This window comes from Rhinichthys klamathensis, unplaced genomic scaffold (genome assembly GCF_029890125.1).
Source record: "Rhinichthys klamathensis goyatoka isolate OS25496 unplaced genomic scaffold, OSU_Roscu_1.1 h1tg000476l_1, whole genome shotgun sequence".
NCBI lineage: Eukaryota > Metazoa > Chordata > Actinopteri > Cypriniformes > Leuciscidae > Rhinichthys > Rhinichthys klamathensis.
The window spans coordinates 1,170,275-1,242,363 of record NW_026606964.1 but is presented as its reverse complement, the minus strand read 5'-3'; the positions used below and the strand labels follow the sequence as shown (position 1 = coordinate 1,242,363).

General features: G+C 41.5%; 5 protein-coding genes across 5 annotated transcripts in view; 1 reads left to right on the top strand and 4 right to left on the bottom strand.

The window, feature by feature from the left end:
• The window catches only part of LOC130072104 (coagulation factor XIII A chain-like), an 11,868-nt gene extending 7,669 nt beyond the window's left edge, over positions 1-4,199 (bottom strand). Inside the window, exons 1-3 of the mRNA XM_056237049.1 lie at positions 4,054-4,199; positions 2,526-2,711; positions 53-304 (exon numbers count right to left, since the gene is read on the bottom strand). Of these exons, the coding sequence (XP_056093024.1) occupies positions 53-304; positions 2,526-2,711; positions 4,054-4,177 (562 nt within the window). The 5' untranslated portion in view covers positions 4,178-4,199. The remainder of the gene's footprint in view (positions 1-52; positions 305-2,525; positions 2,712-4,053) is intronic.
• A 3,399-nt stretch (positions 4,200-7,598) lies between these two features.
• Positions 7,599-10,587, bottom strand: LOC130072103 (spidroin-1-like; the record flags this gene model as incomplete). The annotated part of the gene is made up of 2 exons (XM_056237048.1): positions 9,073-10,587; positions 7,599-7,640 (listed from the first exon to the last, which is right to left on the bottom strand). Coding segments are annotated over exons 1-2 (1,557 nt in total), but the record flags the coding sequence as incomplete, so codon positions are not given.
• Positions 10,588-20,697: 10,110 nt separating this feature from the next.
• On the bottom strand, positions 20,698-41,312 carry LOC130072102 (coagulation factor XIII A chain-like). The gene is made up of 14 exons (XM_056237047.1): positions 40,419-41,312; positions 38,349-38,571; positions 37,929-38,180; positions 37,111-37,229; positions 34,537-34,644; positions 34,249-34,426; positions 31,776-31,914; positions 31,473-31,576; positions 31,304-31,392; positions 29,720-29,873; positions 24,630-24,908; positions 24,357-24,517; positions 21,166-21,302; positions 20,698-20,858 (listed from the first exon to the last, which is right to left on the bottom strand). The coding sequence occupies exons 1-14, from the start codon at positions 41,310-41,312 to the stop codon at positions 20,711-20,713; spliced, it is 2,985 nt and encodes a 994-aa protein (XP_056093022.1). The 3' UTR covers positions 20,698-20,710.
• A 1,721-nt stretch (positions 41,313-43,033) lies between these two features.
• Positions 43,034-51,310, top strand: LOC130072101 (lymphocyte antigen 86-like). Its single transcript, XM_056237046.1, has 5 exons — positions 43,034-43,293; positions 50,683-50,769; positions 50,853-50,981; positions 51,078-51,130; positions 51,221-51,310. Exons 1-5 carry the CDS (start codon positions 43,149-43,151, stop codon positions 51,308-51,310), a joined length of 504 nt encoding a protein of 167 aa, XP_056093021.1. The 5' UTR covers positions 43,034-43,148.
• A 16,755-nt stretch (positions 51,311-68,065) lies between these two features.
• Positions 68,066-72,089, bottom strand: part of LOC130072100 (coagulation factor XIII A chain-like) — a 10,510-nt gene continuing 6,486 nt past the window's right edge. Inside the window, exons 10-11 of the mRNA XM_056237044.1 lie at positions 69,367-69,520; positions 68,066-68,367 (exon numbers count right to left, since the gene is read on the bottom strand). Of these exons, the coding sequence (XP_056093019.1) occupies positions 68,066-68,367; positions 69,367-69,520 (456 nt within the window). The remainder of the gene's footprint in view (positions 68,368-69,366; positions 69,521-72,089) is intronic.

Below are 72,089 nucleotides of genomic sequence, written 5' to 3'. Positions count from 1 at the left end.
AACTTTGTTGCCATCTAAATCAGAGCGCAGCAAGTGTTGTACTTGTACTCACCAGGGTCCCAAGGATTGAACAGCACATAGACATCGGTGTCACTGTTCCTCTCAGTGCGCTGTTTTCCAAAATCACTCACAACTACAACAAAGGTTTGGAACCGGCCAACGATGCAGCTGGCGTCTGGTGTTACGCCCACGGTCACATAATTCCCTCGTATGTCCACCACACGACTCTTCCAGCGCCCGTCAAGTTTCTCTTTACCGATGGACAAAACGATGTAGGTGCCCTTGTTTTCATCAGGTGTGCTGCCTGTGAGGACAGATACATTCTATATTAAAGAGAAGCTGTTATGCATTTTCATCTTTCTTTAGTGTGTCATGCTGTTTGAGGATGAAAAAGCTCTGCAAAGTCACAAAAGTCCATCCATCGGGAGTTATTCCAGCCCGTTCTCATCCTTTAGCGTCATACATGTGACGCTTTGTACATTTCGTTGAAATCTTACGCACATGGCATCCTTTAGCATCAATATGAGACGCAGAACCCAAGGCGTCATAACCGTACCCTACCCCAGACCTAAACCTACCCATAACAGTGCGTGTTATATTGACGCTAAAGGATGCCATGTGCGTAAGATTTCGACGAAATGTACAAAGCGTCACCTATATGACGCCAAAGGGTAAGAATGCGTTGGTTATTCTCTATATCAGTGTCACTGTTTCTGAACTCCCTGAAACCCCTCCATTGTAGTCTTGAGTTTCTTCTGGGAACGAACACGTCACAAATATTCCTCATTTAAATAATTCATACTCAGAATAAAGGGGCGGGGCCTGTTGAGTTAGTTAGAAGTGTGTTAAACTGGCGGTTATGGTAAAGAGCGGGACATTTCCCAAACACACTCAAAGCGCTCGACCAATCACAACACACTGATCCAGACGACCAATCAGAGCACAGTGTGCTTTTCAGAAGGAGGGGCTTCATAGAGACAGGAACTAAACAGAGCGTTACTGACAGACTGGGAAGAGAGGAGCCGCAACAATGGAGAATATGGGGAAAAAATAATGTTTTCTAAACATTCAAGCATGGAAACCTGTTCTAGTAGAGTCCACAAACAAAATCAAGACTTTGTAATATGACTTCTTCAACCGCCAAAAATGACAATTCTGTCATCATTTATATGACCTTTTTTTCTTATGTGGAGCAAAAAGGGCTCATACTATAAAACTACACTGTTTTTGCTCATACTATAAAAGTCAGTAGGGTCCAAAACAACACTGGATCCTACTGACTTTGATTGTATGAAAAAAAAGGGGGAAAAAACCTATGTTTGGCCAGGCGGAGTTAAAATCTGGCTTGAAAAAAACAAACAAAAAAACAAACAATGGTGCTCTCAGGATCGCCTCCAGTAACAAGGACTCAAATCTCACGAGGACGTCTTCCCACAGGACAGCAACTGAACCGGCAATTATTAACGCAACGCTGACATTGAGACTGCATTAAATGGTGCGGCGACAGCCAAGGGAGCATCGCTTCGATCATTCAGCTCGACTTAACTGCAGCATGGCACTGCGCTCTGGTTGATGTACGTGTGCAAGTCTCTAATGAAGACAGGCAGATGTTTTCTCAGGTATCATTGTTTGTCTGAGAGTTACGTCCAGTCCATTAATGGCTCTGTCCTCTGTAAGATCATGTTCCTCTCAAGCATTAAAAATATTAATATCAATTCCATATCAGTATGTCTAGGCTATTTGAGCCCGTTCTCATCCCAAGCCGTAATATACTGACTCTTTTGCCAAAGCGTCTATATCCAACCCTTTAGCGTCATATGAGACGCAGATATATGGCGCCTCCTAGTGGTCTAACCCTAACACTACCCCAGACCTAAACCTACCCAAAACCCGAAGCGTGTTATATTGACGCTAAAGGGTGCCATGTGCGTTGGATATAGACGCTTTGGCAAAAGAGTCAATATATTACGCTTTGGGATGAGAATGCGTTGGGCTATTTCTGTTTGACAATTTCTAGCCAAGTCATTCAGGCCAATCCATTTCTTGTTGTCATTATTTCCCTCCTCCTCTGCTGTGTGGGCACCTCCATTGCTTTTGTCAGGTTCAATATTAAGTAGACACAATATGGGTCACCACACTCTCTTTTCTTAAAGGGATAGTCCACTCTAAAATGAAAATTGTCATCATTGATTGACTGAGCCTTAGTGTAGTTCAAAACCTGTATGACCTTCTTTTGTGGAACTTTCTCAAATTTTTTTTTTTTTGTCAATGCAAAGGTCAATGGTCACCAAAATTCAATTGGTTACCAACATTCTTCAAAATATCTCAAAGTCATACAGATTTGGATCGACGTGTGTTTTGGGTGAACTATCCCTTATAGAGGCACAGCGGCTCTCTGCTGTCCTTTTATCCTAGTATTACAGTGGAGAAAAGAACATTTTTCCGTAAGAAGCACATTGTACAAATTCATGCGAAATAGTTTTCTCATGAGGGTTGGAAATGATATGGTTTAAAGATTTGCTCACCAATCAGGAACTCCATCTGCACATTGTCCCACTGGTTATTGAAGGGCTGGTCAAACCTGATGGTGATGAGGAATTCTTGATTCCTGCGCACAATGAGGTTGGTGTTCTTGTATTTGCTGGTGTTGTGGGCTCTCTTGTTCTCTGCTACACGCATATCAACATCCAATACTGAGAGAGCGTGTGTTGCTGCAAAAAAGGCAAAAGAAGAAAAAAAATGTACACGATCTTTTGAATACCAACATTATTAACAGCAGCTTTGAACAGAATCTGAACTAATAGTTTCAGAAAAGAAAATCGATGTGAAATGGTGTGATAATTAAAGGCATCCTTTCTCTAATCTTATTGGTTACTGACAATAGATGAGCATTTACCCAGCTAACAAAAATATGTTCTAAGAACATTTGGCTAACGTTATGAAAACTTTATTAGTGAATGTTTAGTTTATTAAATGTTTTCAAAATGTTCTTGGTTATGCACATGTTAAGGAAACATTCCATTTTATCATTCTGCAAACAACGTTACTTTTTAATGTTCTCTGAACATTCCGAAACAAACATTTAAATAAGTTGAAAAAATGCTGGGTTGTTTCAACCCAAATTTGGGTCAAATATGGACAAACCCAAATGTTGGGTTAAAAATGTAATTAAAACATTTACAGTTGAAAGTGAAAGTTGAAGTTGGGTTAAAATTTTAAATTACATTTTGAACCCAACATCTGGGTTTGTCCATATTTGACCCAAATTTGGGTTAAAACAACCGAGCGTCGTTTAGAGTGTAGTACTTTACAATAAGGTTCATTAGTTAACATTAGTTAATGTATTAACTAACATGAACTAACCATGAGCAATGCATTTGTTATTTGTTAATCTTTGCTAACGTTAGTTAATAAAAATACAGCTGTTCATTGTTTGTTCATGTTATTTCACAGTGCATTAACTAATATTAACAAGTTTTTAATAAAGTATTGGTAAATGTTGAAATTAACATGAACAAAGATTAATAACTGCTGTATAAGTGCAGTTCATTATTAGTTGATGCTAACTAATGTAGTTAACTAATGTTTACTAATAAACCTTATTGTAAAGTGTTACCAATAAGTTAGACTAACATCTTACTGATTTAAAAAAAAAAAAAAATCCATGAACGAACTATAAATAATGTTTTTGTGTTAAAGTTTTGACAACATTATTAAAGACCAGATAACTTTGAACGGATGTTCTGTTAATGATACTGGAAGAACATATGTTCATAACTTTGAGAAAACCTTGTCGGATTAGCCAAGTTTCTGAGAATGCTCCTTGTTAGCTGGGCACAGTTGTTATCTGCCTCTGACAGTTTGTGTAAAGACATGAGCAAAGATAACAGAGCGATATTGTCCTCTTAGCTGGGCTCAACATTTTAAGAGTGTGTGGTGATTTAAGGAAAAAGTACACCTTGACCCGTAAATGTGTTGGCATCTGAACGCTTGAATCACATAGCAAAAATCTCAATGGAATGTGAATGAATAAGAATACAAATAGGACTTTACTGGGTGCTCTTGGCGTCACAAGCTTGGTGTCAAACGCTTCGAACTTCGGTGGTTTATACTCATCAGAGTTTGACTTGGCAAAGTGAACACGGCCCCTTCTAGAGGACCCAATGACCTTATGCATGATGGACACAAGATGTCTTGATGTTTGCCTGGAGGACAGATCATGTTAATGTTAGATTTTAAAATACAGAGAATTTTGAAGTATACACATATTTTGTGTGTCATCTGTGATTAGATACAGAGGAAAGGACAGATAGTAGGTGTGTGTTTATGCGTCTACTGTACATGTGTGTTGAATGATCAAGACTTTATCTATTTCTTTCTGTCTTTTCCCCTGTGGGAAGATACTGATGCAATATGGTGTTAGACTATTTTAGGAAAAGCAAACTCTCAGGGAAACTGTGAGAATCATAAAGCACTGATGAAATATCATTCTCAACTCAGCAATGTGGTAGCAGCAGCAAGGGCTGTCATACTCATCACAACATCTCTCTAAAACTCAAAAGTTGGAGGTCGGTACGATTTTTTCACATTTGAAAGCTTTTGAAAGCTCACCAGTGTGGCATTTATTAGATCCAAAATACAGTAAAAATTGTAGCATTGTGAAATATTATTGCAAATTAAAATAACTTTTTTCTATAAATAGTAAAATGTAATTTATTCCTGTGATAAAAGCTGAATTTTCAGCATCGTTACTCCAGTCTTCAGTGTCACATGATCCTTCAGAAATCAAGAAACATATCTGATTATTATCAATGTTGAAACCATTGCTGCTTCCTTTTTTTTCAGGATACTTTGATAAATAGAAAGTTGAAAATGGCACCAGTTTGCTTTTGAAACACTGTGAGTTACGTAATCAGCTTACTTTTTTCATAAGTAATGCATAACTTTAAAAATGACAACAAAACATAAATGTTTCAAATAAATAATGCAAGTAACTTTATTTTCCCTGTCCCTGTGTTGAGATAAACTGTAAGTGCAGAGGCGTTGTGTCATTTACTCTTTTCACTTGCACACAAAACAGATTCAGTATCCCTCAAAATTAATGAAAACAGTGATATGATAAGTTTTTGTGCAAACCTGCAATAGTTAAATATGTTAAATTACACAACTACTTTATGTATTTAATCTCACTTTATTAACCAATGTCCTTGTGGTTGACCTTTGATAATATAATTCAACCATACTCATAAGCAAAATTGACATCACATTTGTGTTTAATTGTCTGAAGTCTGATTCTTCTGCGATCCAGAATGGCAGAACAGCCGAAAGGTTTGTTTGAGCTGCGCTCTTTACTGTATAAGCGGGAATTGCATTTCCTTTATTCATTTCACTTTTGGTGAGAAAGGGCCTTTAAATCAGCCAAATTAGATCTTTTGCTTTTTTAAGATCTATTTTTCTTTTCTTGAAAACAAAAAAGTGATACATTACTTTCCATTAAAGGTTTCTAAGTAACACAATTATTTACTTCTTTTTTTTTTAGGGAGTAATGCAATATTTTAATGGATTACTTTTAAAAATAACATTCCCCAGCACTGGTAACATTTTTTGCTTAATAGCAATTACTTTTGTTCAAGTCTCAAATCCCAAGTTATGTGTATCTAAAGTGGGAACAATGAGGGAAAAAAGTCTACACAAGCTCAATAACTGAAATAAATCACCAATGAGTTGGATGAACATTACAAAGTGTCCATTTTAATATGCATATGTGCTACATAAAACCCTGATACGATAACACTGAATAGATGCAAACCAAGATTCCCAGCAGAAATCTGGAAACAACAACTAAACATTTCTTTGTAACAGAATTTATACAATGAAATGTTTAGATCAGAATGCTTATTTCAAATGTGCACATTTGAATTTGGTAATGCCAGAGAAATATGCAGAAATTAAGGAGTTCAAAACTTAAGAAAAGTTTTTTCCTGAAAGCTGGAGTCATTAAAAGCGTTGAACTCACGGTGTGTGTAGAAGAGTAGATGTTCTGCTGAGGTGAGGAGGCTCCAGGCTGATGTGCTCATGAAGAGCTTCATGCTGATTAATAAAGGCTCAGGACTTCCTCTTCCACTGGAGAAAAACACATCCATGGAACCAGAGCGTCCGAAGTTAAGATGATCCCAAGATCAGGTCAGTCCGACATACAACTCTGTGACCTTGCTTCTGATTCTTGATGACAGCAGCATATTCCAGACTGTCAATAACATGTAGATGACAAACATTCAGACAATTAAAGTGCTCAAAATAAAATAGTTTTACCAATAAAGCATAGTAGTAATCACTGAAAATATTATGATACTAATTTAAAGATTTATGAACCATAACGGTTATTCATTCTTTTTGTTAAAGAAGAACATATTTCTATTTTATATGTAAAAATAATACAATAATCAATGGTCAATTCATCAAATTTAATCAAATTTGACTGGTTAAGGTATTATGCTATGTCCAATTGTCCCTTATTTTATAAGGTTTACCTTTGAGGCCTGAAACTAAAATAAATAAGTAGCACTAACTAACACGAACTAACAATGAGAAATATGTTTTTACTGCATTTATTAACCTTAATGTTAGTTAGTGTGCATGCAATTTCACAGTGCATTAAATAATGTTAACAGATACTACCTTAGATCTTGAACATGTTAATGCTAATGTTGAGATAAACATTTAGAATAATACATAATACTTTACAATAAGGTTAATTAGTTAACATTCGTTAACTGCCTTAGTTAAAATAAACTAATAATGAACTGCACTTCTACAGCATTTATTAATCTTAGTTAATATTAATTTCAACATTTACTAATACATTATTCAAATCAAAGGTTGTATATGTTAACATTAGTTAATGTAATGTAAACTAACAGGAACAAAGATTAATAAATACTGTAAAAAATGTATTGCTCATTGTAAGTTCATGTTAACTAATGAATATTGTAAAGTGTTACCATAAAGTATTGTTAAAGTGTAGAAGCATTGCTCATTGTTAGTTCGTGTTAAATAATGTAGTTAACTAACGTTAACAAATTGTTAAAGTGTTACCAAATCAAACAAAACAAACATCATAAACTTCCAAAATACCATTAACTCCTATAATTCTTATGTTTAACTTTTAACTTTATTGTCCCCAGGGGGAAATTCTTTTCCACAGCACTGCACTTGTTGAACACACACAACATAACCAATATAATACAAAAAGACATAATACAGAAAGAAAAAAAAACAGTTAAATAACACTGATGGCTGAGGGAATCAGGCTTCTTCTAAGCGAGCGCTCCTGCACCTCAGAGCTCCTGTGCCCCCTGTTCCCCTGTTCCCCTGTTCCCCTGTTCCCCTGTGCCCCTGTTCCCCTGTTCCCCTGTGCCCCTGTTCCCCTGTGCCCCTGTTCCCCTGTTCCCCTGTGCCCCTGTTCCCCTGTTCCCCTGTTCCCCTGTGCCCCTGTTCCCCTGTTCCCCTGTGCCCCTGTTCCCCTGTTCCCCTGTGCCCCTGTTCCCCTGTTCCCCTGTGCCCCTGTTCCCCTGTTCCCCTGTTCCCCTGTGCCCCTGTTCCCCTGTTCCCCTGTGCCCCTGTTCCCCTGTTCCCCTGTTCCCCTGTGCCCCTGTTCCCCTGTGCCCCTGTTCCCCTGTTCCCCTGTGCCCCTGTTCCCCTGTGCCCCTGTTCCCCTGTGCCCCTGTGCCCCTGTTCCCCTGTTCCCCTGTTCCCCTGTTCCCCTGTGCCCCTGTTCCCCTGTTCCCCTGTGCCCCTGTGCCCCTGTTCCCCTGTTCCCCTGTTCCCCTGTGCCCCTGTTCCCCTGTGCCCCTGTTCCCCTGTGCCCCTGTGCCCTTGTTCCCCTGTGCCCCTGTTCCCCTGTTCCCCTGTGCCCCTGTTCCCCTGTGCCCCTGTTCCCCTGTTCCCCTGTTCCCCTGTGCCCCTGTTCCCCTGTTCCCCTGTTCCCCTGTGCCCCTGTGCCCCTGTTCCCCTGTTCCCCTGTGCCCCTGTTCCCCTGTGCCCCTGTTCCCCTGTGCCCCTGTGCCCCTGTTCCCCTGTGCCCCTGTTCCCCTGTTCCCCTGTGCCCCTGTTCCCCTGTGCCCCTGTTCCCCTGTTCCCCTGTGCCCCTGTTCCCCTGTTCCCCTGTTCCCCTGTGCCCCTGTTCCCCTGTTCCCCTGTGCCCCTGTTCCCCTGTTCCCCTGTTCCCCTGTGCCCCTGTTCCCCTGTGCCCCTGTTCCCCTGTTCCCCTGTGCCCCTGTTCCCCTGTGCCCCTGTTCCCCTGTGCCCCTGTGCCCCTGTTCCCCTGTTCCCCTGTTCCCCTGTTCCCCTGTGCCCCTGTTCCCCTGTTCCCCTGTGCCCCTGTGCCCCTGTTCCCCTGTTCCCCTGTTCCCCTGTGCCCCTGTTCCCCTGTGCCCCTGTTCCCCTGTGCCCCTGTGCCCCTGTTCCCCTGTGCCCCTGTTCCCCTGTTCCCCTGTGCCCCTGTTCCCCTGTGCCCCTGTTCCCCTGTTCCCCTGTTCCCCTGTGCCCCTGTTCCCCTGTTCCCCTGTTCCCCTGTGCCCCTGTTCCCCTGTGCCCCTGTTCCCCTGTGCCCCTGTGCCCCTGTTCCCCTGTGCCCCTGTTCCCCTGTTCCCCTGTGCCCCTGTTCCCCTGTTCCCCTGTTCCCCTGTGCCCCTGTTCCCCTGTTCCCCTGTTCCCCTGTGCCCCTGTTCCCCTGTTCCCCTGTGCCCCTGTTCCCCTGTGCCCCTGTGCCCCTGTTCCCCTGTGCCCCTGTTCCCCTGTTCCCCTGTGCCCCTGTTCCCCTGTGCCCCTGTGCCCCTGTTCCCCTGTTCCCCTGTGCCCCTGTGCCCCTGTTCCCCTGTGCCCCTGTTCCCCTGTGCCCCTGTGCCCCTGTTCCCCTGTGCCCCTGTTCCCCTGTTCCCCTGTGCCCCTGTTCCCCTGTTCCCCTGTTCCCCTGTGCCCCTGTTCCCCTGTGCCCCTGTTCCCCTGTTCCCCTGTGCCCCGTTCCCCCGTGCCCCTGTGCCCCCGTTCCCCTGTGCCCCCGTTCCCCTGTGCCCCCGTTCCCCCGTGCCCCCCTTCCCCCGTGCCCCTGTGCCCCCGTTCCCCCGTGCCCCTGTGCCCCCGTTCCCCCGTGCCCCTGTGCCCCCGTTCCCCTGTGCCCCTGTGCCCCTGTTCCCCCGTTCCCCCGTGCCCCAGTGCCCCTGTGCCCCCGTTCCCCTGTGCCCCTGTGCCCCTGTTCCCCCGTTCCCCCGTGCCCCAGTGCCCCAGTGCCCCCGTTCCCCTGTGCCCCCGTTCCCCTGTGCCCCCGTTCCCCTGTGCCCCCGTGCCCCTGTGCCCCCGGTCCCCCGTGCCACTGTGCCCCCGTTCCCCTGTGCCCCTGTGCCCCTGTTCCCCTGTGCCCCTGTGCCCCTGTGCCCCCGTTCCCCTGTGCCCCCGCTGCCCTGTGCCCCCGTTCCCCCGTGCCCCTGTTCCGCTGTGCCCCTGTGCCCCGTTCCCCTGTGCCCCTGTGCCCCTGTTCCCCCGTGCCCCAGTGCCCCCGTTCCCCTGTTCCCCCGTTCCCCTGTGCCCCCGTTCCCCTGTGCCCCCGTTCCCCTGTTCCCTCGTTCCCCTGTTCCCCCGTGCCCCAGTGCCCCCGTTCCCCCGTTCCCCCATTCCCCCATGCCCCCGTTCCCCTGTTCCCCCGTTCCCCCGTGCCCCCGTTCCCCCGTTCCCCTGTTCCCCCGTGCCCCTGTTCCCCCGTTCCCCTGTTCCCCCGTGCCCCTGTTCCCCCGTGCCCCCGTTCCCCCGTTCCCCTGTGCCCCCGTTCCCCTGTGCCCCCGTTCCCCTGTTCCCCCGTTCCCCCGTTCCCCTGTTCCCCCGTGCCCCAGTGCCCCCGTGCCCCCGTGCCCCCGTTCCCCTGTTCCCCTGTGCCCCTGTTCCCCCGTTCCCCCGTTCCCCCGTGCCCCCGTTCCCCCGTTCCCCTGTTCCCCCATGCCCCCGTTCCCCTGTTCCCCCCGTTCCCCTGTTCCCCCGTGCCCCCGTTCCCCCGTTCCCCCGTTCCCCCATGCCCCCGTTCCCCTGTTCCCCCGTTCCCCTGTTCCCCCGTGCCCCAGTGCCCCCGTTCCCCTGTGCCCCCGTTCCCCTGTTCCCCTGTTCCCCCGTTCCCCTGTTCCCCTGTTCCCCCATGCCCCCGTTCCCCTGTTCCCCCGTTCCCCTGTTCCCCCGTTCCCCCGTTCCCCTGTTCCCCCGTTCCCCCGTTCCCCCGTTCCCCTGTGCCCCCGTTCCCCCGTTCCCCCGTGCCCCCGTTCCCCTGTGCCCCCGTTCCCCCGTGCCCCCGTTCCCCTGTGCCCCTGTGCCCCCGTTCCCCTGTGCCCCCGTGCCCCCGTTCCCCTGTGCCCCTGTTCCCCTGTTCCCCTGTTCCCCTGTGCCCCCGTTCCCCGTTCCCCTGTGCCCCCGTTCCCCTGTGCCCCCGTTCCCCTGTTCCCCTGTGCCCCTGTTCCCCTGTTCCCCTGTTCCCCCGTTCCCCTGTGCCCCTGTGCCCCCGTTCCCCGTTCCCCGTTCCCCTGTGCCCCTGTGCCCCCGTGCCCCCATTCCCCTGTGCCCCTGTGCCCCCGTGCCCCCGTTCCCCCGTGCCCCCGTTCCCCCGTTCCCCGTTCCCCGTTCCCCTGTTCCCCCGTTCCCCCGTGCCTAAAAACCACTAAAAACAACACAAAAACGAAACATATCAATGTTTATATCACTTATGTATGTATTAATCTATCTACATCAAATGGTCAGAAAGCAATCAAATATTTTAAAAACATGACAGAGGCCTAAACCATGATAAGAGAATTAAACAATTTGGTTACAAAATTAAAAAGAAAATGACTCAGTTATGTCATAACTGGTCAATAGCAGTCATGTATATATTAAACCTGCAAATAAAAAAGTAAGAACAGAAAAACACAACATTTGAGAGAAGTTCTGTCGAACATCTAAAACATTCTGAAGCCTTTAAAATGGATTATCATGTAAACCGCTGACATCAAAGTAGTTTTCAGAGGTCAGTGTGTGTGTGATACTGTTCTTATAAAAGTATTAAAATTATAACTCATTATTACAACCTAATTGCATAAAAAAATATCTTGTCCTGTTGGATATCGGAAAGTGTCTCTGAGGGCATGTCAAAAAAGCATTGTTTGAAAAAACAGGGAAATGAAACTTGTGACATGATCTGAGATGTTTGACCCGAATGAGAAGTTAAGATGCCTTGTTCCATGTTTTTGATTTTAGTTTAAAAAAAAATCTGGTTCCAAAGAAACCTAAAGACACATTTGTTGGAAATAACATTGCTCAAAGGCCTGCGTCACGAAACAGGTTTACAGAATTAAAGGAAATCAACGTAAAGAACAGTAAATAAAGTTTTACTTAAAAAAAAAAAAATCCAAATTATTATACAGAAATCATATGCATGTGTGTAAATTTGGTTAGTCCGGTCGAGATACAACTTGATTAAAACACTTCCACCAAATCAACATTTTCACCAAAGATGGACCATTAACCCTTCTCATCATCCCACTGCTCGAGTCACATTGAACATTTTAATAAAATAAAAATAAAGATTTTCTAAGAATGTATGCATAGCGAACTGCATATTTTGAACACCTTTATTGCTGCAATAAATGTAGAAGCAAAAGTAGGAGCTGCAGTAAGTTAGGTCTGTGTATCCCCAGTTACAACACCCTAAAGTTATGGAAAACATTAGTGAAAATACAATAATTACTATGTGTTTTCTTAATTTTGGATTGTGTTGCAAGCTGTGCTCTTTAATATTTGCACATTATATTCATTGTGCCTGAATGCATGTCCAAATTTATTCATAATTTATGTGTAGGATCCAGCTACTTGTTTTTAAAATTACCAGAATGTACCATTTTTCACATTTTAGCATAATAGTGAAGTCATCAAAACTATGAATCAACACAAATGGAAGAACAGGAATGTTAAATCACAAATATATTTGTTGTCCTTAAAAATGCGGAAAAAAAATATATGAGGAAAAAATGTTTCAATTATGACATAAAAAGTCATACTTATGACATAATGCATTCATGAATTTTTATCTTTTACTTCTTGCCTACAGTATATGGTTCCAGAGCATGTCGTATTTTACCAATTCACAATTACTGTACATCTCATTATTATTAAATTTTATGACTTTTAATGTCTTAATTATGACTTATTTTGTCATTTCATAATTTGTCATATTTTGCAGGCCTTTAAAAAAAGCTAAAAAGTTAAAAGCTAAAAACTCTGCAGATACCCTGAGTGAGAGAGCAAGCTGGATAGTACTAGTGGCTGAAACAGAACAATGCATCAGTAGTTGCAGTAAAAAAGATGAACCCCACAAGAGGACGCACGTAGATCAGATTTTCGTAGATGTGGGGATAAACGCTCGGCAATGAAATACCCGACCAGTGTCTCTGAAAATGTCGCTAAATGCAAGGGTAGAATATGAGGGTCGATCATCTCGACACGTCATTATGGCAAGTATTCATACTTATTTTGGCACTTACACCTGTTTGGCTTAATCACGGAGACGAGCACGTTACTGACAGGCTCAAAAACAGGGAAAAAATCAGGCGGAGTTTAGAACGCGCGAACGTCCTGCTCATACATGTTGGACTTACCCCTCTTTAATATTTGATATTTTGTGCTATAACAACTAAATTAGCAAATGTTTCAATTTGATTGGATGCCACATCATCCAATATTTATATCTAAATATGTTACAGTTTAAAAGTAAATCCACATTGTTGTCAAGGGGGGCATCTTCCTCAACAACAGTGCGATCCAACATACTGTACTTCTATGCCTCGTGTCGCCGCCACGTTTTCATTATTTGACTAACATTCAGGTAAGGTTCTCTCAAAGTTATGAACAAACTTTCTTCCAGTAACGTTAATGGAACGTTTGTTCAATGTTATCTGGTCTTTAACCCTCTACTGCACACATTTTGATGGCACATGATAAAAATTATACCACATAATTCTTGGCTCATTTGGGAACATTTATTGATTTATTGATAATTCCCCCTCCCGAGATTTTTTTTTCAAAAATGTCAAGAAATCATTAAGTAAAAAGGGAAAAACACTTGAAACACATTGATATATTTGATTTGATACAGACATAGGTGTGTATCATGTAGTGTGTCATGTCATACCATGTACTTCATGTATCCTAACATGAATCCCCATATATATATTGATTGGCTCTATCAATCTGTCTCCTCTCCACCAATAAGCTGGTGTGTGTTGGGCGTTCTGGCGCAATATGGCTGCCGGCGCATCATCCAGATGGATGCTGCACATTAGTTGTGGTTGAGGAGATTCCCCGCTTCTATGTAAAGCACTTTGAGTACCATGAATTGTAGCTATACCATAATTGTGTAATGAGATTTTACTCTGTGTGAAAAACCAAAAAGCAGTTCTTCTCCACTGTGAAACAAAAAGTTACACTTTTTGCACATCACTTTGGGTGTTCCTGTGCACCCAGGAACCCTGCTTCTTCCCTTCTTGTCACACATTATTTGCCAGTGTGAGGTACTGTCCAAGACATCCTTGAACAGTACCCCTCAGCGCATGCCAGGGCCGGCGATTGCTATAGGCAAAGTAGGCGATCGCCTAGGGCGAGATATATCCAGCTGCAGACCCGCAGCACCACCAGTTTCAGAACCCCAGCGCCAGAACCGGAAGTGAGGGAGGGGCGGAATTATTTACAATGACACATTTTTGCAAGTAGGCCTATTTAAAAATATTTAAAATTGTTGCACTTTTTAAATAATATTTAGGGTATGTTTTTATTACACAGTGAGTCACTGCTCGTTGTATGAACTATAACTGGTATGTGACAAATAAAGAGCAAGACAGCGCTCGTGTTGTTCGAAGACGTCAGAGTGCGCGCGCGCGGCCAGGGCTCTCTCTCTCTCTCTCTCTCTGCTCGTTAAGCGCCCTGTCACGTGCAGCAGTCATTCTATTCTACATCACTCACCGATCAAAATAGGCTTTGGCGGGACAAAAATTTGCTTTGGCGGCCGCCAAAAAGTGGACGATCTGACGGGTTTTAGAAGATTTAATACAACCCGAAACTAAAAAACAGACCCGACCTCTATTTGAGACCGGCCTTATATTTACCCAGACCTGCAGCCACACCAGGCATGTAAAGAGACAATCGTCTATTTGGGACTCGGCTATTATTTGAAGTACGGTACATTTTTATTGTTTCTTTTAAAACAATGCCGGATTTTCTCTCTCTTTTTAGATTTTTGACATTATTTTACATAAAGAAAAATGCATGCTGCACATGTTCTTGTGAAATAAAGTATATTTTATATAAAATGACCAAGTTTCAAGCATTATTTTTCACCATCATGATCAGGAAGTAACTCTCATAATACAATGAAACGGATAACTATATAGAATTATATTACACAAAATCAACGTTTTAAAATGCTTATTGTACTATACCTTAATGTATCATTATAATATGTATAAAGTATGACGTTTCGTGTGTAATAATTCCGTTTCCTGTCTAAGCAAACTACGCTCCAAAACGTTAGGTGGCGTTACTCGGTTTAGAACGTAAGCTCGGCCCCTCACTTCCGGTCCTGGCGCTGGTGTTAGAACGTAAGCTCCGCCCATTACTTCCGGTTCTGGCGCTGGGGTTCTGAAAGTGGTGGTGCTGCGGGTCTGCAGCAGGATACTATTGCCTAGGGCGGCAAATATGTTGGGGGCGCAGGCGCCCTCTAGTGTCGCCCTTTGCCTACTTCCCATTAATCATAGAATTAGAATGACAAGCGAAATAAAACATGTTTATTAAACATGATCATCATAAGGCGCCCCTCAGCCACACGTTTAATTACTTGTCAACTTGATTATTAGATTGAATTGATGATTATTGTCGATCATTTCCTAATGTGGGGAGTTGCGTTACGTTACGTTATGTTAGGCTGGCGCGTTGATCGAAAATGAAGCGGTCAAAACCCTCTGGTGCACAGGGAAGAAAAGGAGAAAGGAACAAGATAAAAAGAAAGCCCAGTATAGAGGTAAGTCTTCTCATCTCAGCCATTAAGGTGTCAAACGAAATAAATTTACTTAGTATTGTGCAAAGGCATGTACTGGCCATCGGGACTACTGGGAGATTCCCGGTGGGCCGACGTGCTTTTTGGGCTGATACATCTCGAATACTTTTATATATTTATTTATTTTTTGTCTGAACGGCCCATAAAACTCGTACATCGGCGGCCCATTCGTTTTCTTTTGTTTAATTGGTGGCGCTGGGTTATAACTTGCTTTCAAGTATGTGTACAAAACTTATTAGGCTATGAAAGTTTCCTTTAATTTTATTATTGTATTTGTTTTACAATATATGGCTATTACTGTCATGGGATTAATATTATAACTATTATTATGCAGTAGTGTAATGTAGACAGACACTGTAATAAAATAATAATAATAACCTTTATTTTATAAAGCGCCTTTAAAAGCAGCTTCTCAAAGCGCTGTATAGGCCTAAACAATGGGCAATTGTAAAAAAAAAAAAAAACATCAACAAGTGAATGCAAGTTTAAAAAAGTATGTCTTAAGTTGACCTTTAAAAATGGCATAAGACTGGGCTTCCCTAAGTTCAAGAGGCAGAATTCCAAAGGACAGGTGTTAAATTCATCAATCTGGTGCACTTTGAGAGTTCAAAATTAAAAGCTCCAACCCATAATCAGTGTGCAAATTTAACAGAGAGAAAATTAAAATGCACAAAATTTTCTTAAACCCCCTTAGCATTGTAGCAGCCCATTAGATTAGTAATAATGGTGGTAGAAATTGTAATTTATCTACTACACGTTACATGGTCAGATAAAATGTATTTGTACAATGCAACTGGGTGGGTGGGGGGGGGGGGGGGGGGGGGGGGAGGGGACGCAAAACTCAATCTCGCCTAAGGCAACCAAAGGGCTAGAGCCGGCCCTGTCGCATGCCCTAAGGCAACAAAAAGCAAAACTGAATTTGTGAACATGTGAAACCTGCCAAAAGGCTTTTCTACACCACCATACACTCACACATTTTTATGTACAGTTCATGTCATTATAAATAAGATTACTAAAGCAAATAATCTTGCCTTCTTCTCACACTATGTGCTCCTGTGACCATGTGTCAGAAAAGGACGTTCCACCTTCAAATGGTGCACGATAGTGACTCCCAAACTTTATTGGACTGTTCTTTGACACTTTTTCAAACATTCTAATTGGTTGCAATCATTTAAAGAAACATATACTGAACATAGGGCTTAAGAAAACTTTCCATTGCCTGAGGCCAACGCTGTGCTGTAGAGGGTTAATAATGTTCTCAAAAGGTTAGAACAAAAACTTTGTCTCATGTCTTTACGAAGGTCGAAAAAGCGGCCATTGCTCCCATGAGAGAGTGTGGTGTTCGCATCCTCAACTATTTCGACGACTGGCTGATACTAGTTCAGCCTCAGGAGCAGTTGTGCGAACACAGGGACATGGTGCTCAGTCACCTCAGCCAGTTGGGATTTCGGGTCAACTGGGAAAGAGCAAACTCGCCCCCGTGCAGAGGATCTCTTTTCTCGGTATGGAGCTGGACTCGGTACACCAGACACCACGCCTCACAGAGGAACGTGTCCGGTCAGTGCTGAACTGCTTGAATACACTCAAGAGCAGAACAGCGGCCCCACTGAAACTTTTTCAGATGCTCCTGGGGCATATGGCAACAGCATCCGCAGTACTGCCGCTTCAGCACTGGCTTCATGGTCGAATCCCGAAATGCAGTTGTTAGCAGTACGTCTTGCGCTGGGCCGCCTCAGAAAGCCGCTACTAGGCAAGCACGTACTGGTCCATACGGACAGCACTGCGACTATTGTGTACATCAACCATCAAGGTGTTCTACGCTCCTGCCGCATGTCACAACTTGCCTACCATCTCCTCCTTATGGAGTCAGAAGCATCTGAGGTTGCTTCGTGCCACTTATATCCCCAGCCTACTCAATCGTGCCGCCACCAAGCTCTCACGACAGCCTGTGGCCCCGGGAGAGTGGAGACTCCATCCCCAGGTGGTCCAGTTGATATAGGACCTCTTTGGGGCCCCACAGGTAGACCTGTTTGCCTCTCCGGACTCGTCCCACTGCCGGTTGTTCTACTCCATGACCGAGGGGACCCTCGGCATGGATGCACTGGCACACAGCTGGCCCCAGGGCCTACGCAAGTATGCGTTTTCCCCAGTGAGCCTTCTCGCACAGACACTGTGCAAAGTCATGGAGGTCGAGGAATAGATCTTGCCTGTTGCCCCTTATTGGCCCAATTGACCCTGCGCAGGGAGTTTGATTGACAGGCGATCTGACCAATCATAATCCGCCATCCGCCGAATCCACCATTTTTGTCCACCAAAGCAGTCAGGAGAGAACTCCCTGCGCATCCATGCAGCCTAGCATGGATAAGAGCAGGGAGAGCAGTAATAATCCCCCTTAGGGTAAACAGAACAGGACCAACATGAATGTATGCAGATATCATTAATTCAGATTTGAAAGAACAACATAATTCGAGAATTTATTCTGATTCAAGGGGAATCAGAATGCCAAATCTTGACTGGCGAGAAGAGGAGCTGGGGAGGAGGAGAGTAATTAGCTCCTGAGAAACGCGACAGCTGCTGATAATACTGAAGGAGCTTAAATATGTATACAGTGATAGGCGTCGTATTCCTATAGGTAGACGTGGATCAGCTGAGAGTCAGCTGACGCGAGCTTGACTAACGTGACCTGCCAGAACTGACGCTACGCTTGATTTATTGTTTAAATTTCTCTAAAAAATGACCAAATTTGAAAGTTGAGACTTTGTTTCATATCAAAAGTAACCTGGTCTGTCATGTCTGTCAGCGCGTTGTCAGTGTCCTCTTTGCTCCGCGATGTATTTTTCACTGCGTGAGAACATGGTGTGGCGTGAGAGCGGCGTGGCTTGTCGGACATAGTAACAGTAACTAAAGGGGGCGGGTCTTTGCGAACTATCAATTGGAACTGGTTCTCAGAACTCATGCTCCTCTCGACAGCCCCTCCTGGGTCAATTTCTCTAAGAAAGGGCCTCCTTTTTCAGGGACGGGGCACAGTATGGCACCCGCGTCCAGACCTCTGGAAACTCCATGTCTGGTCCCTGGAAGGGAGGACCTCCGCTTGGAGGACTTTGGTGATTTACCACAAGCTGTCCTAAGCACTAGGGGTGTGCAAAGCAGCCGGTATTTGTATCTGTATTTGTATTTGTTGAGGGGGGAAAAGTATTTGTATTTGTATTCGTATTCGAGTAAAATTCAAAATAGGCCTAAAAATAGGGGGGGGGGGGTGGGTTTGGGGGGGGTTGACTAGCTTTCATAACGCATACACGCAAGGTCTCTCGCTCTCTTCCGTGCGCGCGCTAACAGTTTGGAGCACAGTATGTTCTGTCTCGCATGCGCGTTAGATTCCGGGAGATTTGAACTAATTTCAGGGAGCCGCTATCAATAGAGATCTGCGTGCCATATAACTCCCACAAGTGCATACAATTCGACACAACTACACAAGTATTTTTTAACCGAACGTTAACGTTACTGTCTAAATTACCGAGCTAACAGAGCTACCTAAACAGAGCGAACATGAGAGCATCCGACTGCAGACGTCAATAATGCAGCGTAATGGAATAATCTCCCGATCAAACTCCGCTTCCCGAAAGTTATAAACTGCCTCCGGAACCCAGTTAAGGTACAAAAATCTATTCAACAAAAATAGTGATGCAGTTAAGTGTTTTTTCGCTCAGCCGAGCCCTCTCTGTTGCTGTGTGGAGCAGCGTGTGTCAGTCACCTCTTCCTGAACGTCACTCACTCACTCACTCTAACTCACTCACTCTAACTCATCCGTGCATGCACTGCGGTCTCGTGAGGAAACGCAGCTTTTTGATATAAAGTTTTTCTTGTTCCCGAATACAAATATTTTTTTAAGTATTTGTTCGAAATAACTATTCGTAAAAAACACGTTATTTGTACCTTTCCGAATACCGTATTCGGGTTCGGCTCCACCCCTACTAAGCACCATGACTTCTACGAGAGTGCCCTCTATGAGGCATGCTTACGCTGGGAGCTGAAAGGTGGCAGCACTAGATGACGTTTTACTTGGGATCCCAATTTCGTCGGTACGTCGGAAGTGACCGACTGAAAGGGAACGTCTCAGTTACGTATTGCTGGACGTTACTGGACCACCGCTGACTCCGGGCTCCTGCTCGGCTCCTCAGAGAAAAACTAATGGTGCTTGAATCCGCTTCCTATTTATATCCGTGCTGCGGGGCGGAGCACAAGATGCAAATCTCGCACGCAGATGCTCATTGGCTCGTTCTGTTAACACTCGAAGATGATAGGGCTCCCTGGCGCGATCCCAGTTTTGTCAGTACGTTGACGTACCTTCAGGGAACGAGGTTTACATACATAAACGACGTTAAAAAAGGGTTAAATAAAATGTTTAAAAAAATAACCGAGATGTTCCCTCGTTTAGTTTTGGTATAAGTACTCCCAGTTTTGGTCAGTTCTTTGTCCTGTCTCGTCTGTAAAGCAGATGTGTTCCCAGTGTTTATACCCCATCTCCTGTGGATTATTGAATTAAAGACTATTTCTTTGTGCTCTTCATGAGCTACTTTTCCAGCCACTCGTGACAATGTCCTCATTTATCTCATGTGACATTTTTCAAAAAAAAAATTTATTTTGTGTTCCACACAAGACAGAAAGTCATACAGGTTTGGAACGACATGAGGGTAGATGACAGAATTTTCATTTTTGGCTGAACTATCCCTTTAATTATACCTTTGGGAGTGTTGGTCCTCAGAATTGAGCTTAATCTGTCAGAAACTTTATTTGTAAAAGCATTGGGTGAATCTCACATAAAATTAAATGTGACAACCTCCTTTTTGAGGATGCCCTCATTTGTAGTATATAACGTTTTTTTATTGTAAAAAAAAGTTGTCTGTAGGCTTTGGATAAGTCTATGGAATGTCTTAATTTAGCTAAGTAAATGTGTGTTTGTGAATAATATAATAAAAGTGGTAACCTTTCCACAGATGGACAAGCAGTTATTAAAACAGAACCCATTCTTTTTCAGTTCATATTATTAACCTGTAAATTATTCCATTCATCAAAAAAAGCTTCAATGCTAAATGTTTATTGTTATTTTGCTATAGTACAGCTTATAGTCCATGGCATTATAGCAGAGAAAATTAACAATATATAGTGATTAATACAGTTAGTATTACCTAACCCAAACAAAACACATGTTGAAGATTGCTACAGATTTCAATGGATGTCACTATTATTACAGTTCTCACACTTGCTGATTTAAAAGTTCAGTTCACCAAAAACCTCTATGACTAATTGTATGGACCAAAAACCCTGCTTTTTTTCACACAAAAAAAAACAAAAAAAAACATCAAGTGTCACAGAAGAAAGTCACATGGGTTTGAAACGACATGAGTTGAAATCATTTTTGAGTGAACTATCCCTTTAACTTCTTTATGGTGAATAGGAGGAATTTGCTCTAAAGGAAATGTAATATTTGATCATTTGATTCTCTTTCAAAACAAAATTGGTCAAGCAAAGCAAAGCAACTGGAAACTCTGCAATTGTGTTTTTTCTTCCTTTCTTCTCCCATCTCACTCTTGGCGGTCATTCAATTTTCAATATTTCGATTTCGAGCTGGTTGGTGACCTGTCTCAGTAAAGGGCAGTCTAGACACGACATCAGCACCTTCTTTCCAGGAGTTCGAGGGACCATCGACACTTTATATTTCACTGAGCCACCAGGTAATATCTGGCTGCAAGTGGAAGACATAAGAGACAAAACATTTTTGAGAATTTAGCCAAAGGTGCATTTAGTTTTGTACTGTATGTCTTCCCATTTCTGATCGCAACATAAACAGGATCTTTCACACAAAAAGATAATTATAAATAAAACAAGATATGGAAAATGTATATGGACATCTACAAAAATAAATAAATGTGTCTTTGTATATGTCTGGGCATGGTAATGGGTGTGTGGTGGAATAGTTGACATGACAGTTATTTATTCATTTGCATTTGCTATATTTCGTCCAGCCAGTGTGATATAAATATGAAGTTTACCTGTAATTTTTTATTTTGATTGGTATCAGACCAGGTCCATCAAGGCGGAGCTGAACATTTTGCAGAATGAAATTGTAAGGATTCTGGAAATCCACACTGATGGTGAGATCTTTGCCAACTTCTGGGGTTCCCGACATCTGTGGATGAATTATAATGTAGAGCACCAACAAATGTTTAGTGCTTTTACATAGCTCTTTATACATGTACACAGGTAAGTTTGGAAAACTTGTACAGTACCGATACTAAAATGTGATGTGAACACACTGCACTGATTGGTCAGACAGAATCGTCACTACCAGCGTCATTGTATTTGCGACCCACATCAAACCCGCTAGATTTAAATAGTCACTTTAGCCAGTAACAGCCACCGCTGTAGCACCTGTTTCAAAACTACTTGCTTGACTTGCTTGAAGAAAAAAGAAAGAAAGAAAACTTCGAAAAAAGAAATGGCGGAATCGTGGTCAGTGAATGAAGTGCAGACGTTCCTCTTGTTGGTTGCCGAGGAGCAGATAAACTATAACAGTCAGACTATAATCCCACCCACTTTGAAGCGGTACTAACTGCAGTGGAAAAGCAAACCGAGCTCAAGCGAACCGAGCCGTGCCGTGCTGAGCCGAGTCGTACCATGCAGTGGAAAAGCGAAGCAAGCCAAACCATGCCACGCCGAGCCGTACCAGCAGTGGAAAAGCGCCAATAGGTGAAGCAAAAAGAAGCAGTCAAGCAACAGGAGGTGACATTAACTGTACGTGTTTTGTATCCTTTTCTCATTTGATTTAAGTGAAGTTGTAGTTACTAAGAAACAGTGTTTGTTTACTGTGCTCACGAGCTGAAATCTTGTTGGTGAACTCTCGTTTGTTCGTGTTTAGTCATGAGGTAAACAGTTTTGCTAGTGAGGCGTGTCCAGCTGTATTCAATAACAACATTTCAGGTGAGTATAAAGCAAGTAGTATACCACTGCAGCAGACGCGGCAGCCCTTGTGTGTGAAGCCCTAAGAGTGTAAAGACCAGCGACCAGAAACTTACGCTCACTCTCACCCTCTCGCCTATCCTCTTTGGTCTCATCAACACTTCCTCCACCTGATCAGCTCTCAACACTAGATACTAACAGTGCAACTGATACTCTTTTCTCCACTTTAACATCCTGCTTGGACAACTTCTGCCCCCTTTCCTCCAGGCCAGCCCGCACCACACCCCCTCTGCCCCCCTGGTTATCTGATGTTCTCCACAAACATCATTCTAAACTCAGGGGTGCAGAGAGGAAGTGGTGCAAATCGAAAGATCCTACTGACCTTGGTCTTTATCAATCCCTCCTTCTCTTCCTTCTCTGCTAATATCTCTACTGCTAAAATGACTTACTATCACAACAAAATTAACAATTCTTCTGACTCTCGCATGCTTTTCAAAACCTTCTCCTCTCTTCTCAACCCTCCTCCTCCTTCTCCTTCATCAACCCTAACAGCTGACGATTTTGCCACATTTTTCATAAATAAAACAACTACCATCAGCAGCCAATTTACCAAACCACAAACTGACACGCACATCTTACCAGCAAACACACACATTCTACCCTCCTTCACTCTCCTTCTACACTCCACTTGATCCTATTCCCACTAATCTACTTCAAGCCATTTCTTCCTCAGTTGTACCCGCACTCACGCACATCATAAACACCTCTTTTCATACTGGTTCTTTTCCCACAGCATTTAAGCAGGCTCGGGTAACCCCACTGCTTAAGAAACCCACTCTAAATCCAGCACATCTGGAAAATAACTGACCGGGATCCCTTCTTCCATTCGTCGCGAAAACACTTGAATTAGTGGTTTTCAACCAGATCTCTTCCTTTCTTACACAAAACAACCTCCTGGACAACAACCAGTCTGGTTTCAAAAGCGGACACTCAACTGAGACTGCCCTGCTCTTGGTAATTGAAGGTCTAAAACTGGCAAGAGCAGCTTCCAAATCCTCAGTTCTCATCCTGCTGGATCTGTCTGCTGCCTTTGACACAGTTAACCACCAGATCCCCCTGTCAATCCTAAAAATGAAGGGCATCTCGGGAACCGCACTACAATGGTTCAAGTCTTACCTCTCAGGTTGGTCCTTCAGGGTGTCATGGAGGGGTGAGGTGAGGTGTCTAAAACCCAACATCTAGCTACTGGGGTGCCTCAGGGCTCAGTGCTTGGACCACTTCTCTTCTCCATCTACATGACATCACTAGGATCTGTGATTCAGAAACATGGCTTTTCCTATCACTGCTACGCTGATGACACACAACTCTACCTCTCATTCCAACCTGATGATCCGACTATGATCTCAGCCTGCTTGACAGACATTTCTGGCTGGATGAAAGACCACCACCAACTAAACCTTGTGAAGACAGAGTTGCGTGTGGTCCCGGCCAACCCAACACTACACCACAAGTTCTCCATTCAGCTAGGTTCGTCATCCATAACTCCATCAAGGTCAGCCAGGAACCTTGGAGTTGTGATTGATGATCAATTGAACTTTACAGACCACATTGCTAGAACTGCCCGGTCCTGCAGATTTGCCTTATACAACATTAGGAGGATCAGGCCCTTCTTATCAGAGCAGGCTACAAAACTCCTTGTCCAAGCACTTGTTCTTTCCAGACTGGACTATTGTAATGCTCTCCTGGCAGGTCTTCCAGCTTGCACTGTCAAACCCCTGCAACTGATCCAAAATGCTGTAGCTAGAGTGGTCTTTAACGAGCCAAAGAGAGCACACATCACTTTACTCCTCACAAAATTGCACTGGTTGCCAGATGTCGCTCGCATCAAATTCAAGTCACTGACTTTTGCCTACAGAACAACCACTGGGTCTGTTCCCTTTTACCTAAACTCATTACTTCAGACTTACGTGCCATCCAGAAACTTGTGCTCTGCAAGTGAACGCCATCATTTTTGTTAGTTTCTTTCTACCATTTTTTTGTCCTTTCAATGAAAGTCAATCAATCAATCAATAAATATAGGTTTGGGACAACACTGAGGGTGAGTAAATTATGACAGAATGCTCATTTTTGGGTTATCCCATTACGAAAATTGTACACATACATGAACTATTTCTAAATAAATCAATATAAAATTGTAATCATAATTTTAATCAAATTTGAAATCTGTATCAATACCAAGCCCTACACACAAGTTCCCTTAAGAATGGTTATTGAGGATATTTACCGTTATTGTGAGTTTAGGAGGCTGGAGAGTGATTACTTTCATCGTGGAGAGGGACATGTCGGTTTCCTCAATATGCCCGTACACCACAAAGAGCAGTTTTCCCTGTTCCACCAGGAATGGTGTATACTCCTTAGCATAGACATCTACCGTCAGGGACTCAGCTGTAAAGATATTATGATCACACTGTAGCCTAATCCATTAACAGTATTCCTAGACTTCCTTAGAGCTCAATCTCAAAGTAATGTGCGGTTTACTGAAACAGTTGTGACTCACTCTTCGAGGCTTCCACAGTTGCAGCTTTGTTTTCATGCATAAAGGTCTTGCTGACGACGCCCGTGTAAAACGCCACACAGCCGGTGATGGTAGCGTTGATGGTGCAGGTCTGGCTGGTCTGGTTGTTAATGTTCAGCGTTAGCTTGAAGTTATCGCCCATTTTGACGGTGTCGGTCTGGATCTCGATGGTCACACCTGCTTCAGTGAGTGGCAAATAATCCCTGGTAGGAATGCCGGAACGCTCTGCATTCTGCATGACCTCTCTCTCCTTGACGGTTTCTAGAGTCAGAAGGGTTGAAGGTAAATTGTTGGGATTTTCCACTGCTTCCCACAACATCAGTCAAACCACTATTGTTTGTTGCACATGTACATAGGGTGTTTGGCATCCTTATGGAAGTCTGTTGAATAATTAAATATCTGAAGGACTCTGCTGAGTCTCCTAAGTGACTCTAGAGAGCTTTTGAGTTATTGAAACCAGCTGTGTTGTTAAACTGTCAATCAAAGAATCCAGAAGGCAACACAATTTATTTGGACTGCCCTTGAATATCAAATTACCCAGGATAGATAAACATTCAAGGCTTTAGAGATGTTGTAGACCAAATGAGGTTGCGAACAAAAGGTCATTAACCCTCTGGGGTCTAAGGTGTTTTCTGGGCCCTGGAGGTGTTCTGACATGCGCTGACATTTGTGCTTATTTGTGACATTTTCATGGCTAAAGTCTGATTACACATTTAGCACAAACTCTGCTACAATAATATGTCAGCAGCATGTTTGTAGTTTTGAGATAATGACATTTATGCATGGTTTGTAAAAAAAACTTTTAAAAATGGTCACTGAAATAAGGTCATGAAACCCATACTGATTATTTCTTCACAAGAATTTTGAAAATTGTATCACGTAGCCTAGAATATTTGCTTCAAAACTATGTGAAAATCATCCTGCATACTCATTCAGATAAAACAATATATTGATTTAACCCTAAAACAGGCAACGTGTCTCACGAGATACACCGTTTTTATTGTCTTTTTTGGGACATAAGAACAATTTTTTCATCAAATTATTTTATCACTTATGACAGCCTGGTCTGTCTTGAGTATGCTGGTCACATGATTTGCTTCAAATTTCTTGTGATCAATTAGTCAGCCTGACCTAAATCCAACATGGCTGCCAGTGGTGCAGAACATTCAGATTTTGAGATAAGTAAATATATATTAAACTTACTTTTCTTCTGAGAAAAAAAAAAATACTGCTAACATTAATTGTGAACATTGTCTTAAGGTGCTGAAGGAGAAAATTAAGTAATATGTTGTTCATGTTGTTATTTAGCACGTTTTGAAATGTATACGTGTCTCCTGAGACACGTTGCCTGTTTAGGGTATAAAAAAGGGATTAAACTAGCTCTATTTAAAATGCACTATTCAAACTTAAATGACTGTAATTCAAGAAGGCTTTGGAATATAGACCTAATTATGTTCTTGTTTTAAAGAAATCACTCAGCAGATTATTGCTGAAGTGAAAGCACTTTAAAAAATGAAAGTATGAAAAATTTAAGGAAGTTTAAATCTTACATTAAATCAAATATACTGTACTTAATATTTATTCTTTTTTATAAAATATGTATTTTACAAAATATTTTTTACTATGAAATTACTATAAAATCAAAGCCATATATCTAACCAAGTTGTGTTCCAAATTTGAAGTTGATATCACAAAAATTGAAGTTCCCGTGAGATTTTGTTTAGGCATAATACCAAAAATAGCCACCGGGTAACTTACATTCCATTGAATTTAATTGTATGCATTCTACCATAACAAATTAATACAATTCTGTCCAAATATCACTGCTGTCACAAAATATGGAACCTTTCTGACAATATGTGTTTTGTCAAGATTAAAAAAGGTTTTGATCATAAATTATGAAACATGACGATGCCCAAAAGGGGAGGAGCCCATTAAAATAATTTAGAGTACCGTTTCTATGGTAACACAACGTCCAATTTCAAAACGGGTTTCACAGGCTGAATCTTGAGTTCGTAAGCTTTCGAATGATATATAATTTGTCAACATTAGATCAGGTGAAGTATGGGATATATAATTGTTTTAAACAGACAGTGGCAGTAACAGTTAACAGATTAATGACTTGGTCCTTTTTTTATACCCTAATCAGACAATGTATCTCAGGAGACACAATTCATGAAATCCAAAATATATAAAAAATTAAAAAAAATTCTTTTGGATATGTTTTACTTAAGTCCAGATGATATAAAAAATGAAATGAAATTATTTTTTGCTTAGCATTTTCCACTCTTGCCTGTTTAAGGGTTAAAATTTGTAAGACATGTTTTGTGTAAGAAAGCTCTATGCGAGGAGGGTGTGAATCATCATGAATATTGATGTGTTTCACACCTGAGAAAAACAAAGACCCTCCCATAATGGCCCTATCAGGTGCTATCAGGCCCTATCATTATGAGGAAACTTGCACAAAGAATGAGGAGTGATTTAAAAAAGAATGGCTTTTTGATTGTTTAGATTTATTTACAACAACATAATCCAAAGATGCACAACAAATGACAAAAAAGCACATTATTGAACACACTGATGTAAAGACAGAGACTTGAACAGTCACACACCTTTGTGACATTCCTGAAACAGTACATACCTGTCATTTCCAATGTGTTTTATTTTTTACTTTACCATGTTCATGTACAGAGACTAGTGTGAATTTTGAAGTCAGCAGGACTCATCAGTGGCCTTTGGTCCCTGTAAAAAAAAGAAAATAAACAAACAGCTGTGAACATGCTGATATCAAGAGAAACTATAGGGCTGCACGATTTTGGGAATACATTTTGGATTTCTCTGGTTAAAATTGCGATTTAAAATTTATATATAAATAATGAACACCAGGTTTGTTGTGGGCACATATAGGCTACGTGTAGTGCTGCATAAATAATAACAATAGCCTATAGCAGGCGGCCTATAAATCGTTAAAAAGGAACACTTCAGTAACACTTCAGTAGAGAAAAATATATGGATTATCATATGTTACTTCAAATGTTTCCATTCGTTATGACATTATGAATTGAGATTGGAGTAAAAACATGAAGCCTAATGTTTGGCACGTTTTGCTTTTCAAACGCACAGCACGAGTGACTCAAGCTCACAGCGCGTCCAGAGAACATTTACTGAAGCGATCGAGCCGCTCCAAACTATGAAACATTATTGTTACCATATTATACATATCCACGTTTGAGCAGATATCCACAAACACAGTATTTAACAGTAAACACGGGTCTAAATATTATAATATTCACCATATTAGAGTAAACACTCATACTAGCCTACTTTTATCATGCTGTGTTTTATTATCGAAAACATCCTTGTGTTGTACATGTAAATAAATTTAGCATTGCAAGGTTGACTACCTGCCTAGTTCACATTTCAACATGTTTCTGTCTATATATAGATACATGTACGACATTAGGCTTCATGTTTTTACTCCAATCTCATTTCATAAAGTACATTTTAGTCTGGCACCAGTTTAACTAGTAGCTACAATGTAAAATAACAATAACATGCTTACTGTCTTACCTTAAAAATCTTCTCATCTTCAAATCGCGTTCTTCTAATTCTTCTGAGGTAAATCCAAGGAATACAGCACAGCACAGCACAAACACAGTCTTCCAAACTCAATGAAAAGCAGAGGAGTACGTTACTGGAGTCTCTGAGTCTATGTTTTTGAGGTGATGGGGCGTTTACAGTTCTGCGTTCCTTCACGTGGACGATTTGCATGTCAATCGCACGTTGCGTGCGTGGGTGTGGTCACATTAGAGTTAATGAGGAAACTGTACATGTTGTTTCTTTCATACGGATTACTCAAACAGAGAATATTTGTTTTTGATATAATTTGCATAATTTAGAAATAGAGACTCCAAACTTTGTAAAGATATAAGTCTCAAGTCTATGTGACAAACATTCGCTGAGTTACAGTTCATTTTCTGTCGCGTTTCAGAATGAACTTCACATTGAGAGAGGCGGCAGAACGCGTATCATGTTTATTTTCTTTATTTTACGACAACACATCATGAGTTTATTTTATTATGAGTGTACACAAATGAAAGAAGACATTTAACAGTTTTGAATGATGTATAACATTTAACACACTAATGATGTATATGTAAGCGAAAGAAAAGCGAGACATAAAGCGAGCTGGTCACGCCGGCGTGACCGCCGACCACAGAGGGTTAAACCCACCAAATTAGTAAACCAAGGCCCTTGAATTGAATTCTACGTGTCAAACTTAGCAAGGTAAAAGGTTCTTTCTAATCACTTCCTAGTGACTTAAGCCGTGTTTCCACCGAAGGAACTTTCCCCAGGAACTAGGGACTTTGGGGTGGTACTCGGTGTGTTTCCACCGCAGGGACTAGGGTCTAAATGAAGTTCCTGGTAAAATTTCCCCCTCAGAAAGTCCCTGCTTGTGAGGTAGTACTTTTTCAAAGTTCAGGAACTTTCGGGGGTGGGACTTGGGCTCTGAACATGCTGATTGGTTGAGTCAAGGCAGCATTTTGATTGGTTGACTCCACGCAGCATTTTATTTCAATCACCATTTTTTTTTTATCTGTTGCGGTGCGTGCAGTAAGAGTTGTTTGCTATTCGAATCAACAATTGAGTTTAAATATACGACCGAAGGACCGACGACGAGGTTCAGGCTTTATTAAGCTTATATGCGGAGGACGAAATCCAGCAGGAACTGGAAAATTGCTCGCAGTCCTACGTCACCGGACTAATTTGCCTAATCTTCATGGTAGTTTAGACCGCGATGGAAACGCAGACAGCAACAGGTCTGGTGGGGAAAAAAGGCCCTGTGACAAATTGTTACGGGTAATTTCAGTGGAAATGCGGCTTAATACAATGGTAAACTGTAAAATTAATTTTTCTCAGGAAACCCCTGTATGCTAGCGTGACATCCCATAGTTCACATGCGTAGTGTCATTCATATCAGAAACAGAATCGCATTGCTACATTGAATGCAGCTTTCCTGATCTAGTCACATCGCTTTTTGATTCTGTAGACTGATGTGAAATGAAACTTACTTTCTGGATATTTATAGGTAGAAGTGATGTCCTCATAGTCGCTACTGTCTGGCTTTTTTGTCACAACGAGCTTCCCAACATAAGTGGTGTCCACTTGAAGAATCTTCGTTTCTCCCTCCTTATTAGACTGATGGTATACCACATCACTGTTTAGCTGAAGAGAGGAGAAATTATTTTGGTGACACTTTACTTGAAGGGGTGTGCATAAGACTGACATGACACCTTCATAATCATGACATGACACTTGTCATGAATATGAAGGAGGTTTTATGCATGTTTATGACAACTGTCATTAAGTGTAATTCGCTCAATTATGACATTTTTAATGCGAATATGACATTGTTTGAGATGTCTTTGTTATGACAACTTGACATAAACCACTGTGGTGGAGGTCAAGAAAAATATTCATGACACAGTTATAATGGCCTCATGACAGCCTATGTCAAAACCAACCACATGACAGTTGGTTGGCATTGTTTGGCATTGTGGATGGTTTTGACATAGGCTGTCATAAGGCCATTATAACTGTGTCATGAATATTTTTCTTGACCTCAACTACAGTGGTACAAATTGAATTTGTCATTAAAATGTCATAATGTCCTCATGACAGCCAATGTCAAAACCAACTACCTGACAGTTTAATGTAATGTTAACACATAAAGCTAAGTGGTTTGTTAAGTTTGATAATTAATCTGCTATGTCATGTTTATGACAGGTTGTGTTGTCTTAGTAATGTCAAGTTGTCATGACAAAGACACGGCAGGTTATGATGTATTGGTTTATGTCAAGTTGTCATAACAAAGACATCTCAAACAATGTCATATTTGCATTAAAATTGTCATAATTGAGCGAATGACACTTAATGACAGTTGTCATAAACATGCATAAACCCTCCTTCATATTCATGACATGTGTCATGTCATGATTATGAAGGTGTCATGTCAATCTTATGCACACCCCTTCAAGTAAAGTGTTACCATTATTTTTTTATTGTCCATTTGCGTGTACAGTAGCTAAGATTTTAATGTCTTGTAAATTGAATCTAAAGGTATAAACATCAACAAGAATTGGCATTAGGGGTGTGCCCGAAGCTGAATACTATGTTCGGAAAGGAAATGACGTGTTCTAAAATATGAAATGGTAGGAAAAATTATATTTCAACGTTTTAGTGTTCTCTCTGAATTATATATTTGTGTAATTATATTGTATATAATTTGGGGGTATCTGGGAGCCGCCAACAAGAATATATGAGGTATTAAAATCGCTTTTGAATGCACACGCTTTTTACTTTTGCTTTCTAATTTGAGATCATGCGTACTGTGTATAGGGAGAGGCGGTACTGACCACACATTTTACAAGATAAGTTCTGTTGTGCACCAAATCCTCCGACAACGTCCTGTCAGTCATCTCTTCTTACAATCTTCACATGATAAGTGAATTCTAATGTAATGTAATGTAACCGACTTCCACAGTAAGTCTAACCATGTCCCTTTAGGGGCTCCATAGAATACGCTATTCATTTTACGTGTCTTTCCGAATTTGGATTTAGGCTTCAGGCACATCCCTAAATTACATCTTTCTTACCTCTGCAAAGACAAACTTTGCATCGAACGGATAGCTGAGCTCTCCCTCTTTGACAGCATTGACAGACGTTGGGCCACATCGATAAAGGCCTGAATAAGAGAAGAAAAATAACTTGTATATAACTTAAGGTATATTTATGATGTGCCATAAGTCATGGCAAGAATCATACCATCACTGGTCTCCTGAGGGGTGGAGTCGATCACCTGCCAGCCAGAGAATTTTTCCGGCAGATCAGGTCTCTTCATGTACACCTCCGTCCAGCAGTGGTAGTTCCTTTAAGAAAAACTCAACTGTATTACTAATCAACCTGTCAGTTATATAACAGTGGCTTTATAGTACAGTACATTAACTCAACACGAAAAAATCATGCAATGTCTGAGATAAAACTGTGAAATTATATTAACCAAGGCACCCATTTTTCAAGTATAGGAGTTAGGACCACTTAAATGTAACACTTATTTGTGTATCTCACCAGACTGAATCTTTTGTTCGGCTTCGGTCCACTTTCCCGTCTTCGTCCAGCACAATGTCTGTCTTCAGGTTTCCCGTGTTGTCGTGAGCAGAGCAGAAGTTGGTGATGACCCGTGCAGGGATCCCGAGACAGCGCACAACTGGGTGGAAGGTTGAACAGATGTTGGAAAATATGAGGTAAAATCAAGCGGCAACCAGAGCCGGACAGTAACGGAGTACATTTACTTGAGTACAGTACTTAAGTACAATTTTGAGGGATCTGTACTTTACTCGAGTATCATTTTTGGGGAGTACTCATGACTTTACTCAAGTACATTTGAGAGGCAAATATTGTACTCTTTACTCCAATACATTTCTATCCATAAACGTGAGTACCCGAGTAAAAAAAAAAAAGAAAATCTCGGAAACCCTCAATTTGTTGTTTCCCTCTCAAACGTGATTGGATTGTGCAGGCGCCACTGATTGGGACAGCCTATCAGCAATCACTTTCAGCTTTCTGCCAAAGTCAACTCCATGGTCAGATTTGATATTACACATTAATGTAAGCCAAGCATTTGGTTTGATGTTCTTGAGTATGTGGTGTGTTTAACACAGTCAGGTTCAAATGTGGCAGTGGCGTAGCCACGAGGGATTTCTGATTTCTTAAAAAAAAAACTTTAGGAGGCAAAATATTTTACTGATTGTGTGAATTACACTGCGCAAACCAAAGTAGGCTACTACCCAGCGAATGAAGAAGGGTTGGCACTCAGTCTCCTTTATTTTTCGGGTTTGCATTTATGAGGAAAAAACAATGTTATGGATGTGTTCTCCGTTACGGACGTGAGCGCTCTGAAAGCGGCATTAAAAATGCTTTAAAACTTTCACAGAGACCTCAAACAGAAAACACAAAACCTTTCTTTAACCTGAATTTCGTTTTGCATTAATTGTATCTTAATTTTAATCAATGTTTCATCAACCAATTGCCTGGGTTTAATAAATAAGAAGTAAATAGCAGACGATAGATAAGAAACGGAGGCGCCGGCACGTGAACTGGATCTCGTCTCATAAATGAACCGAAACTCAGTGTATAAGGTAGCCTCTACTTGCCTCTCACAGACATGTCTACTTTTAAACAGAAAAATTCAAAACGAAAGAAAACAGACTACAGACTGTTCTCTGCTTATGTAATCCGTATGAAATGTGCATTTCTCTCTGGCGCGTTCACTACGGAAGATCGCGAGTCAGCATCGTCAACTTCATCTAGCCGACACTGACAAAGAAAACACTTGTTTATTAACAAGTGTTTATTAATAAACAATTAAAATATCTCCTTGCTATATTTTACATATTCATAATCATTCCTTTTGCCGGTTCTTTGTGACAGCTTTTAGGTGCTTTATTGGCAGCGCCACCCTTACATGTGGTGTGTGTGTGTGTGTGTTGTCCCCGCATTTAAAGATGGGACCCCCCAAAATTTTAATTAAATTAAATAAAGCAACATGGTAAAAAGATGAAAATGACTTGATTTTACTTTCAATTCCTTTTACATTCTCCAAGGTATTAACATTAACATTTTTCATAACTCCATGTAGGACGTTTCTGTGCATAAATGTAAGCACTGTGGCAGTAGATTAGTAATGCAATATTTAGAAAATTTACTCTTGTACTCTTGTTACTCAAGTACTTTTAAAAACAAGTACTTTAGTACTTTTACTTAAGTAGACATCTGAATGCAGTACTTTTACTTGTACTTGAGTAAAATTTAGCAAGGGGTATCTGTACTTTTACTCAAGTAACAAAGCTCTGTACTCTGTCCGCCTCTGGCGGCAACCTTCCGGTCTCTCTCTTAAATCCAACACGAAAGTGACTTAAACTGCAATTCATCGACTGGCCTCTAGAGACAGGCTCCAAAAGAGAGTCAATCCCATATTAATTTAACACCCCATGTTAATATGTCCAACTTTACAGCAGAAAAAAAATTTTTTACAGCCTGGTACAAAAAGTGTTTTTTGTCTAAATAGCAAATTTTGCCCTTCATGACAACTGTGAGGGGGGTGAATTTTTTTATAACTCATCTGTTTAAATTATATTAAGCCTTTATATTAAGCCTTAAAGTTCTGAATAATTAAGGGCGTTGCCACTTGAGTGACAGGTGGATTGCCACTGCTGTCACTACTAGCCGTTTGTCTGCTGTCTGTTAGCGTCACGTCACCTCAGCTAATCCGCCTCTTTCCCCATTTTCGATTATCCGGGAGTGACGCGCGGTGACGCCCTGCCAAGATGGCTCCGCCCACTTTGGGCTTAAAAAATGCTCTTCAGAAACCTACGGGTGATGTCATGGACACTACGTCCATATTTTTTTTACAGTTTATGAGTAAAATGTGTTGTTAAATGTCACAAGCCTAAAAGTACTTCATTCTGAAAATGTTTTAAACTATCATGAAGAAAAAGTTCTCAAACGGACGCCCCAAAGAACGCGCTGTGGCCATACTCACGAGTGTTCAGCACGCCGGCAAACACCCAACACTGAGCGAAGCACACAGGCTCACCACCCTCTTTGGCATATTTGAGCAGGATTTCAGGACTTCCGGTCCAGGCAGTCGGTGCTGTGCCTTCGGAGTAATCGCCACTCCAGTTGCCAACCAGGACACCATCATCGTCCTGGCAGTTCATCTGAAAATATATACCACCAAAATACTTAAATAAGACAACATGTATTATATGTATGTGTATTTGTATAAAATGGAATTCTCCATACTTTGATTACTAATATCAAATCATACCAGAGCTGATGCTTGCCGAACGATTTCAAGGGCACTTCCACGGAAAACTAGTGGTACTTTCCCAGCATCCAGAACCAAAAGACAGGCATCCAGAACCCCTTGTTCAAACTACAGGAAAATACATTAGAAGTTAATTCATGGGTGTCAAATCCTGGCCCTGGAGGCAAAAAATAATGTAATGCTGTGGAGGAGACCAGAAGATGTTTTTTTAATGGGTGTCAATGGAGGAGAGGCTTCACGTTTAACGTGAATATTTTGTCAACTTATCATTTAATGAATGGACAGTCCATCATCGGCTAATCTTCAGTATGTTTGCTATTAACATTTTAATTGGACTGATCTATTTTTAGAGTTTACACCGAATAAATGCTGTTTTATAAGAGAAGTCACGGACAATTCCACTGTAGGTCGGATTCAGTTTACTTATCATTCATTTCTATGGGATCCGCAAATAGTGATTGACTAATGCACAACTCTGGACGAAATTCAATGACTGGCTGTAATGTGATTGGTTATCAAGGCACACGTGATCCAAGTTAGCCGTCATGGTTTCTCCAATGGTAGAGCCACGGACCCTCGTATCTCCCAATATTTAGACCATGGCTGAATCCAAATTGCCCCCTAAACCCTTAATCACAATTCCCTACGTTAGACCACTAATACGGTTCACTTGAAGGAGTGAATAAAAACGAGTGAGTGAACTCGGACAGCCATTGAGTGTACATCGGCGATTTTGGATTCAGCCCATCATTGGTTTAGCTTCAACACTAATCAAACACACCTGGATTAGCTAATCAAGTTTTGGGGCTGTTGATGGTCTTGATTTACTCCATCCGAAAACTAAGGCAGCACACTTGTTGCCTCGCTGCCTTATAAGCAATGACTCTGCAGGCAGCGTAACAGTTTAATGATCTACAGCAAAATAGAGTAAGCTTTGGTGAGAGCTAAACAAATATTTAATCACTACAGTAGTAATTTCTCACTGGACATGACATCAGAAGTTGAAAACGCTGGTCAAAAACGTACATTTTGAAAACATACGTTTTCAAAAACTTACACACAAATTGACCAGCATCTGCAACCTTTCAGATGCCATCTGTATTTTTTAGATCACGTTTCACAAAATGGAAAGCACAGGATTGTGGGATATCAAAGGTAGTGAAGGATACATCAATGCTGCCTTCTAAAATCTATCAGATGAAGGCATCTCAGGAGAGAGGAAGTGAAGCTAACATTGGATACGGTCGTGCCTTGATGCCTTCCTTGTTTTTTTTTGTTTGTTTTTTTTTACTACATTTACACACATTCAAGTGTTGAAAGAATAAAGCTTAGAATAAAATGTTTTTTTTTGTTGTTGTTGTTTAAAAGCAGAGGCTCTGTTTTTTCGTTTGAAGTATTCAATGTTGACATATTCATACAAAAAAAATATTTGGTAACACTTTATAATAACTACACGGTAATAATCATTAGTTAAGCATGAGTAAACAGTTAATTCATCATTCATAAAGCATTAATAGACATTAATAAGCAGTTTATAAATACAGCTATAAATGCTTACTTCTTGATTTACAAGCATATCTATAATTTATTTAATAATTGTATTTTCATCCTTTATTAATGATCAATTTATTATTTCTAAATGATTAATTGCATTTTTTATAAACCAGTTATTTGAGAGTTTTCAGTGGTTCATAAGATTACTTAGAACCTGTAAGTAAATGATTAATAAACTATTTAAATGTACATTCATACATCTTATTATTCAGACATATAGTGATGGTTACTTAGTGTGTTAATAAATGCTTTATTAACATGTATTTAAGCTGTAATTCAGGGTTAATTCGGGTAGTTATAAAGCATTTAGTAGTGGTCAGTTAACTATGTTTGTGAGCTCATCTAAAGTGAGGACTATTCATGCCTTGTAAAGCATTTATAAAGGAGATTTAAAGGCTGTTTAATATTTCTATGTTCTGTATCACTGTGTTGTGTTTGTTACATTTTACTGTTTAGAAGAAAACTGAGTCTTTAAATCTTCTTTATAAATGCTTTACAAGGCATGAATAGTCCTCACTTTAGATTAGCTCACAAAATAGTTAACTGACCACTACTAAATGCTTTATAACTACCTGTATTTACTACATTTACTTACACTTTCTAAGTGATCTTATGAATAACTGACAACTCTTAAATAACTGGTTTATAAATAATGCTATACTTCATTTAGAAATTATTAATTGATCATTAACAAAGTATGAAAATACAATTATTAAACTCATTATAGATTTGCTTATAAATCAAGAAAAAAAGTGTTTATAGCTGTATTTATAAACTGCTTATTAATGTCTATTAATGCTTTATAAATGATGAATTAACTGTTTACTCATGCTTAACAAATGATTAATAGCATGCAGTTATTATAAAGTGTTACCAAATATGTTTCGGTCCATGAAAGATTTGTGAATATGATTAAAAATTCTGGCACTGACTGGCAACTTAAACACAATACTCTTGCAGGGAAAGAGTTTAGTGATGGAATATTATTTCGGGGCGGCGTTACTTTGGATTACTGCCAACCTGTCCAAAGTTCCATGAACGGTTGGTAATGTTGTTGAATTCTCCATTGTAGATGATCCCCACATCATTCATCACATACTCCTGTCTGTCTTCGTCTTTGTCCATGTACACGTGATCCGCTGGGAAGAAAAACATACAATATACATGATGCGTCATAAGCTTTTGTTTATGACCTTTGTTTATGTCAGTGCTCAAAATATTAAAGTTTGTTCCCAGTTTATTAAACGGATGGTTCCGGTCCTTGTGCCTTATTTATAAAACGTGTGTGCGCTAAAATCCACGCTAACGTCCATATTTACAAAAACTGTTTTTTTACATGGTGAAGTGCGAAGTTCCACATCTGGGTCTGAGCAAACATACGCACTTTTCTTTGTGCCAGAGAGTATTTGGAAATCAAGTAAAGTAAGTTCTCAAGTAAAGGATTTGGATGTTGACTGGTGCTATTTATGACATTAATTAGGCGCCGTTTACAAGGCGGAGTTCTCTGAATTCCTTCTCTGAATTACACGTATAAACAGTTCAGAAATGGTTGTAAGATCAAATGTAGGACAGTTTTCTATACAACATTTTATTAATGGGGCCTCTTGATTCCTATTGGTTGAGCCACGTTCGAAGCCTACTCTACAAACATAGACATGTGACCTTATTACACATCAACATTTAAATATATTTTTATGGACTATCCATTTTATAAAAGCAACAAGTCCTGTGTAGCCATGGTTTACAGTGAATTTAGAACCGCTAATGGGGTTTTTTAAATTCACTGTAAACCATGGCTTCGCAGGGCTTATTGCTTTAAGCGTAACTATTTTACTCACCAGGGTCCCAAGGATTGAACAGCACATAGACATCGGTGTCAGTGTTCCTCTCAGTGCGCTGTTTTCCCAAATCACTCACAACTACAACAAAGATTCGAAACCGGCCAATGATGCAGCTGGCGTCTGGTGTAATGCCCACGGTCACATAATTGCCTTGTGTTTCCACCACACGACTCTTCCAGCGCACTTCAGGTTTCTCTTTACCAATGGGCAAAATAATGTAGGTGCCCCTGTTTTCATCAGGTGAACTGCCTGTGAAATGAGCAGAACAGCAGACATGACCTGTGTTAGACTATGGGGATATTTCATGCACTAATGTAATGTACTGCTTCTTCATTACAGATGTACTTAATCATTTATTTAGTTTTAAATAAATCTAGATTTATTTATTTAGATTTATTACTGGATGCAGAATCTCACCAATCAGAAACTCCAACTCCAAATTGTACTGCTGTTCATTTAAGTCCCGGTTAAATTGGATGATGATGGTGAACTCTTTATTCCTGCGCACGATGAGGTTGGAGCTCACGTACTTGTGAGTGTTGTGGTCTTTTTTGTTCTCCGTCACACGCATGTCAACGCTCAATACTGAGAGACTTGCAGCTTGTGTTTCTAGAAGAAGAAAAAAAGACTTGCTGAAAGACTGTGGTCAATTATTTTGGTATGTTTAAATGCAAACACGTGTAAGACTTTACCTTCATCCGGGGGTCCCCTTGGCCTCAAAACATCAAATGCCACAAACTCAGGTGGATTATACTCCTCTAAATTTGATTTGGCAAAGGGAATACGGCCGCTTACCGAGGGCCAAGTGAGGCTGGGTTGTAGTAACATGATGTACACAAGATGCCTTGATGTTTGTCTGGAGGACAGATCATTTTAATGTTAGAAATATTCTGACGACATTATAGACTGCCCATTTGGTAAACATATTAGGTATATTTCAGGTGAGGCATGGCAAGAGGAAAGCACGACTAAAACACAACCAAACTTTTGTATTAATGCTAAAGAGTTTAGTCATTAAAAGCGTTGAACTCACGGTGTGTGTAGAAGAGTAGATGTTCTGCTGAGGGTGAGGAGGCTCCAGGCTGATGTGCTCATGAGGAGCTTCATGCTGATTAATAAAGGCTCAGGACTTCCTCTTCCACTGGAGAAAAACACATCCATGGAACCAGAGCGTCCGAAGTTAAGATGATCCCAAGATCAGGTCAGTCCGACCTACAACTCTGTGACCTTGCTTCTGATTCTTGATGACAGCAGCATATTCCAGACTGTCAATAACATGTAGATGAGATTATAATACTAATGTATTATAGCAATTCCTACAATATTTAATTATGAGAAGTAAAGTTAAGAAGTGAGCCGTAAACATATTTAAGGTCTTTTGAAGATTTCTCTAAAGCGTTAATGATAAGATATACGCACAATATGTTGAAATGAGGTGTTTGAATTGAGAATAAAGTAAAATAATATAATGTGATTGGCAGAAATCAATCATCAACAGTTCACAGAAATCATTGACATCTCTCAATTAAACAAATGATAGTGACATTCATTCACAAATCATTAAGAGTGTAAATACAAATTAATCCATATGACCTTTGTATTTTTGAGGCGGCAGTGGCTCAGTGGTTCATGTAGGTTGTCTACAAACCCGAAGGTTGGTCATTCAATCCCCGGTTCCACCTGACCAAGTGTCGAGGTGTCCATGAGCAAGTCACCGAACGCCAGCTGCCCCCGAAGAGCTGGATGGCGCCTTGCATGGCTGACACCGCCGTCGGTGTGTGAGTGAATGGGTGAATGTGAGGCAATATGTAAAGTGCTTTGGTGGCCATTGGGTCTGTGAAAGTGCTATAAAAAATGCATTACATTTACCATTTTAAACCAAATAATGCTTCACAAATACAGCAATTCCTTCATCAGACAACAAGTGTTGCTCAAGAATTATGAGCTTTATCACACCAGTCTAAAAGCTTGCAAGATCTTAAAGTCCCCTTGTAGTCAATTTTATCCCCTAAAACTCATCTTTGATCACCAAAATGACATATGGGACCATATTACCACAAAACCAGTCACATGTCGCATGGGTATATTTGTGGAAATAGCCAACAATACATTGTATGTGTCACACTTTGGCTGATGAAGCAGACAGACGAAGCTTGATTCCAAAAATATAACAAAGCTTTAATGTACACAGGCAGGTGAACAGGAAGCAACAGCGTGTAATACATAGACACGAACAATAACCGTCAAGGGACTGAACGGGGAGAATATATACACAGGGTAAACAAGGGAACTAACTAGACACAGGTGGATGACGGTTAACTAATAAGGGACTAACAAGAACAGGTGCAGACAAGACAGAACATAATTGTGACATTACACCCCCCTCTGAAAGGCGCGTCCTCGCGCCGTGATGATAACAGAAGTTCAAAAAACAGAAAAAAGGGTGGAGGTTTTGGTGGAGGGCGTGGACCTGGGGACGGACTCTACCCTGGGGGCGTCGGCCACGGGAACCGGTGGAACCCAGCGGCTGACGGACCATGGCGACACTGTACACCCGGAAGACGAGAGCTGAGCCGCTGACCTGCGGGACTGAGGCGGTGACGTGAGGACGGATGACTGAGGTGACGATGTGGTGAGGGAGGCCGGCGGGGAGGTCAGAGGAAGAGAGGAGTCCAGGGGTGCCGAAGGGGTGCAGAGTGAGGGCGCAGCCCGAATCCCGGAAGCGCGTAGCTGATGCTGGGCGTCGACCACTGAAGGCCGACCTGGAGTGTCTAGCAAGCCCAGCGGAGCTTCCGGGCAGACGGACTGCGGAGGTGATGAAGCAGTGGTGGGTCGAGATGAGGGCGACGGGCTGACAGGACGAGGTGGTGGTGTAGGCCTGAAGGCCCGAGCTGTAGCCGGGGACTCGGCCTCTAGCCGAGCTGGTGGCAGGGGAGCCTGAGGCGTGGAGGATGACCTCCACGGAGCAAGCGGCGATGGCAGAGCCGAGGAGCTACACGACACCAGTGGTGCCGACTGATCCAGGGGGCTGGCCTGGACCAGCGATGGAGACGGGACAAGGACAACAGGCAGGGATACGGACAAAAGACTCCTGGATGGGACCTGCGAAGATGATGATGATGTGAGGGTGGGGACTTGGGTGGGAATAGGATCCGCGGACCACAGGTCTATCAGGTCATAGTTCGCTCCTGGCTCTTCGATGGACTGACCCGCCTGTGTCAACTCCAGGGCTGGTTCAGGAACGACCTTGGTGGGCGCCTCGGGCTCGCTGGCTGTGAGGGAGAGGTCACCATTCCGGATCATCCAGGCCAGGTAACCCAGATTGGGCCTGCTCTCTTGGCAGAGGAGAAGCTGCAGCGTGGGTGAGTCCATCAAGTTCATCTTTGTTTGGTCGGTTATTCTGTCACACTTTGGCTGATGAAGCAAACAGACGAAGCTTGATTCCAAAAATATAACAAAACTTTAATGTACACAGGAAGGTAAACAGGACGCAACAGCGTGTATTGTAATACATAGACATGAACAATATCTGACAAGGGACTGAACTGAACAGGGAGAATATATACACAGGGTAAACAAGGGAAGTAACTAGACACAGGTGGATGAAGGTTAACTAATAAGGGACTAACAAGAACAGATACAGACATGACACAGTATGGGTCAAAATTATTGATTTTTCTTTTTCTTTTATGCCAAAAATCATTAGAATTTTAAGTAAAAATCATGTTCCATGAAGATATTTTATACATTTCTTACCGTAAATATATATAAAAAAAATTTTTGTGAGTGGATGCAGCAAAATCGCAAACATACATGGACAACTTTAAATTTTAAACTTTTAGATTTTTTTGCACCCTTAGATTCCAGATTTTCAAATAGTTGAATCTCGGCCAAATATTGTCCTATCCTAACAAACCATAAATCAATGAAAAGCTTGTGAATAAACCTTTATGATGTATAAATCTGACCCTTGTGACTGGTTTTGTGGTCCAGGGTCACATATTTAAACGTCTTTACCTTGAAAAAAAAATCTTCATGCCTTAAAATAGCTTGAATGTAACTCTAAAACCCTTTCTTCATTTACTATACACGGTTCTATGAATATGCAACTGAGTCCCGCCTCCACTCACTCACAGCAGCTCAGAGATCCACTCATGGTGTAGTTTTTACACGTTGATCTGATTGGTTACAAGGTAGTTTGTGACGTCAGAAATACCAGCGATTTCAAACTTTTGAGACTGACTCTTTGGTTCACTGCAGTTTAAGGAGAAAATACTCAAAGAAGACAAAACTCAGCAATGCTGTTGACTTATGAATTTGCACATGGTTTGTTTTAAATCATATTAAAAACATCACATAGACATATAAACAAAATTAAAGGCTTGATTTTCACCACAGGGGGACTTTAAGAAAGTGTTTTGGAACAACAGCATGCATTGCTGGAATGTGTGTGACTTTACTTGATTGTGGATTTAATTGATGGATGGGCCTACAGTAATGGCCAAAAGTGATGTCCGGAGAGGATATTTGCACAATATTTGCTTTTAATGGCACTTCAGGTTCTATTAAACAATCAAAATATGAGGAGTATGTTTTAGGGTGTTAAGGAATTAAAATCACAAAATTATATGGTAAGAAGGGCGAAAAAAGGGTTTTATTTTATTTTGTAAAAAAAGGCATAGAAAACAAAAATCTCAAGGGAAAAAATCATACATTGACTACAATGTAATCAGTTTTTAATATTTTATTGCTTCTCCCGTGTTTTTGATTACAGCAGCCATTCTCCTGCTGGGCATTGTGCATGTTTTTTTGAGCTTTGCTACTTCTTTCCAATCCTCCTTGAGTTCTTCCCAAAGTTGGGAAGACCTGCATGACTTGCAGACATATGCCATCCCCAATACCATTACGTTTCCCATGCCATGCTTAATGGTGCCACACATGCATTTGGAATTAAAACAGTCCAGTCGTGACAAAATATACAAATAATTCTTAAAAAATTACAAATATATAAAAGATACTATATTCAGTTGGATTTCAGGAAATGTCTATGAGGTCATGTCAACAAAACCTTGTTAGTGAATACGGGGAAGTGAAACTTGTGACACGCTGACATTATCATTTGACACAAATGAGAAGTTAAGTTGCCTCGTTCCGCGTATTTCACCTAAAATTACTGAGAAGCTAGTCAGATTCTGGGTCTAAAGCAACTGAAAGGCTATGAAGTTACGTCTGTGTGATAATATGTTGTTGGTTCTGATTCTGAGTATTGTTCAGATGAATTGGGTTTCCTCTCAGGATCACCAATGGCCTCTTCACACAGTGTGCAACTCAGACAGACTCACGGTGACCTACAGAAGCTGCGGTGAGATCAGTGTTACACACACTACTGTCAGTGAGATATTTTATTCAGCATGGATGCATTAAATCGATCAAAAGTTACACTAAAGTAATGTTACAAATGATTTCTATTTAAAATAAATGCCGTGCTTTTGAACTATATTGGTCAAAATAACTCTGAAAAAAGGTATCACGGTTTTCACAGAAATATGAACTGTTTTCGACATTGATAATAATCAGAAATGTTTCTTGAGCAGCAAATCATCATATTAGAAATTGTGGTAACACTTTAGAATACTGTGTCTTACTTACTGCATAACTAACAAGGAATTATTGAAGAACTAGTTGGTAATTCTTCATTAACTACTTCTTCACTGCTGTTAACTACTAAGGAAGATGTGTTAACTAATCAGTATGTAATAGAATTTTATGATTGTGTTTAGTTACAGTTAGTTAATCAATAACTAATGAATTCTGTCATACCTCCTGAAGAACTACCATTAATTATCTACTAATTAAGGTTCAAGAAAAATAACTATGAAGTAACTACTAATGAACAGTCATACACAGTAGTCACTACAATAATCCAGTTTTTTTTTTTTTGCATTGTAGTGGTGGAAGAAGTACACAAATCAAGTACTTGAGTAAACCTACAGATACCCCAATAAAATATTACTCCAGTAAAATTATAATTAGGCCATTTTCAAAATTACCTTAGTAAAAGTACAAAGGTAATTCATTTTTAAAGTACTTAAAAAGTAAAAAGCATATTATTATACTTAGTTCTTATACATTTTAAACTTATTTTGCACCATTCAAGTTCCGGCAATATCATGGTAGGCCACATTTTACAGTGATTTGGTGATGCAAGAGCGCATTTGCATCCTCTTCTGGAGAGTTCTCAGCGCCGCCGATTTGGTGCATTTCTTCTGCGAAATACAGGTTTGTGTACGTTTTATTTAATCTATAAAATCATTACTGTGCTGTAAATCATTTTCTTTTATGCAAGGCAACATACAAGGACGCGATGTCAGTTAGCCTACCTAGCTGAGTCGGTGTTTTTTGCGTGATGGAAACACCTGATCCCTTGCATAAAACAAATTATTTTATTCATAAAGATAATAAATCTATTTACATCAGATGTTAAAATATGTTTTTAGAGCTGTGCACTGTTTGTTTATGGGCAGATTATGGAGTCAGTCACAGCATATTTCGGCTATGAGTGAAACGCAGGGCGGCGGTCTGAAGTTAAGCAGTTTCCCTGCCGAACACGAGCCCAGCTCCCGCAGGAGATCCAGCACCGCTGCCGTGGAAACGAGACCAGCTCCCGCAGGAGATCCAACACCGCTACCGTGAACACGAGCCCCGCTCCCGCAGGAGATCCAGCACCGCTACCGTGAACACGAGCCCAGCTCCCGCAGGAGATCCAGCACCGCTACCGTGAACACGAGCCCAGCTCCCGCAGGAGATCCAGCACCGCTACCGTGAACACGAGCCCAGTTCCCGCAGGAGATCCAGCACCACTACCGTGAACACGAGCCCAGTTCCCGCAGGAGATCCAGCACCACTATCGTGAACACGAGCCCAGCTCCCACAGGAGATCCAGCACCACTACCGTGAACACGAGCCCAGCTCCCGCAGGAGATCCAGCACCGCTGCCGTGGAAACGAGACCAGCTCCCGCAGGAGATCCAACACCGCTACCGTGAACACGAGCCCCGCTCCCGCAGGAGATCCAGCACCGCTACCGTGAACACGAGCCCAGCTCCCGCAGGAGATCCAGCACCGCTACCGTGAACACGAGCCCAGCTCCCGCAGGAGATCCAGCACCGCTACCGTGAACACGAGCCCAGTTCCCGCAGAAGATCCAGCACCACTACCGTGAACACGAGCCCAGTTCCCGCAGGAGATCCAGCACCACTATCGTGAACACGAGCCCAGCTCCCGCAGGAGATCCAGCACCACTACCGTGAACACGAGCCCAGCTCCCGCAGGAGATCAAGCACCACTACCGTGAACACGAGCCCAGCTCCCGCAGGAGATCCAGCACCACTACCGTGAACACGAGCCCAGCTCCCGCAGGAGATCCAGCACCACTACCATGGAGACGAGCCCAGCTCCCGCAGGAGATCCAGCAACACAACCGTGAACACGAGCCCAGTTCCCGCAGGAGATCCAGCAACACTACCGTGAACAGGAGCCCAGCTGCCGCAAGAGATCCAGCAACACTACCATGAACACGAGCCCAGCTCCCGCAGGAGATCCAGCAACACTACCGTGAACACGAGCCCAGCTCCCGCAGGAGATCCAGCAACACTACCGTGAACACGAGCCCAGCTCCCGCAGGAGATCCAGCACTGCTACCGTGAACACGAGCCCAGCTCCCGCAGGAGATCCAGCACCACTACCGTGAACACGAGCCCAGTTCCCGCAGAAGATCCAGCACCACTACCGTGAACACGAGCCCAGTTCCCGCAGGAGATCCAGCACCACTATCGTGAACACGAGCCCAGTTCCCGCAGGAGATCCAGCACCACTATCGTGAACACGAGCCCAGTTCCCGCAGGAGATCCAGCACCACTATCGTGAACACGAGCCCAGTTCCCGCAGGAGATCCAGCACCACTATCGTGAACACGAGCCCAGTTCCCGCAGGAGATCCAGCACCACTATCGTGAACACGAGCCCAGTTCCCGCAGGAGATCCAGCACCACTATCGTGAACACGAGCCCAGTTCCCGCAGGAGATCCAGCACCACTATCGTGAACACGAGCCCAGCTCCCGCAGGAGATCCAGCACCACTACCGTGAACACGAGCCCAGTTCCCGCAGGAGATCCAGCACCACTATCGTGAACACGAGCCCAGTTCCCGCAGGAGATCCAGCACCACTATCGTGAACACGAGCCCAGTTCCCGCAGAAGATCCAGCACCACTACCGTGAACACGAGCCCAGTTCCCGCAGGAGATCCAGCACCACTATCGTGAACACGAGCCCAGCTCCCGCAGGAGATCAAGCACCACTACCGTGAACACAAGCCCAGCTCCCGCAGGAGATCCAGCACCACTACCGTGAACACGAGCCCAGCTCCCGCAGGAGATCCAGCACCACTACCGTGAACACGAGCCCAGCTCCCGCAGGAGATCCAGCACCACTACCATGGAGACGAGCCCAGCTCCCGCAGGAGATCCAGCAACACAACCGTGAACACGAGCCCAGTTCCCGCAGGAGATCCAGCAACACTACCGTGAACAGGAGCCCAGCTGCCGCAAGAGATCCAGCAACACTACCATGAACACGAGGCCAGCTCCCGCAGGAGATCCAGCAACACTACCGTGAACACGAGCCCAGCTCCCGCAGGAGATCCAGCAACACTACCGTGAACACGAGCCCAGCTCCCGCAAGAGATCCAGCAACACTACCGTGGAGACGAGCCCAGCTCCCGCAAGAGATCCAGCAACACTACCGTGGAGACGAGCCCAGCTTCCGCAGGAGATCCAGCAACACTACCGTGAACACGAGCCCAGCTCCCGCAGGAGATCCAGCAACACTACCGTGAACACGAGCCCAGCTCCCGCAAGAGATCCAGCAACACTACCGTGAACACGAGCCCAGCTCCCGCAAGAGATCCAGCAACACTACCGTGAACACGAGCCCAGCTCCCGCAGGAGATCCAGCAGCACTACCGTGAACACGAGCCCAGATCCCGCAGGAGATCCAGCACCACTACCGTGAACACGAGCCCAGCTCCCGCAAGAGATCCAGCAACGCTACCGTGAACACGAGGCCAGCTCCCGCAGGAGATCTAGCAACACTACTGTGGAGACGAGCCCAGCTCCCGCAGGAGATCCAGCAACATTACTGTGGAGACGAGCCCAGCTCCCGCCGGAGATCCAGCAACACTACCGTGAACACGAGCCCAGCTCCCGCAAGAGATCCAGCACCACTACCGTGAACACAAGCCCAGCTCCCGCAGGAGATCCAGCAAAACTACAGTGGAAACTAGACCAGTTGATTACTTGAATTACTTTTAAAGGTTTAACTTTTGATTTTAAAATGTTTGTTAAATGAGTTTAAATGTAGGCAGTATACATGTTAAAACAAAATATCATCTGAAATAAAGGAAGATATCATGTAGCTTAAACGAGTCATTGTGTATTTTACAAAGGTTAGTTAGATGATTACGTTAATAGTGTTTTTTTACAGTAAGTTTTATTTGAGTCAGAAGTATGTGGTAATTCTTTATTAATTACTAATGGGTTCCCTATATTTTCACTTTAGAAAAGTGTTTCAGGTTATAAATAGCCTAATTTCTGGATAATTATTTGATAATTCTTTAGTAATTACTAATGGGTTCCCTATATTTTCACTTTAGAATAATGTTTCAGGTTCTAAGTAATTCCTGAAGAATTATCTAATAACTCTTTATTAATTACTAATAAGTTCCCTATATTTTCAGTTCCCCTCAGTTGTTGCCTAAAATACATGAATTTACTCAATATGCTGGGGAAAACAGACACACACAGTACTGTATATGAAATATAAAAACTAATCTGAGGTTAGTTTTGTATGACTGTTCAATAGTTGTTACTTCTTAGTTATTTTTCTTGAACCTTAATTAGTAGATAATTAGTATAGTTGGGGGCCTTAAGCACATAAATAGGTGATTTCGCGCAAATTCATCTAAAAGCGCCAAATTTGGCACAGATGTAGCACAGGTCATACCGAAATGTTTTAGCTAGGGCGCCGGAGCCAGCGACCCTCGGGGCCAAGATGGCGGCCAAATCCAATATGGCCGCTGCCCGAAAAGGGTTCCGGCTATAACTTTTGAACCACATGAGTTACAAATACAAACTTGATATGTTTTTCAGCTTAATTGATCATGGGAAACACATAGGAATGTTTATATTTATGACCCAGTATATCTGGACCCCTTGATCCTCCAATTCCAATATGGCCACTGTCCAAAAAAGCAATTTGGGCTGTAGTATGGGGCCTTACACCCCATTGTTTGCGCAAATTTATCTACAAGCACCAAATTTGGCACAGATGTAGCTGAGGGCATACTGAAATGATTTAGCCAGGGCGCCCGAGCCAATGGTCCCTGAGACCAAGATGGCGGCCAAATCCAATATGGCCGCTGCCTGAAAGGGATTCGGCTATAGCTTTTGAGCCAGATGAGATACAAATACAAACTTGATGTCTATTTTACCTTTTTTTGACCATGGGAAAGCCATAGGAATACTTACATTTATGATTGGGTATATCAAGACCCCCCAAATTCCCTAAATCCAATATGGCCGCTGTCCGAAAAAGCGTTTTGGCTTCAGTCTTACCAGTCTTCTTGATATACCCAATCATAAATGTAAGTATTCCTATGGGTTTCCCTTGGTCAAAAAAGGTAAAATAGACATCAAGTTTGTATTTGTATCTCATCTGGCTCAAAAGCTATAGCCGAATCCCTTTCAGGCGGCGGCCATATTGGATTTGGCCGCCATCTTGGTCTCAGGGACCATTGGCTCGGGCGCCCTGGCTAAATCATTTCAGTATGCCCTCAGCTACATCTGTGCCAAATTTGGTGCTTGTAGATGAATTTGCGCAAACAATGGGGTGTAAGGCCCCATACTACAGCCCAAATTGCTTTTTTGGACAGCGGCCATATTGGAATTGGAGGATCAAGGGGTCCAGATATACAGATATAACCGGAACCCTTTTCAGGCAGCGGCCATATTGGATTTGGCGCCATCTTGGCCCCGAGGGTCGCTGTCTCCGGTGCCCTAGCTAAATCATTTCAGTATGATGTGAGCTACATCTGTGCCAAATTTGGCGCTTTTAGATGAATTTGCGCGAAAATGTGCTTAGCCTGAAAATTTGAACAAGCACAACTTACAGGTCCCACCCCCTTGCTCTCTGCTGCGCTACAGCCCTCCCTCCACAGCTCGTCCTCCTCAGCGGAGCCCGTCGTGAACGCGCAGGCTAGTAAACAGGGCCACCGATAACAGCGGATAAAAAGTTATATGCCACATTCACTAATAGGGACTAAACGTCAATAATATGCTTTACATTGACTATGGCCTGCCCATACTTTGACTAGAAACTTGGTCCTCAAATCATTATTTATTTTGCAATAGCCTACATGTAACTTTATAACGTTGCACTCTTTCTAGTTATAAATAGCTAGTAGATAACGTTAATATAACGGTAACTAACGTTACAGTATGTAAGTAATTATTCTAGCGATATATAATGCTAGATGAGGTGTGCTAGTACATTATTTCAGCAACATGACAAGCCAGTGAATTAGCAGGTTTCAATTGTTGCTTAGCAGAGTGCGTGACATTTTATCTACATGTTATGCGGCTAGAGTTTTGACACCGAGTCAATGGCCTCTGTGTAATTCTTTCTTTTTCGCTTGTTTATCGTCATCAGTCTTTTTCCTTTTACCTCTTTGTTTTATGAGCAGGTGTCACTCGAGAATTGGCAGTTTAGGTTGTTTCTCCGTCATAAGCACAGCTGCAGCACGCCGGCAATCTTGAGTGTGAACGACGGCTCGCGCTGTGAGGGGTGTGATCAGCGCGTACACGAGCGTGAATGACACTGCTAAGACATTCCTCCTGGCTCTGATTGGTTGTTTCTGACCGGGAGCGTGTATTTCTTGCAAATGGCAATAGGACCACAAGGAGGAGCCAGAGGAGCTTGATTTTTACACAGATTATCTGTCTCATATTCTACTGTCAGGACATAATGACAGTTTTAGGAAATACATTTTTTCAAAAGTTACCTACAGCAGCTTTAAGGCCCCCAACTAGTAGTAGTTCTTCAGGAGGTATGACAGAATTCATTAGTTATTGATTAACTAACTGTAACTAAACACAATCATCAAATTCTATTACATACTGATTAGTTAACACATCTTCCTTAGTAGTTAACAGCAGTGAAGAAGTAGTTAATGAAGAATTACCAATTAGTTCTTCAATAATTCCTTATTAGTTATGCAGTAAGTAAGACAGTATTCTAAAGTGTTACTGAAATTTCTAAAGGATCATGTGACATTGAAGACTGGAGTAATGATGCTGAAAATTCAGTTTTGATCACAGGAATAAATTAAATTTTACGGTATAATCACATAGAACACAGCTATTTTAAATCGTAATAATATTTCACATTTTTACTGTATTTAATGTATTTTTGATCAATGAAATGCAGCCTTGGTCTTAATAAATCTCACTGACCCCAACACTTTTGAATATGGTGAATGAATTCATATGCACATTTCTGAATATATGTTATTTTTGTGTTGTTTGATTGAGAGATGTCGATCTTTTACATCAACTAATGATTTCTTATATTCAATTCAAACCCCTCAGTTTATCTTAATGTATTTCAAATTGCCTTTTTTCCTGATTTCACGTCTCAGACCCTTTACAGGATGTAGGTTTCACTTTCCTGCCTTGCCCTAACAGATTGACCGATCCTATAAAAATCAGATTGGCCCTTATTCTGAGTAAGATTTTCATCTTTATTAATATTATCATGTCAGAGGAATGAAAGCAAGCCTTGCAGCAGTAACTGTGTGTTCTCTTACAGGGCAGTCCATCGATGAGCTTTATTCATCAGTTGAGCTGCTGCTAAAAGACACCCATGTATTGAGTCGGGATGAACCCCTCTGTCTTCCTCATTTCCCACGGTTCACTTTTTGTGGAAGCAGGAGAGGAGGTGAGCACAGGAAGGTTTTGGTTATATTTGTCATTTTTATGATATGTATGTTGAATGCAATATGAAATTATTAGGATTTTTTTTTTTTTTCTCCAGAGCTCGTCACCATAGGATCATCGTTTAAGTCAAAAGTAGACCTTCCTCTAAAGGTTTGGCTTTTACATTCCATTTAAACATCTATGCTTTTATTTATGTTAGCATGGAACTGATGTATTTATTGCATTATGTATATTCCACAGGGTGATTTTCATCTTAACCTACATGCAATAAACCAAGACGGCTTCCAGATTGCCTGCGTTAATGCAACTATTTACATCCAGCAAAACTAGAGGACCTGTTCTTCAGAGTGTCTGTAGAGTGTTTTCTCACATTATGTTGAGCTCAGACGTTATACTGCATTTCAGCAAAGGTGTTTAATCAAAGTTAACTGTGTTGTTCCTCTTTGGGACATTCATCATGCATTCAGGATTTTTGCTGCTTTCAGATGATTTCATAATTTTGTTGTTTCGCCCTTGTTATACCTTTAGTCTTAAATAAAAATTTGAAAATCCATTATCAAAATCAACAATTCTTTTTTCTTTTTTTTTTTGAGTATTGCAGTATTTATTATAAATGCTTTATCCATGCACATCATTATAATTCATGTTCCATGTAATCAGAATAACTTCCCCTCCCTCTTGCAGCATTAATTCTCTTCTCTGATGATGAGGGCGGAGCAACCTGTCACTCACATGAGATCCACCAATAACAAACCACAACCATTCAATCAATTCCCCACAGACAAAATCAAGTCTTGAACAAGTCATTTGTTTTTGTTCCAGTATAGCGTTTCACTCAAATGCACGTCAGGGTAGGCAATGAAATACTATCGCAACTTGTTTTAATACCAACAAAAAAAGAAAAAGAAAAAAAGGTTTAGACTATATTACATTTTGAAAGCTATGATCTGAACGAAATAGTGGGTAAAAAAACACCAATCATTTCAATATTTTTTTGTGAAAATGTTTGTCATTAATTGTGACTGTGCCAGTTTTTTTTTTTTTTTTTTTACTTTTTTTAACTTTTTTTTTTTATTATTATTATTTGCATTTCTTAAATTCACAATGATCAAAAAAAAAAAAAAAAAACTAGTAGGGTGCTACAAATACAGGTCTTCCATTCGTTTCATACCTTTGAGTGCATTACATAAGTCCATTTCCACCATCGTATTTTACATTTATGTGCTTCCAATCTCAGGTGACTGTGCCAGTTTTGCCTCGAATAAAGCTTATTAATAGCCTATGTGTGTATTGTGTAACGTACTTGGTTGTAGCAATGACTCGCTCGACAAAAGAAAGTACTGGAACACACTTTAATGGAACTCTTCACAGGAAACATGTAGAAAGCAACCAAACATCTATGAACATATGTAGACCGACAGCCACATGAAGGAAACTAAGGGTAGGCCTGTTTAAACACGGGGACTAATGGGATAATTAACAAGACAACAGGTGGAAATAATGAACTTTCAGAATACAGCAAAACTAGGTCACAGGGGAAACACAAATTAACTCAAGATGACCAAACATGTGACAATGTGCCCACTGAGAATTATGTTGATTGTGCCCTGGTAATTGGTGATTCGATCACACAGAACGTGAAAATAGAGACACCCGCCACCATAGTCACATGTTTGCCGGGAGCCAGAGCGCCTGACATCAAAGCAAATTTAAAAGTGCTTGCTAATGCTAATCGTAAATTCTCTAAGATCATTATTCATGTCGGCACTAATGATGTTCGACTCCGCCAGTCGGAGATCACCAAAATTAATATTAAAGAGGTGTGTGAACTCGCAAGTACGATGTCAGGCACTGTAATTTGCTCTGGCCCTCTTCCTGTTCGCAGGAGTGATGAGATAGTTAGCAGATTGGCCTCACTCAATGGTTGGCTGTCGAAGTGGTGTCCGCAGAATAATATAGAATTCATAGACAATTGGAAAAGTTTTTGGGGCAAGCCTGATCTGTTGAAAAGAGATGGTATTCATCCCTCCTGGGCTGGTGCTGCTCTTCTCTCTAGTAATTTGGCTCATAGTCTTAGAGATAAAACTTGACAATCTGGGGCTCAGGTCAGGAAGCAGACAGACTGGCTAAACCGACCGTCTGCTAGCGGCCTCACGTCACCAAGGTCAGATAAATCCCATCACATTGAGCCTCTTTCACCTAGATATCATATAGAGACTGTGTCTGTTCCCCGAATTTGGAAATCCAAAAAACGTCAGGTTAAAAATGTAATTGATGTTCAACAAATAAAAAACAGATATAATACAGATGAGCAAATGATAAAGCTTGGGTTGCTGAATATTCGATCCCTTACTTCAAAATCTCTCATAGTTAATGATATGATTTCAGATTATAATCTTGATGTGCTGTGTTTGACAGAAACCTGGCTAAAACCAAACGATCACATTATTTTAAATGAGTCAACCCCACAAGATAACAGTTATAAACATGAGCCTCGTCCGAAAGGCAAAGGGGGAGGTGTTGCTGTAATTTATAGTAATATTTTCAAAACCACTAAGAAATCTAGTTTTAAATATACTTCTTTTGAAGTATTGGTGCTTAATGTAAAAATATATAGTGTAAACGATAAATCACATTTGAGAATTATGCTGGCTACTGTATACAGGCCACCAGGCCACCATAAAGATTTTATCAAAGAATTTGCGGACTTTCTATCAGAATTAGTATTGGCTGCAGATAAAGTACTAATTGTTGGTGATTTTAATATACATGTAGATAATGAAAAAGATGCGTTGGGATTGGCATTTAAAGACATTGTAAACTCAATTGGAGTTAGACAACACGTGTCAGGACCTACTCATTGTCGTAATCATACTCTAGATCTAATATTATCACATGGAATAGATATTGATGCCGCTGAAATTCTGCAGCAGAGCGATGACATCTCAGATCATTATCTAGTCTCATGTAAATTACATTTAGCCAAGGCTGCAAAGCCGACTCCGTGTTATAAATACGTTAGACCTATAACTTCTGCCACTAAAGATTGCTTTATCAATAATCTTCCTAATCAGTTTCATCATCTCAGCATCCCGAATAGCTTAGAAAAACTTGATATTTCAACAGAAACTTTTAACTCTCTCTTTTCCAGCACTTTAGACGCAGTTGCTCCGTTGCGCTTAAAGAAGATTAAAGAAAATAGTCCAACGCCGTGGTACAACGAGCACACCCAGGCCCTTAAAAGAGCAGCCAGAAAAATGGAGCGCAACTGGAAGAAAACTAAACTAGAGATATTTCGCATTTCGTGGAAGGAGAGCTCGATTGCTTACAGAGAGGCTTTAAAAGCTGCTAGATCTGCTTACTTTTCAACCCTATTAGAAGAAAATAAACATAATCCAAGGTATTTATTTGAAACAGTGGCTAAACTAACGAAAAAGAAAGCTTCAAGTTAAGAAGTGTCCAAGCAACACAGCAGTGATGACTTTATGAACTTCTTCACTTATAAGATTGATAATATCAGGGACAAAATTATAACTATGCAACCGTCTACATTTATATTTACATTTAGTCATTTAGCAGACGCTTTTATCCAAAGCGACTTACAACTGAGGACTAAACCAAGCGAGTCATCGTGAAGAGGCAAAAACAACGCAAGAAGTGCTCAAAATACAATGTTCAGACATAGCTCGGAGTAGCATAAGCCAGGCAAGCGAGGATTTAGAGGAAATGATTTTTTTTTTTTTTTTTTTTTTAATGTTAAGTGCTCCCGGAAGAGATGAGTTTTCAGTTGTCTTTTGAATGCTGTCAGGGATTCTGCATTCCGGATGAGGGTGGGGAGATCATTCCACCAGCATGGAACCGTGAATGAGAATGTTCTGGAGAGTGATTTTGTGCCCCCCTGTAATGGTACCACGAGCCGTCGCTCATTGACCGATCGTAGGCTTCTGGTAGGGATGTAGACTTGTAGTAGTGAGTGGAAGTAGGAGGGAGCTGAACCTGTGGTCAATCTGTAAGCAAGCGTCAAAGCCTTGAACTTGATGCGAGCAGCGAGTGGTAGCCAGTGCAGAGAGATGAACAGAGGAGTGACGTGGGCCCTTTTGGGCTCGTTGAAGACAAGACGAGCTGCAGCATTCTGGATCATTTGTAGAGGTTTAGTTGCACATGATGGAAGTCCAGCCAGAAGAGCATTGCAGTAATCAAGCCTAGAAATGACCAGGGCCTGGACGAGAAGTTGTGTTGCATGCTCAGTTAGGAAAGGCCTGATCTTCCTGATGTTGTGCATAGCAAACCTGCATGACCGAGCTGTCTTTGTAATGTGGTCTGTGAAGGTCAGCTGATTATCAAAGATTACTCCAAGATTTCTGACCGACCTTGATGGGGTGATTGAGGATGAATCTAGCTGGATAGTGAGGTCGTGCTGTAAAGACGGATTGGCAGGGAGGACGAGAAGCTCAGTCTTTGCCAGGTTGAGCTGCAGGTGATGTTCCTTCATCCATGCCGAGATGTCCGCTAGACAGCTTGAGATCCGTACAGCTACTGTGGGATCATCTGGTTGAAATGAGAGGTAGAGCTGGGTGTCATCAGCATAGCAATGGTACTGTCTACCACAGTATCGCATCAGGGAGTGCATTGTAGTCTCCCTGAGGAAAAATTTGATTCATTTGTTGCTATAGGAGAGGAAGAATTCTGCAAACTCGTTAATTCATCTAAATCGACAACTTGTATGTTAGATCCTTTTCCGACTAAGCTTCTGAAAGAGATGCTTCCAGAGGTCATATATCCTCTTCTTAATTAATCTTTTTCTCTAGGATACGTACCAAAAACCTTTAAGCTGGCTATGATAAAACCGCTTGTTAAAAAACCACAACTCGTCACGTACGTCAAGAAGGTCCAACACATTGACCGTTTCTGGGACACTCATCACTACACTGAACAAAATTATAAACGCAATACTTTTGTTTTTGCCCCCATTTTTCATTAGCTGAACTCAAAGATCTAAGACTATTTCTATCTACACAAAAGGCCTATTTCTTTCAAATATTGTTCACAAATCTATCTAAATCTGTGTTAATGAGAGCTTCTCCTTTGCCAAGATAATCCATCCACCTCACAGGTGTGGCAGATCAAGATACTGATTAGACAACATGATTATTGCACAGGTGTGCCTTAGGCTGGCCACAATAAAAGGCCACTCTAAAATGTGCATTTGCGCTTCAATATTACTTTCTTAAGCCACATTAAGCGTCTTATATGGGGAAGAACACTCTATTACAGTGCCGTTGTATGATGCACATATTCTGACCTACATTAATACAAAACCGAGGTTTTGTATTTACAACTATGTCTTTATTTGTACAAAATGCTGCAAATTCATGTAATTCTGGATTTTGCACACACAAGTTGTAAAGTATTAATTTAAATGTAGTAACACACATTTGTGAATTTGTCAAATAGACGGGTAGTTGTGCACACATTAAAAACTAGCACCAGGCCTATTCAGTTGTTTGTGTGTGGGTTGTGAAATGCTTGAAAACCGTGAAAAGAAAGTTTCACAATTCAAATGAATCAAATGAGGTTGACTCAGAAAAGACTTCAATGAATGAATGCGTGTCATCTGATCCACAAACGCACATCTTTTTTGTTGCATGTACAAATTATGATACACTTATACAAAAGAAAATGCGGTTGTAAATACCTGAATTGTGTCTCAACTTAACCATTTAAAAAACTCCAGTACAGGACTGACCACCGTACTCTGCTGCTGTGTGAATGTGACCGGAAAGAGCTTGTGTAAAACAGTCAACTCTAGGGCGAATGACATTCGAATCACCGGGCGAAAGAGTGTGATTAATGGGAATAAGAGAGGGAGTACTAGTAATATTCCTTCCACTCTGTCCTAGTTTGGCCCCAAACCAGCCCCCTTTCTCTTGCTCTCTGTAAACATAGTGCTCTACTGATACCCTGATCTTTGCCCTTAGAGAGTAAGAGAGACTGAACGTGAAAAGTTCAAGCTGGCAGGCTGCACACCGCTCCATAAACTAAAACGAGAGGTGTGCTCAAAATGTTGGTGACCGAATGCGCCGCCTTTGTCATCGGGAGTCAGTTTGTGTGAGAGGATTTGTGAAGCTAGGTCTGGCAAGTCAGGGCAAGATTCTGGCTCAATAGGCCCTAGTTTGAGTCACTCATGTGATCATGTGATAATGATTGGTAGGGAGGATAGATGCGAGGTGGTAGAGAATGGCTACTCTGAAACTCTTCTTTTACACCACGATCTTGGGATGTTTTGTTTCCGGGAGTGTAGCTTCCTTCCTCTATTGCCTCGTCTCTCTGTGTTAGCTACTACTTATTTCACACAAGAGTCTGCATTTCTCCTGTTTCCTTTTGAGCGCTGTGATGTTAAAGGAGCTGTATGTAAGATTGTGGCCAAAACTGGTACTGCAATCACTTTCAAATTACTGTAGAGCGGTGTATCCCCTCCCCCTCCCCCCTGACTCGAGGTTGCCAGATAGGCTGCAGGAATTTGTCCGACACGTTTGTAGCTGCTGCTGTGGTAACTAGAGCAGAGCTGGCAACCCGGATGTCGCAACACTATTGACTTCGTGATTGGTAGATAGGTGGAGGGTGGAGCATCAGACCAAAACACAACATGACAACATCAACATCAGTTGAGGGCTGCAACTTCACTTTTTAAATGACAATATCCTGGCCGGACTACTGTTGTCAGTGATATAAGTATTTGAAATGAACATGATTTCTTAATGTCTAGTGACATATCAGGGCCATTTTATGATTAATTGAAATAAATTTCTTACATACAGCTCCTTTAAGGAAGACACTGGAGGCTGTAATAAACAGCCAACATCAGGCTCCAGACTAACTTTTTTCACTACGAGCACAGTGGCCCCCAACTGAAAATTTTAGAGGCACACACCGTAAATCAACATGCTAACCAAATATTTACATTGCTACTAATTTCCATTGTATTACTAATAAATACTTTGATAATAGATGCAGAAATTACAATGTGCTGTTTAAAATTCAGTGTCACATTTTATTGTGCACTTTTGAAGATGTAACAACAAGCTAAACCGACAGCACCATCGCTGTCATGACAGTACAAATATTTAAAAAATATACCATACATTCAGAATAAAAAAAGTGCTTAGTAACCTTTCGGTCATTTCACAGTTACAAACAATACTTAACAAATGTACACTCACCTAAAGGATTATTAGGAACACCATACTAATACTGTGTTTGACCCCCTTTCGCCTTCAGAACTGCCTTAATTCTACGTGGCATTGATTCAACAAGGTGCTGAAAGCATTCTTTAGAAATGTTGGCCCATATTGATAGGATAGCATCTTGCAGTTGATGGAGATTTGTGGGATGCACATCCAGGGCACGAAGCTCCCGTTCCACCACATCCCACAGATGCTCTATTGGGTTGAGATCTGGTGACTGTGGGGGCCATTTTAGTACAGTGAACTCATTGTCATGTTCAAAAAACCAATTTGAAATGATTTGAGCTTTGTGACATGGTGCATTATCCTGCTGGAAGTAGCCATCAGAGGATGGGTACATGGTGGCCATAGGATGGACATGGTCAGAAACAATGCTCAGGTAGGCCGTGGCATTTAAACGATGCCCAATTGGCACTAAGGGGCCTAAAGTGTGCCAAGAAAACATCCCCCACACCATTACACCACCACCACCAGCCTGCCCAGTGGTAATAAGGCATGATCCCTGTTCTCATTCTGTTTACGCCAAATTCTGACTCTACCATCTGAATGTCTCAACAGAAATCGAGACTCATACTCAGATGGGAGGCCTAGGGCTCCCAGTGTTTAAATATTACTATTGGGCAGCAAATGCTAGGGCTTTATCTTATTGGCAGAGGGGTATTCCTAGTGAAACTTTCTCTGTGGCTGATCCTTTATGGCTTAGGATAGAGACATTTTCTCTTACAACATCTTGTCTTCCAGTTTTACTTTTCTCAAAAGTCTCTCCCTCAACAAAACTAATTGGTACTAATTTAATAGTTAAAAATTCAATACGAATATTAAATCAAATAAGTAAACATAAACTTAAATCACCTGACGTCTCTGTCCTCACTCCCATCGCAAACAATCACGTTTAAACCCTCTCAGCTAGATCGAGGTTTTATTGAATGGAAAACTAAAGGTCTGATGTCTATTGGGGATCTTTATATAGATGGTAAATTTGCATCTTTTAACCAATTGCAATCTGTATTTAATCTACCAAGGTCCGACTTTTTTCGATATCTACAAGTGAGACATTATGTTCAAACGGTTATTCCACAATTTATTGACAAACCAGAGATTAATTCATTTGAGAAAACTTTTTTGGTAAATCCAAGCTCTAGACATCTGGTTTCACGCTGTGTTAATTCTTTCCAACTGCCTGTAAACACCAATCATATAAAAGAAGCCTGGGCTAGGGATTTTGATGAAGAACTATCCGATGAAACCTGGAATGATAGTCTCAATAAGATTCAAGACTGCTCGATAAATGTGAGACACAGGTTGATTCAGTTTAAAGTGATACATAGATTGTATTATTCGAAAACGAAATTGAGTAAAATATACAATTCTATTTCTCCAGTTTGCGACAGATGTAAAACAGAGGAGGGTTCTTTGTCACACATGTTTTGGTTTTGTCACAAACTGTTTAATTTTTGGACTGCTATATTTGATTTTTTTTTTTCAAAAGTTTTTCAAAAGGAGGTTAAACCAGACCATGGTCTTGCAATTCTTGGATCCTCTGTGACATTGAATACTCTTCCAAGATCTCAGCAACGATCTCTATTGATGGGCATGACTCTTGCGAAAAAAACAATACTTTTAAACTGGAAATCGTCAGACTCTCCATCGTTCAAAGCTTGGTTATGAGAACTGTTTCATGTCATACAACTAGAGAGGATACGTTCCTTGGAGTCCAAATCTCATCGCCAATTTCAAACTGTATGGCAGCCCTTTGTGGATTTCCTCAAGTCTGAATAGTGTATAATTATTGTTCTCGCTGTAATAATTCATCTATGATTAGGTCTTGTCTATGTTAGTCTACCCCATCTTGTTTTGTTTTCTTCTGTTATGTTTGTATTGTCTGGTTTTCTTTGCATTCCTAAATGTATACACTATGTAAAAAATTGGGGGGAAAAAAGAATAATAAAAAAAAAAAAAAAAAAAATCGAGACTCATCAGACCAGGCAACATTTTTCCAGTCTTCAACTGTCCAATTTTGGTGAGCTCTTGCAAATTGTAGCCTCTTTTTCCTATTTGTAGTGGAGATGAGTGGTACCCGGTGGGGTCTTCTGCTGTTGTAGCCCATCCGCCTCAAGGTTGTGCGTGTTGTGGCTTCACAAATGCTTTGCTGCATACCTCGGTTGTAACGAGTGGTTATTTCAGTCAAAGTTGCTCTTCTATCAGCTTGAATCAGTCGGCCCATTCTCCTCTGACCTCTAGCATCAACAAGGCATTTTCGCCCACAGGACTGCCGCATACTGGATGTTTTTCCCTTTTCACACCATTCTTTGTGAACCCTAGAAATGGTTGTGCGTGAAAATCCCAGCAACTGAGCAGATTGTGAAATACTCAGACCGGCCCGTCTGGCACCAACAACCATGCCACGCTCAAAATTGCTTAAATCACCTTTCTTTCCCATTCTGGCATTCAGTTTGGAGTTCAGGAGATTGTCTTGACCAGGACCACAGCCCTAAATGCATTGAAGCAACTGTCATCTGATTGGTTGATTAGATAATTGCATTAATGAGAAATTGAACAGGTGTTCCTAATAATCCTTTAGGTAAGTGTATGTAAACATTAGGGGCACTGGCCAATAACATTCCACTAGAACAGCGGTTCTCAAAGTGTGGGGCGCGCCCCACTGGTGGGGAATAGAGACGTGACAGGTGGGGCGCGCCAAACGGGAGGAAATTTTCCTTTTTATGCCTTTATATCTTTATCCAGACATCCCAAATGTCCCGGAAGTTCCGGGAGTCTCCCGCATATTGATAGCGGCTCCTTGATGCCCGCAAATGAGATCCAATCTCCCGGAATCTGGAGCAAGACCGCGCACTAGAGTAGAGAGTGACTGCGCGGTGTGTGACTATTAATGCAGCGCGTTTGAGAGCAAACCGTCCTTATAGCTGTGTGTTGCCGCTTATTAGACCGATCACCCCCGGGGGCGACAACAAGTAACAGGAATTCCCCACCCCCAAAATAATGATTGACGTGACGTCGGCATATTAATTGTAGCGGAACAAACTTTTGCGCCCATAGATATGTAGCCTATGTTTCGCGCCGATGGGTAGCCAGGCGCGCTGGAAGCTGTTTCATGCGTAAGTGGGGGCTGAGGGCTGGGTTGGAAAATATGTGACGTCATTATGTTGTGGCTTGCGACAAGACATGAAATTTCTCTGAACATTGAACATGATTTGAGAGTGGCAGTATCAAGCCTGCAACCCTGCTTTGAGAAATTGTGCAATGCAAAACAGGCTCATTGCAGTCACTAATGCAGGGATAAATAGACCTGTCTTGCCAAATGGATTTCTCTTCTTTTCTTTTTTTAAAAGATTGCAAAGTGGCACTTTTATTTCTTTTCTATTTTTGAGGCACTTTTATTTTCTCTATTTTTGAATTTCATGCAAGTTATGATACAGATGCACTTCATTTTCTTTATTTTTGAACTTGCTGTTATTTGATGTAGATAGTAAGTTTGTATTTAGATACAACTTGTTACTATACTGATACTACTTGTTACTTCAATAAATTGGAACATTTTAAGCTTGTTGCGTATTTCATTAGCATTGTGTCGGGGCGATGGGGGCAGGTGGGGCTTGAAAATTCCCCCTTGTCCAAAGTGGGGAATGACCGAAAAAGTTTGAGAACCACTGCACTAGAACAACTTGTGCCTTCACTCACTTTATGATGTTTTATTAACAAGGTTCGGGAGGAGCAGGTGCAGATCATTAACCCAATTAGCACAAGTGGAGATCAATCAGTAATCAACTCAGGACAAGATAAATAACAGCAGAACCCACCTTTGTTCCTTGACAGTTTATCAGCATCCCACCTCCACCCCATCTCCTCACTTTAGTTCCATGCATGCCAAGTACGCATAACCTGAACCATAATAATTATATGTAGATGTGAACTCATGAAAAACTGTGAAGTGCCTGCATTGTCAGCAAACTTGGTGTTCCCTGCAGTTCTGGGGTAGCGACTGCAACATTCGCAGTTCATGGAGTTCGTCTCCTTTACAGTACCTCAACCAGCTGAATTCTCGCAGCCAGTCTTCCCGAAAATGGTGGGTTCAGGCCTTTTCACCACACAAACCTCTGACTCTGAATCGTCATCCGACTGTGACACTGTAGACTCTGGCACTGGCACACTAGCTGCAGGTCGGAAGAACGAGTAAATAGTTCGCTTGCTCGTTGCTCAGACGCACATAGCAGGTTGTGATATTTGTCTCCGTCTCCTTCCTACAGACGTTTACGCGCGCTCGATTATCTCTAGCACCCTCCCCATCCACACATTAGCCACTTACAGTGGCCATTCCCTAGTCTTCTCACACTCATTGGCCTGCCACACATTCTGGATTCATTGACGCACCCCTTCCACGTTTAACGTGTAAAAAAAAAAAGGGGGCAAATTTACTGGTCGCACATTGGTCGCAGACTGGAGCCCTGAATATATGCTCACTAGATTTTTTGCAATCTCAACCCCCTCGCCTCATTGCAGACCTCTCAACGCTATCTCACGACCAATTCGTACGAATTTGTACGAGTGATTAAAAGGTGGCTAATTCGTACGAATTCGTACGACCTCACTGTCTAAGGTGATGGGTAGGTTTAGGGGCGGGGTCAGGGGTATGTCATTCGTACGAATTCATACGAATTGGGCAACTCGTAAAATATGTACGATTTAGCAAAAATCTTACTAATTCGTACGAGTGAGGTCGTATGAATTGTTACGAATTAGCCACCTCGTAAAATTCGTACGAATTGCCGTGAGATCGGGCTGGACCTCTCTACTATTTCTCAATTTAACCACAAATCCTTTTTTTTTTTACAAACTAACCCCATTTTTAGCCATGTCCCGCTCAGGAAGAACTTTTATATCTTCATCCTTTCCCTTTCTAAAGCCATTCAAGACCTCATCCCTGCAGGTGACTAAGAACAGTGAACCGAACATCGTTTCATGCAATATCTGTTTGTTTTTTTAAAGTGCATGTGTCACTTTTGTCAGTTTGGCTTGGAGCTATTGTCTGACAGCCATCCTTAAAGTCCAACCCACCTCGGCTCTATCATTTGCATCCCAGAAACTAGGCCAATTACTTTAATTAGCGCTCCTACTGAATGTAGGCTGGAGGCATCATATAAGGAAGGAAAGCTCTTGTAATGCCATGGTTTTTGACTAAGTCATGCATTGGTGACTTGAGTTTGTGGCTAGAGGGGGATGCTTTGGCTTCAGGCCCAAGTTTTAAGGTAAATTTAGATTAGGAATGCTTGTCCAATAAATAGTCAGGTGCTATTTGTGCTATTTGTACTATTTGGCAGTGTCTTATGTGTGTCCCGTGGTAAAGTAGAGGGAAGGACAAGCTGTTGACTAAATTTCAATTTGCAAACTGAAACCAACTTTTTGCCAGTTGTGTAGCAACACAAATGTTTTTGACCAGTTTAAACACTTAAACCAGCAGTTCTCAACCTTTTTGATTCCCAGAAACAACCAACACTTTTTAAATAAATTATTATAATTCAAGTTGCAATAATTAAATTGTAGAATTACAATGGGGGTGAATTAAAATAAGAAATACCTTTTTTGTTTGATTTAGCTTATTTTTGTCACTCATTGGGATACAGCAGAGACAAGGTGAAGCAAGATCCAAATGCAGCAGTCTTTATTTTCAAACTAACTCAAATCTTTACAGAAAAACCAAGTAGCAGGAACAGAACCTAGAATTGAGACGTCGACCCTGAAGGCTGACGAGGCCGTGGCTTAGCAGGACAGGAAGCTTCCAGGACGGAGCCGGCAGTCCAGGGATCCAGGGCGGATCGGCCTCTGTGGCCTTGACCCTTGGCCCGTCCACTATGGCCGGGGACATATACATCGGGTTGATGTAAATGACAACTTTTTTGAAAACGATGTTGTGTGCATTCAGAATATTCGTTTCTCTAAATACCCGGCAATGTGTAAATGTGGCCTGGGTGTCACATGAACACAAACACTAAACGTGACAATTTTAAAGCATTTTTTTCTAATTTTAAATCATGTTGAGGCCTCCAATTTTAAAGCGTTTTTTTTTTTTTTTCTAGAAACCACTGGTTATAGCTAGTGGCTAATTCCAACTGACTCCTGTTGTGAAAAAAAAATTGGTTAGTAAAGAAATGCTGTCAATCTAGTCAACCTCAACTCATTTTAGAATAATTTAGAGGGGAAAAAATTTGTTTTTAACTAGGATGAAAGAGGAAAAGCAGTGAAGGACAGATGGAAGACGAAACAAGATGGAGAGAGACAGAGAAAGGGAACAGCAAAGGCATTCTTGCTTGCTCGGTTTGGCATCGTGTGAGAACTTTTCCACCCTTGTGTGCTTCTGACTAACACAAAAACACTCAAGAAGCTCACATAAACTCAAGCACACGCAAACACATCCTCAACATATTCTCTGCTCATAGTCTCACTGAATCATCTCTGCTTTCCCAGAGTTTGACTTGTTTTTACAAGAATGTGCAAGAACCTCTTTGTGTGTGTGTGTGTGTGTGCGTGCAGGATAGTGAGAGTGATAGGTGGGAACAGATGTAGTAACAGAAGTCCCTGGCATTATAGCAGAGAAAATTAACAATATAAAGCGATTAATACAGTTAGTATTATTTACCCCAAACAAAACACATGTTAATGATCGCTACAGATTTCAATGGATGTCACTATTTATTACAGTTCTCACACTTGCTGATGTAAAAGTTTTTAAAAGTCACCAAAAACCTCTATGACTAATTGTATGGACCAAAAACCCTTCTTTTTTCCTCACACAAAAAAAAAAGTTTCACAGAAGAAAGACACCTGGGTTTGAACCGACATGAGTTGAAATCATTTTTGAGTGAAATTCTGTATGGTGAGGAGGAGGAATTTGCTCTCTTTCAAAACAACATTGATAAAGCAAAGCAGCTGGAAACTCTGTTTTCTCTTCTTTTCCTCTTACTTCTCTTGTTCACTCTTGGCGGTCATTCAGCTTTCAATATATTTGGATTTCGAGCTGATTGGTGACCTGTCTCAGTAAAGGGCCGTCTAGAGACGCCATCAGCACCTTCTTTCCAGGAGTTCGAGGGACCATCGACACTATATATTTCACTGAGCCACCAGGTAATATCTGGCTGCAAGTGGAAGACATAAGAGACAAAACATTTTGGGAATTCAGCCAAAGGTGCATTTAGTTTTGTACTGTATGTCTTCCCATTTCTGATTGCAACATACAGGATCTTTTTCACACAAAAAGATAATTATAAATAAACATGTGGAAAATGTACACTCACCTAAAGGATTATTAGGAACACCTGTTCAATTTCTCATTAATGCAATTATCTAATCAACCAATCACATCGCAGTTGCTGCACTGCATTTAGGGGTGTGGTCCTGGTCAAGACAATCTCCTGAACTCCAAACTGAATGTCAGGATGGGAAAGAAAGGTGATTTAAGCAATTTTGAGCGTGGCATGGTTGTTGGTGCCAGACGGGCCGGTCTGAGTATTTCACAATCTGCTTAGTTACTGGGATTTTCACGCACAACCATTTCTAGGGTTTACAAAGAATGGTGTGAAAAGGGAAAAACATCCAGTATGCGGCAGTCCTGTGGGCGAAAATGCCTTGTTGATGCCAGAGGTCAGAGGAGAATGGGCCGACTGATTCAAGCTGATAGAAGAGCAACTTTGACTGAAATAACCACTCGTTACAACCGAGGTATGCAGCAAAGCATTAGTGAAGCCACAACACGCACAACCTTGAGGCGGATGGGCTACAACAGCAGAAGACCCCACCGGGTACCACTCATCTCCACTACAAATAGGAAAAAGAGGCTACAATTTGCAAGAGCTCACCAAAATTGGACAGTTGAAGACTGGAAAAATGTTGCCTGGTCTGATGAGTCTCGATTTCTGTTGAGACATTCAGATGGTAGAGTCAGAATTTGGCGTAAACAGAATGAGAACATGGATCCATCATGCCTTGTTACCACTGTGCAGGCTGGTGGTGGTGTAATGGTGTGGGGGATGTTTTCTTGGCACACTTAAGGTCCCTTAGTGCCAATTGGGCATTGTTTAAATGCCACGGCCTACCTGAGCATTGTTTCTGACAATGTCCATCCCTTTATGGCCACCATGTACCCATCCTCTGATGGCTACTTCCAGCAGGATAATGCACCATGTCACAAAGCTTGAATCATTTCAAATTGGTTTCTTGAACATGACAATGAGTTCACTGTACTAAAATGGCCCCCACAGTCACCAGATCTCAACCCAATAGAGCATCTTTGGGATGTGGGGGAACGGGAGCTTCGTGCCCTGGATGTGCATCCCACAAATCTCCATCGACTGCAAGATGCTATCCTATCAATATGGGCCAACAGTTCTAAAGAATGCTTTCAGCACCTTGTTGAATCAATGCCACGTAGAATTAAGGCAGTTCTGAAGGCGGTCAAACACAGTATTAGTATGGTGTTCCTAATAATCCTTTAGGTGAGTGTATATGGACATCTACAAAAATAAATAAATGTGTCTTTGTATATGTCTGGGCATGGTGTGTGGTGGAATAGTTGACAAGACAGTTATTTATTCATTTGCATTTGCTATATTTCACTAGCCAGTGTGATATAAATATGAAGTTTACCTGTAATTTTTTATTTTGGTTGGTATCAGACCAGGTCCATCAAGGCGGAGCTGAACATTTCGCAGGATGAAATTATAGGGATTCTGGAAATCCACACTGATGGTGAGATCTTTGCCAACTCGGGGGGGTCCAGACATCTGTGGACGAGTTATAATGTAGAGCACCAACAAATGTTTAGTGCTTTTACATACAGTAGCTCTTTGTACATGTACACAGGTAAGTTTGTAAAATCTTATAAAATAACATAATAAATATGTGACCAGGATTACATAAAATAAGCCAAATCTGCATAAAGTGTCTATCAGTTCAACTTTTGAAAAAACGTGTTTTATGTGAACGAGCCCTTATTGTGTTTTTATCAGTACTTTTTTCAGTTGATGCACTAAAAATAGTGTTTTGTTAAGTTTTATTTACGTAACTCCCATCAAGCAGATGGCAACTGTCAAGTGTCTACAACAGATGCGAGTGAACCGACCATTTATAATCCGTGTTTCTTTCCACGCTGGATGTGGCGCAACATGACAAATCCATGACAGTTAACTCATGTCACATCCTATTTCTAATGAGCTCTATGCGCTTGACCTCTTTCTGACATGAAGGGCAAATTAACTTGCAATGTTCACTTTGATCTGTCCAAGCTTTAAAGATAGTCATGTTCTTTTTTTCTATTAAGGTTAATTTTTGTTTGCTTCTTTCTACCTTTATTTGTCCTTTTAAAGAAAGTAAATCAATCAATAAATAAATATAGGTTAGGGACAACACTGAGGGTGAGTAAATTATGACAGAATGCTAATTTTTGAGTTATCCCATTAAGAAAAATGTACACATATACTTTAACTATTTCAAATCTAAATCTGAATTTTAATCCAATTTGAAATCTGTATCAATACCAAGCCCTACACTTTTTACCATTGGATATTTACCATTTTTATTGTGAGTTTAGGAGGCTGGAGAGTGACTACTTTCATCGTGGAGAGGGACATGTCAGTTTCCTCAATATGCCCGTACACCACAAAGAGCAGGTTGCCCTGATCCACCAGGTATGGTGTATACTCCGAAGAATAGACATCTACCGTCAGAGACTCAGCTGTAAAGATATTATGATCACACTATAGCCTTATCCATTATCACTGTTCCTAGAGTTCCTTTGAGCTGTTATAACTCAATCTCAAACTAATGTGCAGTTTTACTGAAACAGTTGTGACTCACTCTTCAAGGCTTTTATGGTTGCAACTTTGTTTTCGAGCTTAAAGGTCATGCTGACGATGCCTGTGTAAAACGCCACACAGCCAGTGATGGTAGCATTGATGGTGCAAGTCTGGCTGGTCTGGTTGTTAATCTTCAGCGTCAGCTTGAAGTTATCGCCCATTTTGACGGCGTCGGCCTTGAGCTCGATGGTCACTCCTGCTTCAGTGGGTGGCAAATAATCCCTGGCAGGAATGCCGGAACGCTCTGCATTTTGCCAGGCCTCTCTCTCCTTGAGGGTTTCTAGAGTCAGAAGGGTTGAAGGTAAATTGCTGGGATTTTCCACTGCTTCCCACACCATCAGTCAAACCACTATTGTTTGTTGCTCATGTACATAGGGTGTTTGGCATCCTTATGGAAGTCTGTTGAATAATTAAATAACTGAAGGACTCTGCTGAGTCTCCTAAGTGACTCTAGAGAGCTTTTGAGTGATTAAAACCAGCTGTGTTCTTAAACTGTCAATCAAAGAATCCAGAAGGCAACACAATGTATTTGGACTGCCCTTGAATATCAAATGACCCATGATAGATAAACATTCAAGGCTTTCAAGATGTTTTAGATAGGGCTGGGTATCGAGTTTAATACTTTTTAGGCTTAAGGGTCAAGAGCCCAACTAAAACAAACACCGATCACCATAATGATGACTTACAATTACGTTTTTTCTCCTTCAGTGATTCTGCTTGTTAACATCAGGTGTCTTCAATGTTGGCAATATAAAATAAAGAGTTCTTAATTCATCTTTGACGGCTGTCTGTTATTCAGATATTTTTGATTGATTTTTTTGTGTAAATTTTACTCATTTTAAATGGTTAACTTTTGAGGAATTAATTTGATGAATTATTACTCAATTCTAATTTGTTAAATTTAATTAATAATGTTGCTTGTAATCTGTTGCCACAATTATATTGACTAGATATAGCGTATTCATTTTTACAGTGCAAGGCCCTTGAACTGAATTCTGCCTGACAAGCAGGGTAAAAGGTTCTTTCTAATCACTTCCTAGTCACTAATACAATGGTAAACTGTAGCTTCTCCAAGGCTTGTGTTCAAATTTAGCTTCCAACACTTAAAGGATTCATTTTTCTCAGGAAACCCCTGTCAGCTACCGTGACATCCCGAAGTTCACATGCGAAGTGTCAGTCGTATCAGAGATAGAATCACATAGCTACAATGATCTAATGACTCCTGATCTAATGTCACATCACTTCTTAATTCTGTAGACTGATATGGAATGAAACTTACTTTCTGGATATTTATAGGTAGAAGTGATGTCCTCATAGATGCTACTGCCTGGTTTGTTTGTCAAAATGAGCTTTCCAACATACCCGGTGTCCACAGAGATAACCTTCATTTTTCCCTGCTTATCAGACCGATGGAATATCACATCACCGTTCAGCTGAAGACAGGAGAAAGTTATTTTTTCATGTCCATTTGCTTGTACAGTAGCTAAGATTTTAATGTATTGTAAATTAAATCTAAAGGTATAAATATCAACGAGAATTGACATTAGGGATGTGCCCGTATTCTACATGGTGATGGAAAAAAATTAGCCTGACTACGTCAGACTTCGCACTTCCGCTCAATTTCATTTCGCTTCTGTACTTAGTCTGAGACATCGACATGTCTCTCAGTTTTCCTCCTACCTGAAAACACCCGGCCAATCAACGAACAGAGGGCGGGCTGAGTGCCGTGACGTAGACGCTAAGCGCCGAGTTTAAGATTGGGGAAGTTGAAAACGACCGCGGATATGGAGACACGGGATGCAATTCGCTCTGTTGTGGAGAATATTCCTGGCATTTCCAAACTGAAGACCGAACAAGAAGAGTGTTTGGTAAACATTTTGAATGGAGGTGATGCCGTGGCCCTACTCTCGACAGGTTTTGGTAAAAGTTTAATTTATCAAATATTACCGATAGTCAGCGAGAAACTGGGCAGGCCAAAGGCCGGCAAGGCGATAGTTGTGATTGTGTTCCCCTTGGTTGCACTCATGGAGGATCAGGTTAAGGAGGCAGCAAAACTCGGTCAGCCATGTTCACTCCGGCATTTCGCTCGATGGTTTCGTTTTCGCACGTGTGTTTACAGTGGAAGTTCGATGCGGCTGAGCTGGCGAATAACACACGTCATAACCAAACGTTATGTGATTGGCTTACGGGTAACCAATGATTTTATACTTCAGACAAGCGCCATTATTATTTTTAATGGATACCCTGCAGCCAATCAGAATGGAGTATTCACCCAGACCATGGTATAACTACTATTAACTAACAAGAAACTCTGATTAACAAATTAGTAAGTAATAGCGCTCAGTTGAATGTGGTAGTTCACTATTAGCTAATCAGTAACTTAGGGGTGGAACGGTACACAGAAGTCACGGTTCGGTTCAGACCTCGGTTCAGACATCACGGTTCGGTACGATTTCGGTACAATGGAGGGAAAAGCAAAACAAAAATGCAGAAGGCATTGTATTTTTTAAATAAGTTTTATTAATAAAGGTATAGAACCAGTTTATTTGTAGTGCACTGACAATGGTTTTATATGATTAGTTTATTAATTAAATTAATAAAAAGACAAAAAGACCTTGCGATATGTTTGGTAATTGTACCTGAATTAATTTAAAATTATTTTGCTATATTTCAGATCAATATATTTGTTTTCCTTAATTTTAATTAACATTATTAATTGACAATGTAACATTATTCTCATCTGAATTACAAATAATTGATTTCTGTATAAAATAATACTACCATTAAAAACACATTCGATTTTCTTTTTTTAATCAATGTAGAATGTGTAAGATTAGTCCTCCGAGGGGCAATAAATGAAAACCAATGCAATATGATGAATGTCCAAAAGATGGGACCCACAGACTGTTTTGAAATGGAGTTGGATAAATATGTTTTGCTTTTAAAACAGTGTGTGTGTGTGTGTGTGTGTGTGTGTGTGTGTGTGTGTGTGTGTGTGTGTGTGTGTGTGTGTGTGTGTGTGTGTGTGTGTGTGTGTGTGTGTGTGTGTGTGTGTGTGTGTGTGTGTGTGTGATTTTGGTTGGGTGACAGTTTTAGGTTACAGTTTGACAAGAGTTTACGGTGTGACAAAAGCACAATATTGTGTTTTATTGCGAGTGTACACAAATATAAGTAAACACTTTGCAGGTTTAATGATCTGTATGAACAAAATGATGGAGTATAGGCTATGTTTTTTATGTTTCCACTGTTCGATCGCGCCCGCCTCTCTCTCTCTCTCTCTCTCTCTCACACACACACACACGCAGAGTTCGATCGCGCCCGCGCTTCTCTCTCTAGCCATGTTTCCATCCACTTGTCAATCGAATTATCTGAAGTTCGGTAAAAAACCTCATGCGAATAAAGCTGGTGAAAGTGTGTTTCCATCAAACGGCTTTAAAGCGGATAAAAACCTGTGCGTAATGACGTCACATGCTGTTTTGCGATCAAATTGGTATATCGAATTGATTTGAGACATGTTAAGGTGTTTCCATTCATTTTCTCACCGAATTGCACAACATTCAAGCCAACATTTGCGAACAAAGTTTTACTAGGCAAAATGGATCGCACCATAATAACGTTTCCATCAGCGTTTATCGCATAAGCCGTATATCGATCAAGATCAAATCCGATGAGACCGATTGTATTTCATTTGAGTCGATATTCATGAAATTCAATCGAATTTTACTGTTTCCATAAGACATTTTTCATTTGATATCACTTAATGCGGATAAAAACGTGTGGATGGAAACATAGCTTCTCACACATACACACATACACACACACACACAGAGTTCGATCGCGCCCGCGCCTCTCTCTCTCTCTCTCTCTCTCTCTCTCTCTCTCGCGCACACACACACACACACACACACACACACACACACACACACTCCAGCATTGCAATCTTGACATCGCAGCCTGTTCATTGTGCGGTCACACCAAACGCGAATAGAGCGTCAAATTCGC

Bases quoted from the DNA above. Each gene is read 5' to 3' on its own strand.
- LOC130072102 (XM_056237047.1), bottom strand. From the start codon at position 41,312: ATGAACTTGATGGACTCACCCACGCTGCAGCTTCTCCTCTGCCAAGAG. The intron at 31,577-31,775 runs GTGAGATACACA...TTTTTCTTAAAG, and splicing joins CGAACAAAAGATTCAGTCTG to GAACTACCACTGCTGGACGG. The intron at 24,518-24,629 runs GTGAGTCACAAC...ATATCTTTACAG, and splicing joins AACTGTGGAAGCCTCGAAGA to CTGAGTCCCTGACGGTAGAT.
- LOC130072101 (XM_056237046.1), top strand. From the start codon at position 43,149: ATGAAGTTACGTCTGTGTGATAATATGTTGTTGGTTCTGATTCTGAGT. The intron at 50,982-51,077 runs GTGAGCACAGGA...TTTTTTCTCCAG, and splicing joins TTGTGGAAGCAGGAGAGGAG to AGCTCGTCACCATAGGATCA. The intron at 51,131-51,220 runs GTTTGGCTTTTA...TATATTCCACAG, and splicing joins AAGTAGACCTTCCTCTAAAG to GGTGATTTTCATCTTAACCT.